This window comes from Cydia splendana, chromosome 13, assembly GCF_910591565.1.
Source record: "Cydia splendana chromosome 13, ilCydSple1.2, whole genome shotgun sequence".
NCBI classification, from domain to species: domain Eukaryota; kingdom Metazoa; phylum Arthropoda; class Insecta; order Lepidoptera; family Tortricidae; genus Cydia; species Cydia splendana.
The window spans coordinates 19,783,644-19,855,732 of record NC_085972.1 but is presented as its reverse complement, the minus strand read 5'-3'; the positions used below and the strand labels follow the sequence as shown (position 1 = coordinate 19,855,732).

At 37.6% G+C, this 72,089-nt stretch overlaps 3 protein-coding genes across 8 annotated transcripts in view; 2 read left to right on the top strand and 1 right to left on the bottom strand.

The window, feature by feature from the left end:
- Positions 1-3,550, top strand: part of LOC134796282 (protein real-time) — an 81,870-nt gene extending 78,320 nt beyond the window's left edge. The window contains exons 13-17 of one of the 4 annotated variants that reach the window (XM_063768337.1): positions 111-236; positions 768-897; positions 1,405-1,535; positions 1,966-2,087; positions 3,151-3,550. In XM_063768337.1, coding sequence (XP_063624407.1) covers positions 111-236; positions 768-897; positions 1,405-1,535; positions 1,966-2,087; positions 3,151-3,238 — 597 coding nt within the window. In that variant the 3' untranslated portion in view covers positions 3,239-3,550. The remainder of the gene's footprint in view (positions 1-110; positions 237-767; positions 898-1,404; positions 1,536-1,965; positions 2,088-3,150) is intronic. The other 3 variants (XM_063768338.1, XM_063768339.1, XM_063768340.1) reach the window with 3 other exon arrangements.
- Positions 3,551-18,914: 15,364 nt separating this feature from the next.
- Positions 18,915-54,321, top strand: LOC134796286 (protein halfway). Of its 3 annotated transcripts, XM_063768353.1 has the most exons (11): positions 18,918-19,223; positions 45,491-45,595; positions 46,041-46,224; positions 49,044-49,169; positions 49,808-50,005; positions 50,791-50,966; positions 51,732-51,854; positions 52,297-52,353; positions 52,775-52,933; positions 53,116-53,226; positions 53,959-54,318. In XM_063768353.1, exons 1-11 carry the CDS (start codon positions 19,194-19,196, stop codon positions 54,235-54,237), a joined length of 1,548 nt encoding a protein of 515 aa, XP_063624423.1. In that variant the 5' UTR covers positions 18,918-19,193; the 3' UTR covers positions 54,238-54,318. The 3 variants fall into 3 exon arrangements, with proteins under 3 accessions (XP_063624422.1, XP_063624423.1, XP_063624424.1); XM_063768352.1 differs by lacking the exon at positions 52,297-52,353 and having other exon boundaries at positions 18,915-19,223; positions 51,732-52,205; positions 53,959-54,320; XM_063768354.1 differs by lacking the exons at positions 18,918-19,223; positions 45,491-45,595; positions 46,041-46,224; positions 49,044-49,169; positions 52,297-52,353 and adding an exon at positions 49,185-49,294 and having other exon boundaries at positions 51,732-52,205; positions 53,959-54,321.
- A 2,708-nt stretch (positions 54,322-57,029) lies between these two features.
- On the bottom strand, positions 57,030-71,845 carry LOC134796288 (DEAD box protein 52 homolog). The gene is made up of 13 exons (XM_063768355.1): positions 71,699-71,845; positions 71,382-71,618; positions 69,727-69,912; positions 69,277-69,425; positions 68,996-69,099; positions 68,792-68,864; positions 67,957-68,169; positions 67,313-67,425; positions 66,669-66,769; positions 63,487-63,632; positions 61,701-61,781; positions 58,252-58,398; positions 57,030-57,243 (listed from the first exon to the last, which is right to left on the bottom strand). The coding sequence occupies exons 1-13, from the start codon at positions 71,774-71,776 to the stop codon at positions 57,039-57,041; spliced, it is 1,833 nt and encodes a 610-aa protein (XP_063624425.1). The 5' UTR covers positions 71,777-71,845; the 3' UTR covers positions 57,030-57,038.
- Between the last annotated feature and the right edge of the window lie 244 nt (positions 71,846-72,089).

Sequence of the window (72,089 nt, the reverse complement as noted above, 5' to 3'; positions counted from 1 at the left end):
AACTTATTCCCGTCCAATTTCTAACTGGTTTTCCAACGGCCGTTTCGTAGCTGTCATATTTTACCTGCACGTCTACACACGTATCTTAATCCTCACTCCTCCATTTCCAGAGTTTCGTCCACGAAGGAGGCCTGGTGCCGAAGAGTTTGTACGTGAGCGGCGCCTTCACCGAGCGCGACGGGGACCCGCTGTGCGAGGACAGCATCTACCGCTCCGTTAGCCTTGGGAAGGGCCAGGTGGGTATTTGTGAATGTATGTCTTTTGGTATTTAAATTAGTGTACATGTACAGACATACATACTCATTCGGCCTCGAATGGCTGATGCTAGTTTGTTTACATTATTTTAAATACTAAAAAATAAATTATAGGTGACGTTTTGGACCAAAAGGTTCAACCAAAGGTCACATTGTCGGTTGTCGATAAGGTTGATTTCAAATTGAAGCTATATGGAAGTAGCGCCTTACTGACAACCGACAATAAGTAACCCTTTTGATTGAGAATGGCACATAGAATTATGATTATTATAATTAGACATTTAGTTTAGTGTGTTATAAATTTGAATGAAAAATGCGTGAAAAATTATACTTAATGCTATTATTTAGATTTGTCCTTCATTGTATTAAACAATGTAAATCAACATCATACACTAATTAGAAATTCACTTCGTTGTCTTGTAATTTTACATACTTACACATACTTTAAGTATGTACATGACCAAAAATTGTATTCAAAAATGGCTGTAAATGCAACAACGCCATCTATTGCAGGTACATGAAGTTATTGTGAACAACAAAGATCCACAGAGCGTTCTGACCTGGGACTTCGACGTTCTCCGACACGATATAGCGTTCACCGTGTACCGCTCGCCACACGACCTGGAGCTCGACGATCCCACAGGTATCTTCATGCTGTTTAGTAGTCAATAATACTGATAATAAAGTTTATGTTTAACAAATTTTGCGTATGGAGTTTCGGTTTTCCTCTAAGGGGTTTGAACTGTTCCTACGTCTAATATGCTCATAATTATGGTTCAATGTGTTTGTTTGCATGTTTTTTTAAACTTTATATTTATATGACATGATGTTAACATAAATAATAATGATTCTATGATTACAACAGTTCATTTAATTTGAAACATAATTAGTCTACCCTAAATACAATCACTAAATTATAATAAAAACAGATCTAAATATAGCCAAATAGGAATGATAAATTAAGTTAAGCATAACATGTACTTATGTACAGTAAATGTGTGCAGTACAGAATATACGTACCTTTACAGCTTGGTGCCGTGACCAGGATACTTTACGGTAGTAATGCCTTAATTGTCAATCGACAATATGCTATCTCATTGTTTGAAAATGGCATAAATACTTAAGTTGCTAATCGAATGATATTTTGCAGTGGTTTGCACCGGCGCCGGCACAGGGACTGAAGAAGGCCGCTCGGCGCTCGCGCGGCAGGACTGGCGCGAGGGGGAACATTTCCACAAGGTGGAGCACACACTTATCGCACACGACGGAGAGAGCATACAGGTAATTACATCTTTAGTCGTCTACTCTTTAGGGATTGATTATGTACTCGCTTTGGCAACCGCGGCAGCGCAATACAATCACGTGCTGTAAGTTGACTTAACTCCGTACGACCTTCGCGGTTATTTATTAAAATTGAATAAAAAAATACGGTTTAGCGCACGCCGCCACGGTCGCCACTATGTGCTCGCAATAGCCCTTCAGGGTTTGCTATCTGAAAAGTAGATCGTTTTTATCAATATTGTATGTACAATCGCCTGCGCTCGCGGTGTTTCGGTTAAGAAAAAAATGCCTTAACCCTTTCCACCTGCTACCCGCAAGGCGTTCAAACGAGTATCGCCCTAAGGGTGGAACGCAGCGAGCGCAGGCGATTGTACAATAATATATAGGTATATAAATATTTGGAAGCTTAAGTCGATGTGGGGTCCGGCAGGGCTCGCACGTGATGCTGGAGCGCGGCTGCTACGTGCTGCAGTGGCGCTGCGAGCTGCTCGACCACGCGCCGCGCGCGCAGCTCATGTACTTCCACGAGACGCTCGCCTCGCACCACTACAAGTTAGTTTTTTTCTACATATTATTGTCAACAGTAATTATTTTCAACAAGTAACGATCCCCGCTACATATTTCACTGTTGTATTAAATGAACTATGGCTGTGACTTTTTTATTCGTAAAAAACATTAGGGTACATCTTACACAGATCGACTTAGCCCCAAACTAAGCAAAGCTTGTACTATGGGTGCTAGGCGACGATATACATACTTATACAGATAAATATAGACGTATATACATAGGAAACATCTATGATTCAGGAACAAATATTTGTGTTCATCACACAAATAAAGCCCTTACCGGGATTCGAACCCAGAACTATCGGCTTCACAGGCATGGTCACTACCCACTAGGCCAGACCGGTCGTAAAAAAATGGAACATGATTAATACTCCAAATATAATATTTGTACTACAGATAAGATCAAATTGGGATAAGTAAATAATAAATATGGGTCCAGATCTAGTGAATGCGCTATTTGCATATTTTTCGCAAACCTTTCGTGTATTAAACGAATGTCGGACACCTTTGGAGCTTTCCACTTAGTGAGAACAAAGAAAACACAATAAAAAATTATTAAAGAATTATGTTTTAATTGTATTTCTAATTCTAATGACCGGATAACAGATGGACGGTCAGACAGATAGACATGCATAAGCAGAAATTTAGTAATAGGGTTCCGTTTTATATAATCTTTGAGATTTGATTTCAATTTTAGTGACAATTGTTACTGCAGTAGACTTACCAAACTATACTTTCGGTATTAGTGAAACGACATTTCATAATTCATAATTTATCGTAGTATAAAAGACAATATAGTAGACGAAGTAACATTTAACATAGTACATCATTAATTACTTATTTATTTTATTTCTTAGGAAAACTTACAGCTAGAGTAACACGATAGGTAATGACATAGAAACAGTAAGCCAATTACAAATTTCCACAGGTAGAACCTTACGATCCTCATGTACGGACGGTACGGTTAGGTACGATCTCTATTCTTTACGACTCTTTGTTAATTTTAAGTTTACATCGTCATAATAAATCTGACCTACTTGCTCCCCAGGGGCTCGATGTCCAGCCTGCAGTCCGGCGCGTCCGGGTTCTCGTGCCTCAGCACCAAGTCCGCCGCCAGCTCCTGCCCCTCTCGGTGATGCGACGTCCCCCCCGCCCCTAACGCAGAGGAGGCCTAGGCACGCCAGGGGGCGTTCACCTAACGTGTGCCGAGTACAAACGCGATATCAAACTCGTTAGGTACTTATTTCTGCTTGATCTCCCGCAGTAACGCGACAAAGCGCCAGCCGTGGACCCTGACAGTGACACACACGGGGGAGTTTTAAGTACCTCTCCATTTAGAGCGAACGTTCGTTGACTCAAATGGAGCCTACGGTATTACTTAATGTGTTTCTTATACAAAAATGAATTTTATAGTATAAGTTTCTTTCTGCTGGGAACCACCAGCCGGGTTGGCGCGACAGTATCTGCGCCCGCGAGATAGACTACCCTACCCGTGCCTCTTTAATGCAGTTAGAAAAAGGCGGGTAGTTTATCTCGCGGACAAGATACTGTCGCGTCCCTCTTAGGTGATGAGACGCTGCGCTCAAGCTTCCACTTAATGAGGCCTAGACCGTCACAGTGACGCACACGGGGGTACTTACCTCCCCGTTGAGAGCGAACAAACTATGCTTCAAATGGACCCCACGGAATAATCTAATGTGTGTCTCGTACGAACACGAATTTTCTGAAGATTTTAAATGAAGAAATTTTCTACTTCTGTGAAAAAAACTAAAAAAACCTTAAAGAAAATTTCTTCATAAATTGCGTGAGATGAAAAAGGGTTTGTACTCGTAGTGCATAATTATTTTCCATCGTATTTTCACGGAAACGTACGAACGTGTCTTGCTATTTCAGTCAGTCTCGGTACAAAAAGTACTGAGGTTGACTGAAGTAGCATTACATACTTAACACTTTTATAGGGAAGTGTAAGTCTTATCTCAATAAGTGATAATCAAATCCAGAAGCATTCTAGAAAAAGGGTATCAATTTTGTTAACCCATTTTACGAGTTTATGTATACTTAAGCAATTATGTTAGTGAAATGTAGAATTTCGTGTATTGGGCTATTCCATTCCGCACGGCTTTCTAGTTATAAGTAGAACATAGATGTTAAAAAATATGTATTCAATTTTCTACTTTATTCCATTGCAATAAAGTGATAAATGTGTACGTATTTTTGACACGTAGTAAATGAAATAGTATCCATGTTGCATACATCCGACACTTTACATTCGATGTATCGATTCATGATCATTATAGTTAATTAAAAAACTGAATTTTAAATGCACCAAAAGCAAGTAAGCTCTTAACTCCCCATTGGTAAACCATTGCATTAAAGGCCACCCCACACTAGCGTCTTTTGAGCGTCAGCGTCTAATCAGCGCTATGGAAAATGGCGTCGCAGTTGCGCCAACGTTGCGGCGAGCCGCTGCCATAGAGTAGACGCTGAGGCTTGGGAGACGCTAGTATGGGGTGGCTCTTAAGTTGAGGTCAGCTAATTGTGAATGAAGCCAATGAATATATCGTCAGGTGACAAGCAAAACTCACTAATTACTAAAAAAATATGTAACAAAAATTAACCTTATTTAGGTATTAATATGGTTCACTATGGCTATTAACTTGTGGTAGTAATTAGTGAGTTTTGCTTGTCACCTGACGATGTTTATGTGATGCTATTCCGTCTGAGCTAAATTTGAACCGAATTTGACACAACAAAACTGTAGCGGTGCGAAATCTGTGCAGGTTTAGCTTGGTCTGACTCTAAGTAAATGGTCTCTCCTTTAGTGTAATTAAGACACAAACAAATTAAAATTAGATCTTATTCTATTGGACTTAAGGAAACTCTAAATTGTCGGGTACCCAGAGTTATTAAAGCTAATATCGAAATGAATTTTACAGTACATCTGGTGCTACATTACGACACCAGGTGCTATAATATGCACATTACGTAACTACTTCGAAAATTTAAACGGCCATATGTACTGTAAAACGATGTACTATAAGTGCGAATAGGTAATTCGCAACTCGTGTCGATTTAAATCACTCCCTTCGGTCGTGTTTTAAAATGTATCGTAAATAACTATTCTCGACTTGATACCATACACACTTTGTATGGGAGCCGCACAATTGGCCAGCTTATTGTGTGCATTGTACAATAACAAATACATATGATTAGATTACTTGACTTTAAAGTATTTTAGGTTGTAGCTAAATACAATTTTAGAGTAAGCAATATTAGGTGGCTGAGCTAAGGGATTATGATTAAAAAATACTTAAAATCCTTTCAGCTCAATGCCCTAAAATTATAGTATACAAATCGAAAATTACTCCTCTACAAAATATTTAAATGGAATTGAAAATATTAAACACAAATCTATATAACTACTTAAACTTTAAGTATTACTAACACTATTTAACTGAAGCGGTCAACCGTTTCAGTTAAAAAGTGCATTCTAAATGAAATATATATATATAAGTAAAAACATATAGAAACATTATAAACAAAGAATGACAAAGGCATACATTGTCCGCGGTTGAATTTGAACTAAGATTAGTTTTCTTTCGCGCCGTAACTTTCTAAATACAACTTGCGAGATTTTGTTTTAATGTTACTGTATTTATATTCATGTGATTTCAATTTCTACATTCTCTTTGCATCTTTGCACCAATAAATAATATTCACAGAATATCATAATCATCAGTATGATAACAGTAACAGACGAATGATGAATACGTATGAATTACTCGCATATTTCCGCGCTGTTTGAATGGGAATTGTTAAATGAGGTCACTACAAAAGGTTGTTATTACTACTTATTACATTATCCAATTAGAATATAATGTCACAAATGCATGACAAAACTTTCGACCTTTCGAAAAGTGTTTAGCAAAATGATTCTTATTACAAATAACTACGGCAAATATTCGCATGCATGTTTATAGTGTGGAATAGAATTCTGCCGAGAGCCTTATCAACAGGGCTCTTATATCGTTAAATAAAAGTGCGATTACATTTTATGCGAAACTTGTAAACGGGCGCGATAGGAAATGTACTGTTTCGTCATTTTATCATATTTTTTAAAATGTTGAAACATGAAGTATCAAAGCTGGCGTAAAGTAGAGATTAAGATGATTATTTTTTAGGGAATTCATCAAGAATTTCCTTACTGAGGTAAAATGATAATTATGATATATGTATAAATATGAATTTATGTAATTATATAATTATTAGACAGATATTGGAGGTGGAGCTCAATCTAACTTAATTCAATTTTAGATCTTATTAATTCAATAATCAATTTTAAATGATTAGCTTAATTTATAGTTTGTAAGTTTATTTTGCAATACACGAACATAAGTTCCATAGATAAAAAAATAAGAGAAAATATTTTTAAAACAATATCAGATTGTATAACAAAAGAAAAAACAAATAAAGAGTGATATTATCTGTGCCAATTGATAATGGCCGTTGGTAGCTTCTAAATTTGAATTTTAAAAAGTAATTAAGTAGAGAAAATAGATTAGACAATGCATATATCGCTCAGTTTCATTATTTATAAGAAAAATGGGGTACAAAAATCGTGTAAAGAGTGTACGGATAAAACAGAGTCGAGAAAATTATCACTATTTTAAATCCATACCTAAAACGGCAAATATTATCCCCCTTATTCATAAACGCGTTAAATAGTCAGCTAACTGTATACAGTTCATACTATTTTATTCTGTATTCTGTTTTATCCAAAGCGTTGTTAGTTTGGAGTGAAAATGGTATATTTTTAACCAATGCTGCTTTAACAACTGAATCAGAACAGTGATATGTTGTCCAACCTAGCAACGCTTAGTCAGTTTTGCCTACATTATGATCCATAAAAAGTTAAATATCTACTAGTTTTGTTAAGTGAGGAATAACTTAAATAGTCTTATGATCTCCTCAAATCTAAGTTGAAAATAATCCTTAAAGCTTATCAATAGTTTCGAATTTCGGTTAAAAATTTATAGATTTTTAACTTAACAGGAATGTAAAATCCAAATTTTAGGCAAAACTGAATGATTACGTGTGGCGTAAGGAGAGTATCTCAATATTTGAGGATGTACATTCAAACTATTCAAAGATATCGAATTGCCAATATTTTATATATACAATATAAAAATATAACATTTGTAAATAGCCATGAAGTTTAATAAATATCTAGAAGTAATAAGAAAGAGTTTAAATTCAATCTGGTAACACCTAACCTATAGGAAAAGCGAAGGCCTAATGATAAAACATGGGATATCATTGCAAATTGTACTTTAATGCTGTATGTTACAGTTCAATTCTCAATGTGGTTGAGTTATGGGTGTTGAAATCAATTATTTCGCAATTAATCACTTTAATTGGTGGGCAGTGGATATTAATTGATTTCCATACTGAAGGGTGACCTATTACAAAAAGGATGCTTTGTATCAAGCTAACTCTTTCAATAATTCTTATTGGGCTTTAGCATCTTAAAATGAAATGTCATTACAAATGAATATTATTAAATTTGCTAGTGGAATTTGAACCTAATAGTGTAGGAAATAGAGTTGTTTTGTTTTGTTTGAGAAATATACGGAACAAAAAATATGTAACTGTTCCAATAGGCTATTCCACATTTTTTTTTTTCAAATATACGTATAAATGTTCGTATAGCTTTGATAGGTAGCCCACTGGTATTTTTATTTCATGAAATAACATCCCTATATGTAAGAAAATTTGAAATCGAATGCACGAAATTTAATATTGGGCTGCGGCCGCGCGCGTCAGTTGACGTCTTTATAGCGGTCAAAGGGCTCTCCAACTTTCTCTGTTTCTGTTATCAGTATCATCCATGCACAATTGCCGAATACCACACTAAAACATCGATAGACTTACACAATCCGTGCAAATAATAACCAGGGGCCCATAAATCGATAACAGAGCTCATTTCATCGCAATCTGCGCGGATTCGATTACTCGTCGGGCCTGAGTTATTGCCGCTATATCTTTACGATGTTGATAAGGAATGCTGACAATTTTACGCTTTGCGTGCGGTGTATAATGAATCGTTATGCAACGAAATTGTAGCCACGTTTTTTAACCAGCGATTACTTCTAGCCTCCCTCTATGCCAGGGGTTCTCAAATGTACACAACGCTGGGGTTCCCCAGCGATCGCAAAAGGGTTGGCGACAAGCGAGAAGTGCTGTTTTTTCGTCATGTAGCTCGTGGTCGTCTGAGCAATGATTAGGGGTAGGTAGGTGGGATAGAAAGTTTAAGAAATCTTGCTCTTTATTGGGGCCTTATTTTATGGTTCGATATCATTATCAACCTGCGGCGGTAGCACGGTCGCATTTTTATTGCTTGTCACTATGCCTGTCACGTTCACCCATCAAAAATACACAACGCATCGCGCATGACCGCATGTAACGTAACACCCTATGCAGTTACATGCGTCCATAGGGTACGATAACCGATTAAAATCAGGCGAGCCGTATGCTTGTTTACCACCGACGTGGTATAAATGAAATAGAGAATCCACAAATTTAACACGTTCACTGTCCACATACAAACTGATATCACAAAGTCACACAGCCAAGTGTGCTTCCACTTTGCAGTTGTGAACCAATAGTGGAAGGACGGACTCCTGAAAAAAGCTTCATGACCCCCCATGGGGGGGCACCCGACCAGGAAACGTGTTATCTTGTGTGGTAGTTTTAATAGGGAATATTACGCAAAACTCTGCCTGTAGAGGGCGTCACTTGCTCAGTCACATGGCCTACCATGAAACACGGCAATCGAAAGTTCAGTTTCTGCTGCCACTCTATCACTCTTGCTTATTCGATCGATAGAGAGGCAGCTAGATAACGAAATTCGATTTTCGCCTTGATGCATCAATGTCATAGAGAAAACTTGTCAAAAACTGTTTAAGGCCTAGTATGTATAAGTTACTCTATGGTTTACTAAACAAATTAGTGCTGCACTCTGGCGGCAGAACATTGCAGTAATACTCCCTATTGTAAATTAAAGCACTCTACTTGCTAAACCGTGTTTAGTGTTTTGTTATACACAGAGAAACTCTGACATAGAGAAACAATATATAAAGCTAGGTTAGGCTATTTGGGTTTTATATAGGTAGAGGTGTAGGGTTTGGGCCGAGTTTTACATAAACCTTAGAGCCTGAAAACGAGCGCCTTGCTTTTCAAATCAAACCAATGTAAACATTCTAAAAAGCACTTTATCGCAAAGCAGTAAAGTTTATTTCCCGTAATTACATTGTTCAGGTGCAAGCCCTACTTACGGTTTACAACCACATTGTTCTGACCGTGTATATTTTCATTGCTTGCTCGTACACAGTTAATCCAACCAGCGTATTATGACCCCAAACAACTATAAAATAGTTCGTTTCACATCTAAACTAAAGTTGTGGCTCGTGCAAAGGAAACTGAACTTTCTACAGTTTAGTTACGATTCATATTGAATGTAATCTTCCAGAAGCGAATAAACGCAGGCGCATGGCGCCAGGCGCCGTTGACACTTGAATATATGAACTGTAACTACTCTTAATCTGAAGATTCAGATTTCTTTGTCTCAAGCAAGAGTCGCCTTGACGTTTTTCTTGCAAGCGGTGTGCGACGCTGTCACTTAAATATGAATTGTAACTACTCCGTAGAAGGTTCACTTTCCTTTCTCTCTAGTAAGACTGTAGCTTTTTGTTACACATCGTACATTATAATGGTTCCATGAGGCTTGAACTCGCTCCTTGGCGAGCTATAGTAACGAGTGAGCTGAATATTTAGCATTGCGGCGATAGCGCCTCGCTACAGGCTGTTAAATGTTACATTAATCATATTAATTATTAACGGCTCGAGGTGACCGCATTTGCTGAACAAACGTCTCTTTCTAAGAAGTAAACAAGTGTTATAGTGGTATTCGATTTGCCTTTTTATGGCAACAGGTAGAGGATTATGAACCTGCATGAAATACCCTATGGCGGTAATTTTCTGCGCACTTTACTCACTAAAATAGTTTTTTTACCACACCAGCTCGGAAAGGCTTACTTTGCACTTCAAAAACTGATAGCAAAGGTGCATTTTATTCACATGTGAGGCAAAGTAATCAAATGCAAATTTTGAGTTGTTTTCTTATGTTTGCTGGTAGAATTGACTTTTAAATGATGATTTTGGATGATAAATATTTAAAAACATTCATTTGGATTTGATTTGGTTTGATTTTGTTTGATATTTTACATTAAATATTTGCTTCGGGTTGGTGTGGTGAAAAATGTTGTGTTTCACTCGGAGGCAAATTTTGTTTAACCCTCGTGCTTTGAAACCCTCGCAACGCTCAAGATTCCATTTTCGAACCACTCGCTACGCTCGTGGTTCAACTTTGGGATCTTTTGCTTGCTCGGGTATCAATATTAGCACGAGCGGTTAAACAACAACTTTGCCCCCTTGTAAAACAAATAACTATTATTTAGGTATGGTGACCGTCCGAGACGAAGCCCAATGCTATATGGTAGCCCAAATTCGCTCATCTTTTGATACAACGCTGACAGACAGAGAGAGATGGCGACTGATTGTCAAAAAGAAGCTGTTCTTAGAAGAGTCTACGACCCTCAGTGACGAGGAAACCGATGCAAAGAGGTGGATCAGGGTTCGAGCTTTGACTATGACCACTTGCTATTCAGTTCAGTACGGATACGAGTATGATGCTCGTTCCTGTTTACGTGACAGCGTGATAAAATGGTTTCCGACACTTTCAATCCCGGAGTTAAAAAGTGACAGTTATTTTATCACGTGGATAAAGGCATCCATAGCACGCCTGCAGCTTTAAACTTTATATAGTTCCTTTATCTTCGCGGTTTTTTAGTAATTAGAGACAAATTACTTATGAAAGTATAATATTGAGACTTTCTCCCCTAGTCTCCTTTTTGCATTACTAAGCTTCCCTTCACTAATATATAATTGAGAGCTGAGAGAGGCATATCTGTGTTACTGTTTCAGAACCTGCTCTCCGAACTTTAGCCGCCATTCTTTCTCGGTAGATTGATCCGGTCCGAGTCCGGCTCTATCTTTGTTAAAACTTTTTATACCTATCTACGTAATTAAGCTTTTAAAAAATACTGATGGAAATACCACAAACATATAATGGTGACATTAATGACATTTATTTATACCTAAAAATAATTAAAAAAAAACATGCTTCTGAAATTTAAAGTATCGTAATTTTGGAACAAGAGGTTCTGGTAAATAAACGAATAATATATACTTAAGTATCTATAGAGTCTGTGCGGAAAGAGAAGAGTCGAAGAATGTAGTGTAGAATGTAGACTCTACATATATATATGTCATGGCTAATAGAACATACAAGGCATAGGAAACATTTTGATCATATAATTATGTGCCTACGAATTTGTACATATTAATTATTTTATTACCAATTCGTTTCCAAAACGGAAATTAACATTGTAACCCTTATTCCAGGCTTTTTCTTCACTCTTATGTGCGTGTTTATATTTTAATAATAACATATTCCTGAGATGTATATGTGGTAAAAATACTCGTAAGTAAAAGTAATTGAAAAAAAGCTATTGTTCACTTTACTTAACTGAACTGTAACTAACCGTATACCCCGTCCACGCTAAGTCTACCGCCAAGTTCTACGTGAAGTATGGCGTGGCCATGTCACAACCCAACATAGCGTGGTCGGAGAATACTTAATACCTAGACTTAAGATATATTGAATGCCCTTACAGGGTGTCATGTACCTACTATCCTCAAATTGTAACACCTAATGTAATTATGAACATGACTGCAATACAAAAAAGAATAAAGTGAAGAAGGAGCCAAAAAGAAAAATTATAGACAAAAACGCTATTTTAAAGTGTTAAAGTTCGAAACCCAACCAACGAAGGACCACAGTCCACACTAAAACCGAACTGAAAAAAACTCACCAGCACATTTCCGATAAAGATCTGGAGCGTAAAAATCGGCACTAAACACGTGGATATCGTGACTTTCAACGACACGAGCCGGGGCGAACAAACTAGTCTTTCAACCATAGTTTGCTCATACCGCTCGGGTCGTCCCTGTCACCAGTATGCTCAGGAGTTGTGGGTCGACTCGGGAGCCACGCGCACAGCTCACGCACCGACGGAATACTGCTAGAAAATTGTGTTTGCGCAACTGTTTTCAGAAACAATTGTGAAGGAGTTTTCTAACTATTACTTTTGTAATGCCGCGGTCGTATCGCGACTGGGGCTTTATCGCAAACGGCTGGCGAATCGCATTCTTTCCGGTTGTGTAGGTTGTTGTAAGACAAGGGCATATAATATGTTTTGCTATTTAACTTTGTGATATAAGTTTCTAGTCCTTGTTTTGTCAGGACCTAAAACTACAGACGCCTTTTTCAAAAATTCCTTGATGACAACTCAACAACATTAACATCATGGATGCCGCGCCAGCATTGCTCCTGGCTCTATTCTCCCGGGTTGTATCCAAAGGAATGCTACCTACATTAGGTACAAACAGCAACACTCCTAACTGTACATCGGTGGACCTTATTACAAAAGGCATAAGGTCCAGCGATATACAGTTAACAGTGTGGGCGATGGTACATTGTATCTAAACTTTTTTGGCATTTAGATTAGTCGAATCGAATCATGACGTAGGCAACTTGAATTTGTTGATCCAATGTTAAGCTAAGCTCATAAAGGATTTACACGTCTGCCGAATGCACCCGGATCGGTGGGCCAAATTGTGCAACCGAATGAACACCACAGATTAGCCGGAGCAGGGGCAGACCAAAAAAGAGATGGCAGCGACTGGTGGGAGAATGCATCGAATCGTAATAAGCGTCGGAAAAAGGGAATCCAACGCCAATTTTCGGTAGGTAGAGGAATCAAACTGTGTATTACTATTAATTAATCGAACGAGCGAGCGAAGCGAAGCGAAGTTCTTACATTCAACTTTTGGAACACGCGGCTGGCTATAGGGGCACATCCCGGCATTTCGATGTTTTTTAAACTGAACTATCAGCCCAGAAGTGGGAAACAAAATAGGCTAATCAATTTTTTTTAGATTATGGTACCCGTACTACTAAATCGAGCAGTTAGTCTGCATTAGCTGAACAAAAACAACTAACTATAACGTAGTTCGCGGCGTGTTTTAAGAATGATTTTAACATTTATATAACTAGATGCAGGGTGATACATATTGAGGATTGGATGTGCCCATAAGTATTTATTATTTCAGAGCTAGTTTCTACATAAAAAGTCCGACTTGTAGCCACAAAGCGACGACCAGCAAACACAAGTGGCGACCCACATACGGAGGCGATCGGCAGCCTTTATCAATGTTGATAAACTTAACTGCTCCGTACAAACCTTTACTTAGCCGTGGAGTAAGTAGGCTCTTACGTGGTCATACGGGGAAATAAAAAAGCTTCCTGTAGGGCTAACATGGTCGGCTCTTTATCATTTGTCACTATGTCTGTCACGTTCTAACAAATATGTAAGTGCGTATAGTGACGCATGGCATGACAGGTGATAGAAATGCGACTAAATATGATACCGCTTCTGTGGATCTTTTCAGTAACCGAAATTGAAGCTACTGTGTCAGTGTTATGGATATTTATTTAGTATAGGCACTAAAAGCACAGGTACAGTCAGCATGAAAAGTAACGGATCAGATTACTACTAGAAGCGTTTAATTAAAGTTCATATTCTCTAATAACTAGAAGAGATATGCGTCAGAACAATTACACTGTGAGACTGTGACATATACTTGAAATATTTGGAAGAGTAGGTATTCCAGGGTGGTGATACATAGATTACCTACTTATGGCGCGTTGTTTACTAAATATGTAATGTACTCACAACTATAGACTGTCATCATTCTCTTGCCCTTGTCCCATTAACTTGGGGTCGGCGCAGCATGTCTTTTTTCTTCCATATCTACCTCTCTCTCGCCCGTCATTTCATCATCCACTTGCGTTCGTTTCAATCATCTCTCACACAGTCCATCCACCTTTTCCTTGGTTTTCCTCTCCCGTTACTTCCCTCCACATTCATTAACAGACACATTCATTAACATTCATTGACAGTGATATAGAGAGGGAGCGTAGGGCGTTGGCTGTTCGGGGGAATATGCTGGCTCGCAGGTTCGCGCATTGTACAGGGGAAGTAAAAAGAACCTTGTTCAAGTCCTTCTGTCAATCGTTTTACACCAGCGGCCTGTGGGTTAGTTACACTCAGAGAGCACTCAACGCCTTACGAGTCCTCTATAATAACATGTTTAGGGTCCTGATGGGACTCCCTAGATTCTGCAGCGCACAGGCGCGGATCTAGCCCTCAAAAAAGGTTGTGGTCACAGCCACTCCAAAATCGGTTAAGTGGGGGTTCAGGGGACCTGATGATTCCCCGACCAATAAATTCGCAGGGGGATCGCAAGCGATTTATTTCAGTCTATACACACTTAGATAGATAACTAATAACTACGCTAAAAAACTCCTTCGGCTGTAAATTAAAAGCTGGCATTAACCTAGAAATAATTGCCCCTGTTAGTAAATAATTAGGGCTCTGTATTCAGCTGTAGGTTCTGTAGCTGGGGTACCTACCCTAATTGCCACCAACCAATTTTTAGCAGATTGTCGATTCGCTTACAACGTTTCGCCGAAAATGGTTTCGCAGAGTCAATTATTCGTAAATGTAACTTTTGATCGACTAACTTTTGGTAGACTCTTGATTCACATATCATTCAGTTCGCTTCTGTGTAAATTAGCAGACCAATTATTAGAAGAATTTCATTTGGTAGAGTAATCTTTTCATCAAGCAACCTTCAGTCGAGTAAGGTTTTATAAAACTTTGCCACTCGATGACACTACATATAAGTATAAGTAGTGTGGACGGTTTTACCCGTGGACACTGCCGGTATTTAAAGAACTACTCACGATAGACTAATATCGTGAACTTAAAAAAAATCATTTTCTTATATTACTAACAATTAGTTATTCACCATATTTATAAATGTACGGAGATTTTTTTGGCTCTGAAAAAAAATTATGTTAATAACTTGTAGTTGTATATAATAAAAGTGTTATTTTATTAATAGGTAACTAAATTTTTATCCTCGTAATATAAATGTTTTTTGTGAATTCGGTAAATGATACAAGTGTGTAAATAATCACAAAATAAGCTTCAACAGTTTTCTACAGTTTTCGCATTTCGCCAGATGTTTAATTGATAACTAAATAGTATGGTTAATAAAAAGGAGGCAGAGTAGTGTACCTATGGACACCCTGACTAACGCAAAATCAAGCTTTATTCGTCTAAAGCTTTGCGAACTAAACGATGATTCCGAGGTCTTTGTAGACCCTGGAGACAATATCAAGTCCAAAATAATTGCTGAAAAGTTGTACCAAGAATATTGTCCATAGGTACAAAACCTGCCTAATATCATACAGTCCATAGGTACAGTCAGCCAAGAAAGCGGTTTACCACTTTTCGACTCTATCATCTGATTGATAGAGTCGAAAAGTGGTAGCCCAATTTCTTGGCAGACCGTACAAACAGTAGTCGTATCGTACCTATGGACACAAATATCAATTTTAACATTTATTTTATATCTCTGGTTCCTATTTAGCTAACGTGATAAAACTAGTCTGCAATTATAGACTATTTAATTATTGTTCAAAAGAAATAAATGAGTTTTTGACATTGTCAATAGTTTATGATTTATGAACAAAAGGCCAAAATCTGGAAAATGTCCACATGTAGAGCACTTGCCCCTATACTTAAAAAGTATCGGAATTTCACCAAAAATGGCATGCGATTTTTTGTAAGGTCTTTGCCCTGGCCCTTTTCATACCCATATAGACCTGCGCTCTAAAACTCCTATGACAGTCAATTAAAAGCTGGAATTATTTTAAGAAATTGTACAAAAATTTCTGAATGTTTAAATTTAAGACTCCATAACTTAACAATTTAAAAAATTGTTGTATATTCTGTATCACTAATAATTTGAGTTGTCAGCAGATATAAATACTTATGAGAGCTACGAGTGCTATTTAACTAAGTACCTTGGTACCGTCTTTCGGCCAATGGTGCAATGGTTAATTTACTCGGGCAATTTTGACGTTCACCAAACTATCATTCTACGAAAAGTAAATCTGCGTATCGATCAACTTATACCTAATGAAATTCAACCAAATGTTCCTCTGCCAAAGCGTCTGCGAAACAAAAATCGGCGTAATTCTACTCGGGGAATCAATAGGGCACCCTATTAGGGTTGTGGGCATGCCCACCGTGCCCACAACGGTGGATCCGCGCCTGGCAGCGCATCTGGAATGTTCGCTGACGCCCACGTAGAGGACTTCCACGCCGTAATGCGCAAAAAGATAGTGTCTATTAGAAGCAGAATCCAGGGTAGTCCCAACAGCATTCTAAATATGTTAGCGGATAGGCCAGACAGTCTTTTGCAAAGACACTGGATGTCCGCACTAATAAACCCCCATATTGGGGATGTTTATTATATAAACTAACCCAGTACTGCACATAAAAAAATAAAATTTTGAAAATTTTGTTGTTCTAAATGTGAACTTTAATAGCTGTCAATAGAGTTGAATATTATATCCGCCATAAATGGCTTCGTGTGCGGTAAGGGGTTAAATAAAATACCTGTATAATTTTAGTATAAGTACCTATGTAAGTACAATTAACCTAGTTTATAAGTAGCAGATTAACAAATGTGGACTGTATTTGTCTGAATAAAGAAATTATTTATTTATTATTTATTATTATTCAAAAATAAGTATGTATTCATTATTTAATTTTATAAACTTATTTGAAGTTGGTAAAGTAGGCGACCTAGGTATATAATGTCGATGAATGGGGACAACAGTATTCCATCGCTAATGTTCGGTAGGTAGGGGATTGAAAAACAAACTATTATTATAGGTACGTAAGTTTTTATGGAACTATCGGTGCGCGAGTCCGACTCTCTAGTTTGTTCTCTGTGTGTCTTTTTTTTGTTTGCGTAACAAAACCTAGGTAAGGTAATTACCTACTTCAGTTACAACTTTGACAAAATTGAGTCCAACTAAATGTAATACTGGCTAAAAACCGCTGTGTACGTAGAACAACGGGTCAAAACGGGCATATAGTGCGTAGCCTCACTTGGCGGAGCGTGTCTATTGTTAAATACGCCTTTGAAAAACGTAGCTGCAAAGTCACACATTTGGAACCCACACAGACATTGCAGTAAAGCAATCGGCAGGCGAAGATAGACATCATTTTCTTTGTGCGAAGTGCAAGCTGGAGTTGCGCTTGACGAGGCAAAAATCTACTTTTTGTTACTTTTTAACTCTTGTACACATACTTCACTCACAGCTTAGAAGGTCCGTAGAGCTCTGCCTGACTGTGTTTGAGCGACGTGCTTACGTATACAAATACGAGAGTTCTTGCCCTACCTATGACGGTCTTCCTTCCCGGCATTGAAATGAAATGAAAATATTTATTGGCCCATAGATAAATACCTTAAAACTAGCATACGTATTATTATAAAATATATATTATCGTAACTAAAAACACACAATTATGGCTGCGATGCAGTTCGCAACCCCGCAGTGTCAGGGAGCCGGCCGCGGAACCGCCGACACTCTTCGGCCAAAACTCCTCCTTGGTGAAGGTCGCAATACATTTTATATGCCGATTTCATACACATAGTTACCTATTAACTATTTACATATATTTTTGAAATCTAAAGTGCGGGATCTTTGGAAATGGGATCTCAGGTGGTAGTTTAGGAACCTTCCTACGTTTCACCGTTTTCCTTTAAGAAATTAGACTCTTTTTTGTTATTATTTATTTATATCTTTAGATTTATTTTGTGAAGAAATCGTAATATAATAACATTCGTAATCAATTTCGTCTAATTTAATTTCTGATTAATTATAATTTTTAATTTGTAACAAAATGCAAATCACTTTAATATTAAATTAGTGATGGGCCGTATCCCGTATTCCAGTTATTATATTATCGATGTTTTATTTTGTTTTAATTATTAATTGAATAAGCCAATAACTTGACATAATTATGTATATAAGACAAGAAGACATATTATTTTATTACTTAGGTACCGATAGTAGACATTGTTAAATTGTTATAGATAGGTAAATGTAAAATAATTATCTTTGAGGATCATTGCATTGTTTACTAAGCATTTTATAGTTGTGGCTCATTTTATTATTTCTTATATACAATTTATAAATGACAACAGAATATTACAGTAATATTTATCCAACAGATTCGTATATTTTCAGCTGAACAAAAGTTATCTGTTGGTCCTATCCTCGTCTATAATAAAATAATCTATAGAGTAGAGGTCGGCTCACAAGCTGACCGCTGACCGGCGTTATCACCGCTGCACAACCAGGGAATCCGGATACCTGCGCCGAACCGACCGACAAACAACCATCTTCCTCACACCACGTACTATACTCTAGGAACCGGCACCCAATACTCAACTGCCCTTTCGTTTTGCGCTAACATAAGAAACCCTTTAACCGCCGTCTCGCTCTCTAACGAGCGTTAAAAAAAGACGCAAGCTAACGCGTCGACTTGAAACTTACGCAAAATACGCAATAGCACACTGATAACTCGCATTCCGTCTCTCTCGCTCATCGGCAACAGCGCTACACCAGTATACGTATACAAGAGTGGTGGTAAACTATTCGCTTTTGTGTAGTTTTGCCAAGTCGGGGACGGTCCGAATTAGACCGACTACATGTGGTTTGTTGTCAGAGTGTCAAAAGTGTCGTGAACTTGTCGATTTAGCGTTCGAAAGTGTGCAAGTGTTTCGCGTTTTGTATGAAAAGTGTGTAAAATGTCAGATGTTGCGCGGAGCGAGTGGCGCGGGAACGCGGCATTTTTTAGATTCCGATAGGATTCGAAAGTTGAAACCTGCATGTTTATGAACGATGCATTTGTACGTGTTTAAGCGTTAATTTTAGTGCGAAGCTGTGATTATTTTTATCGTGGAAAATTGTGTGACAAAATGAGGCGTACGGGATTGTGTATTTTTGACGTGAGTATTTTTGAACATAGGCACTTAATAAAAATATTTTTTATAAACTTATTTGAAAATTAAATAAACCTCAGAAGATGTGAAGGGATTGGATGATTTTTCTTTTAGAGAGGAACAATATTCAAATAAAAGTAACAAATAATCTTTCGGTGATATAATAATGTTGGTTTCCTGGTTCTAAAAAAGTTTGTTCAAATATAACCGCTATCAGGGTTTGTGTATGAATTTTTCAGACAGAACAAAGAATTGGCTCCATCCCAGTACATCTGTAACCGTCAAGCATAATTACTATATAATACTAATAATAAATTCAGTAAAATAACGGTTATGATAATGGGAATAGCAGTTGATGTATTTGTTTACCGCTGACAGAATTTAATGTTAATTTATTATTTGCAGAACAGAGGGATAATAAAATATTACATACATAAAATATAGGAAAAATGTTCACCGTTGAGGACACTTAATAGGTATCTGTATCTGCCTTTTAAAAGGAAGTTGATAAAAATAGGATAGGATGTTTTAATTATAAAACATGCGGTTTCCGCTAAAGTACTGCCAAAAATAAGGATATGTTTTTGTCGCATTTATTTGTACCTACCTACCTACTTACTACAGAGTAGGTACACATTAATAATGATTTATTAATTATAAGCAAAAAAGAAGTCCGAGGAAAATGATACTTTAAGTATAAACTAACCTAAGTACTATAAGTTATAGTTAATAAACTATAACTTATAGTACTTAGGTTAGTTTATACTTAAAGTATCATTTTCTTTACTTAGGTAAATTATTCCTGCTTAGTTAAGATATTTCAACAAAAGTAGTTTTAAATGACGCATCGTCTACGCAAATATAGATAATTGCAATTTCGGGCAAGTATGTGTGGTGAGTCAAATTTAACAGAACTCATCTTAGTATAAATACAACCAACATAACGTAGGCATTGTAGGTAAGTACCTACATAATTGAATCGTCTATTCATCGGAGGATATAGAAGCTGTGATGTGGTTCCGAGAGGCTGAGTAACAATACACAATGACTATACGTAAATAGGTACTCGTGGCTCTATTCCCTTTGATACGCTGGGCACGCTGGAATTTCTATATAAATTACTCATAAAATACATTTTCTAAAATCCTGCACTACCTAAACCAACTGTTTCTGTTTAGCCCAATGGTTGACTGGTGAAGAATGCCTCGAGTGCCTTTTTTGTTGATTTGTGCAATAATTTTCTAATATATGTGCCGAAATTCACAAGATGCTCAATTCACCTTTCTTAAATGGACAAGTTAACAAAACCATCAACAACTATCAAGTATAGTATAGGAGGTACATATCAATTCAATTTATCGATATCGATAGTCATGGAGGTAAAATCACTTGTCTAAAATGTTTTTTTTTTCGTAACGTTCATCATCTTCCTCGCGTTGTCCCGGTATTTTGCTACGGCTCATGGGAGCCTGGGGTCCGCTTGACAACTTTACTAATCCCAAGAAACACAGTAGATTTTTTTTTCGTAACGTTATTGATAATTTTTATAAACAATATCACATATAATATTAACGCAGTTTAGTTGTATTTAGAATTGTTTGACTATTCGTGCATTAACTATTGCTGTATTTTTACACGGAACGTGATTATATTCCTACATCTAGGTTAACGAGTCAAGATCACGTTATTATCGTCCAAAAAGCTATTTTGTATAAAAATTCGTGACTTCGCCAATTAACAGATGTTTGAGCTGTTTCAATTAATGGTTGCAATTCACAAATCTTAATATCATAATTTCAGTATAACTGACGGACCAAAATAACGCTTACAGCGATTAAGTATATTTTCAAAGAGTGAAAATATAATTGATGGAATGCATATACTAATAGAAAACGATTTACGAATATTAGCTATCTCGTTATCTTGATTAGCACCAGACTTGCCATATTTACCTGACGATAGCTTGCTAAGTTAAACATAATCTATTAATTGCCAATAAGCGTGATCTGACTCAAGTCCTAATTATAATTGTCAGTATTGTTTACCTTTTGACATCACTCATTCATGATTGTTCTGTGACGTTATACCGATGTCATTGAAAATATAGCCCTTTAAACAATGAGAAATATTTATGTTACTGTAGCGAGGTCATTTAAGAATTTAACAAAATTACTTATTACAAACACAATAGCGGGCAAGGCCCATGCTGTCGGTACTCGGTAGTCAGGGCCGCAGAGATAGGAACCGCCGGACTATCCGCGTCCAAGAACCGCCTTGTGCATCTGACCCTTAATCCAGCCACCTAGCGAGAGTCTCTCTAGGTGTTGTGTTGGTCGAGACACTGCGCTATGAGATCGTTCGCTGAAACGACTATCGGGACAATGCTAAAGACCTTCATCCATTATACAATAGTAAAGTTCATAGCTTCTATGTAATTTGTTTATCACACAGGTTAATAGATAAAAAAATCCTTTCATACGGATAATAGGAAGCTCTAAACTTTAAGTTTTTTTACACCATGCAGATATGTAGTGTCATATCTTATTGTTTTGTATGCATATAATATTACACTTTTCTTAGTTATATCCACTCCACGTTCAAACAGGAGGTAGCAGAAATAGAGTTAACAGGGAAACGGATGGATATGATCAAGTTAATTGGGATAATTGAGTAACAGCGGCCATCACTATTAGTAGTCCGAGCAGATACTTGCGTGCTATCTGCCCCAACATCACACGGCACAGACATGTTTCCAGTTAGACCATCTAAAAGTAATAAAATGCATTTGGACGCCGTATCAGTAGCCATTTGTACATTATTCTTTTCTTTGTCTATGTTAGCACACGACTTAAATTACAATCCACAAAAAAAAATCCGAATTATACAAAAAAAATATTATAAAAGCTTATCAAAATGGCTTTGTAGATACTTGTATTTTTACATGTATAAGAATTTTAAACAAGATTAGCTTTCAAACCAACAACAATAAATATAATATCTACTTGACGAGCCGAGAAAATTTGGACGAAACTTTCGCGTTACATACACAATGATAGGTATATTTTTTTATTGCCTGTGGTCTGTAGGTAGGTGCACAGGACAATAAACGTGCCTAAGTAATGTTATCTGTCCTAGATCGACCACACCTGTGGTGATGAGGTTTGCAATTAGTAAAACACAGATAGGACTATATTAGGTACAAACAAATTGATTGTGCCGTCGAGAATACAGAGGTGTAGTTTTTATATTGGGGTTGTTAAATCGCCTGTAACCAGTTTTGTACAATATGTCACATGTAATAAAATTACGAATTTATGAGGGTTTTAAGTTGATACAACCTTTTGTGCATTGTGTATTTTATTGCATCCTTGTATGATTTTGTGATGCGAGTGTTACGTAACGATTTCCTAAATCAAATTTATGGTTCGTCCGAAATTATGTAAACTTACTTTTTTCTATTTTTTTTGTAATAATTTAAGTTAGTACTTAGTAGTTTTGTTTTTTATGAATAGTTTACTGTCGAACTATAAAATGTTAACTGTATAATGTATATTGTTCTTAAAATATACCTATAAAGTTTGCTGCAAAATGACAACTGACACTGCTATAAAATCTATATTGGTAAAACGGAAAAGTTAATTAACAATAATTTATTAGGAAATTTTAAATTTATGTGTAGGTAAGTAATATGTTTAAGAAACATAGTTAACGATAAAATAACATTTTCATTCTTGCGGTTTAAAATGTACATTTCACTACTAATTAATTGTAAGACAATACGGGTGACACAAAGACACGATAAAACACGAGTAGGTACGTGTTCAGCATCAGCAGTGTAACTTTAATAATAAATATACTCAAATTTGTAAAACCCTCCCTAACCTAAGACCCAAGTTAAATAAAGGAAATATACTTAGGTAGAATAATTAAGTATAACTGCACATAAGGCTACTCAACTACTCATTTGTATGAGACCATAGTTGCTGCAAAGAAATGATTTCATTTAATTCATAAATTAAAATAACACGAGTGACACAAGACACCCATCTACATGACATGAATTCACTGTCAGCAATCATACTTATTACGTCGTGATTCAATTATCTCGTTGACCGACGAACGCGATGCACTTGTCGTAATTATTAGTTAATTACTTTACAGTTAACACTGGTAGCTGTCTATTTATAAACGACCAACATTTTATGATTTGGTCGGCGGATACTCTTTTTGTTTTTAGGGTTCCGTACCCAAAGGGTAAAACGGGACCCTATTACTAAGACTTCGCTGTCCGTCCGTCCGTCCGTCCGTCCGTCCGTCCGTCTGTCTGTCACCAGGCTGTATCTCACGAACCGTGATAGCTAGACAGTTGAAATTTTCACAGATGATGTATTTCTGTTGCCGCTATAACAACAAATACTAAAAACAGAATAAAATAAAGATTTAAATGGGGCTCCCATACAACAAACGTGATTTTTGACCAAAGTTAAGCAACGTCGGGAGTGGTCAGTACTTGGATGGGTGACCGTTTTTTTTTGCTTTTTTTTTCGTTTTATTTTGCATTATGGTACGGAACCCTTCGTGCGCGAGTCCGACTCGCACTTGCCCGGTTTTTTATCGATAAAACCATGTAGTTTATGTTTTCGCGTCACTTTTTTTTGTATTTCTCTTTGAAGTTTTTTTATTGATCGTTAATTTTTATATATTTTATTTATTTCCTATTAATTAAAAACATAGAACAAGGGACACCAAGAAGATAGAAGCCAGGGATGAATCAAGGTAAAAGTAGGCCGAAAAGGAGATCGCCGGAAGACTTCAACATTCTCAAGAGGAGATGCTTTAGATTTGCCCGGCTGTGGGACAGTAAAATAAAACAAAAATATGTACGGTGTAGGTAATAATCATAAAATGATTACGATTAGATCTATTTTTATTGTTCTTAAAGATAAAACAATTTTACCAATTAGCGTAACATCTGCCGTCATTTAATTAATGCAGTATCATTAAATATGTTAATATCAACTAATAATAGACTGGCCAATCCCTGAGTGTACCTACTAAGTTATGTAATACTCATTACCGCTAAGTATATATCTCCGCCAATGGCCGTAGTAATTAGCGAAGCGTACACAAATAAATCTGCTAAGTGAATTACACAGTCAGTATCTTGCCTTGAAAATATGTTGGTAATCAAAAAGTATTTTACAGTTACCGCCCTTAGCATAGAGATTATTATAATAAATACTTTTCTGGAGGTTTTCAGAAAAAAAGTATACTATTTACCTACTCCCCGCTCACCTATATAATACATTTAAGTAGTTAAGCACTCTAACAATAATTAATTATAAAATTTTAACTAAATAAAATACGCTACGCGGCTTTTAGTTTAATGTGTAACGAATAAAAATATGAACAATAAACAAAAAGCATTAAAAAATATCGCCACGATAAAATTATCTGTCATCATTTTTTCGTATAACAAACGTCGCACTAAGTGAGTATAATATGTCAGTTGTTGGTTTCCAACAAAAATGTATTGTTATCGACAAAGTAACTTGGCACAATTTGAAAAAAAAAAACTGGTTTCGTAATTAAAAGGGTATTTAAAACTTACTTAATTATTTAAATTCTATTCAGAACAATAGCAAATTACAGATTATTTATAGTGGATACAATAGAGTTATTTATCGCCAAGGTTACGTCTTTAATTAAACTGTAACGAAACCGTTACAATTGAGAATTATAATCGATAAATAAACAAAACTGTCATGAGTCTCAAGACTCTCAAGAAATGTTTTTATTTAATCTTTATTTTATGTTTTTACATTAATCTACCGGATCATTATTTTGTCAATAAATAATTTGGGCTTAGTTGAGTCTACCTGTGACCACGATCTTAAAAGTCACGTTCGAAACGTCAGAACTTAAAATAATTTTCCTTCTAGATTCTTTATTTACAGGAACATAAATTACTATATGAAGATGACTGTACCTACATAACTCACCATTCTACATACTAAAGTTCAAGTTAAAAACGGCCAGTTGTGAAACAAAAGTGTATTGTGTGTGTTTCCCAGAGTGCGACTGACGAAGTATTCTACCATACATTTCTATAAAGTCATATTTCTATATGAAAACCGTAGTCACATAAGTCGTTTCAGCTTCAGTAATACCTGTTTATTGGAAACAATCGGCTCGAAACGAGCGAGCGCACGTTATAATTATAGTAACTCGATATTAAACGTGTTCCAAAAACTAGTGCTAGTAGTGCTTAACAGTAGTTCGTCACATGGCTATGCAGTTGGCATAAAGTTGATACATACAATATTTGTAACATTAAAAGATCATTTATTAAATTCTGTCACAATTTGTTTTGTTTTCGCCATGTTTAGCGTGACGTTCTTCCATAAAAGACCTTTTAAAAATACATATTATAATATAAATACTATGCGAATATCATACAAAAATATTGATTGGTTAAAACTTGGCGTGTATAATATTAATTAGCGTCTGTTAGTAACATTTCACGCTAACCTGTTAACTAGGAATAATAAAATTAGTCTATTATATTATACAGGGTGGGCGAGTTTTGTTACTTTTTAAAAATAAAGGAATGTCTCCTTTAAGTAAAATGAGCCAGCTTAAGGATTTAAGGTAGTTTCCCTCCAGGCCCCGACTTATCTTTCCACACTGTATAGGTACCGATGATCTGCGCTGATCGCAGTAAACAAGTTGTCAAAAACACAGATAGCACACGATATACATTAACGTATTAAAATAAGTATAAAATTTTACATGATGTTTCTGAATTTTACTAATAAATAAATAAACGATAAATGAACAAAGAAATCGTAGACATAATACATACCTATGTATAAACATGACTCATAATATCTTTTACAATAACAATTGCAATTAAATTGGAGTCCAAAATATTGATAATAACATTTCTAAAAATAACACTGCTGATATTTATTTGTTCCAAAAATTATATAACTAGAATACAAAGTATCGATAAGTATTTATTACAATAGCACATCATTATTCAATTCAAAGCACGTTTGACTGACGATTACGGTTGTTAAAATACTTGCCAAAATAATCATGGAGAACTTATTTACTTAAACTTGAGTACCTACCTTTGAATAAGTACTTGTTCAAATGTATTATTATGTAATTATATTTACTGGTGTGGTGAAAAATATATATCTTTAAGCTCATAGCAACACACATACATACTTACCTACACACCTTGCCCAAGTCACTCACAAGTCTCACAACTCATATTGGACAAATGTTGACAAAACCGCCTTAAGCTTTCAAATATTGACCGGAAAGCATCATGTTATTCTTTCACGAATAGGTACCTGCCTAAGTATGCTATTTTAGACAACCTATTCACTCATAAGTAGGTGTTGAAACTCATTTATTAGGGTTCCGTACCCAAAGAGACCCTATTACTAAGACTCCGCTGTCCGTCCGTCCGTCCGTCCGTCTGTCACCAGGCTGTGATACCTAGACAGTTGAAATTTTCACAGATGATGTATTTCTGTTGCCGCTATAACAACAATACTAAAAAGTACGGAACCCTCGGTGGGCGAGGCCGACTCGCACTTGTCCGGTTTTTATGTAATAAGTGTTATAAAATTAATATAAAACTAAAATTAACTACAATTAAGATAACTAAACCTAAAAAATACCTATCAAAATTTTGCGCCCGTGGGTGCCCATCACGCAGGCAGCGTTCCCGCGCTGGATTGCTATGGCATTGGTATGTAGATCGACTTTAAAATACCGAAGGAGTAGATTCTTAGAAGCTCAACAAAAGTATCTACGACGGTTCAAGAATTTGTATAGGTACTATATTCGATACATTGCTAAAGGAGAGTATAATGGATTCTATCGATCGACCAAATACCGCAATGTAACGAAAATCGCATGCAAGTTCTTGAGCAATATAACCAGCCGGCGTATTATGGATGATTTTATCCACGCGATAAAATAACTGTCACTTTTTAACACCGCGGGATAGAAAGTGACGAACACCGTTTTATCACGCTGTCACGTAGACAAGAACGACCATCATTTCCATACAGCTTTCGAGAAGTGGAACTGCCAATGAAACATTTGAAGTCGCTTCCTTTTTATAAAATTACGCTGACAGTTTCGTAGGTACTATAGGCACACGACTGGTATCTTTCCACTTCATAATTACCTATTTCTAGCTATCTCTTCACCTTATTGTATTAGTAAAGTCCCCCGCCGTGTTTGTCTGTCTGTATGTTTTCGATAAACTCAATAACTAGTAAACGGATTTCCAGGGGTTTCAGCTATCAATAAAGTTATTCTTAAGGAAGGTTTTAGGTGTATAATTTGTTAAGGTTTGTGTAACCCGTGCGAGTATCTCATATACAAGGTACTGGTAGGGCGGACCCCCAACGAGGGGTAAACAACTAAACATGTGGGCAATCGAACAGAAGTTACGATCTGTTTGTCCAGTCGACAATGTCGACATTACGTCAATTTAGGTCGCCGAAGGTTTTCCTTAGGAAAACACTCCACCCACGGATCATATATTGAAATATGTTTCTGTGCTCCACCTATGTATTGCTACAGGTATGTAAGTGGCTATAATTGTAAAGTTAGCATCAAAAGGTAGAGGATCTTCAACGGGTTCAATTCAAACATGTGAAGAAATTACAAAGTTTCTTCACATGTTTGACCGACTTACTTTACTTTACGTTACTTTGACGACCGGTATCTGGCCTAGTGGGTAGCTTCATAGGTAGTGAGCCTGCCTATGAAGCCGATGGTCCCGGGTTCGAATCCTGTTAAGGGCATTTATTTGTACGATACATATACTTGTTCCTGAGTCATGGTTGTTTTCTATGTATTTAAGTATTTATGTATCATATATATCGTTGTCTGAGTACCCACAACACAAGCCTTCTCGGGCTTAGTCAATCTGTGCAAAAAAAATGTCCTATAATATTTATTTATTTATTTATTTATTCTTAACGGTTCTGGGGGCGTAGCCGAATTACATTCGCTCCGTATCGATTCGATCTCTACGATCGCAAGCGACTGGTCGATAATGTTTACAATAACCTAGCCAAGAGGCAATCTTTTTAGTTAACGCTTTTTCTACGCGCCAAGTCGATAAAAATTAGTTTTAGTCTGTGGTTCTCGTTCAAAACCGTCAAGAAACGTCATCTGTCAGCTGTCAAGAGTGTCAAGTGAACAGCGAATCTAATTTTGGAGAAAATAATTGTTTTATCAGTAAGTAAATGAAATATTTTGGTATTTGTTTAACTTAGTTAATCACAATTTCGTGATAAAATAACTCTATATAGTGTAATTTTTGAAGAGTGCGTTATAATTGCATATAATTTTGACCTAAAGTTTAACAATTTCAGACAGCCGTCGTCCGTGCCGGTGAAGGCTCCGGGCTCCGCGGGCTATTCTTCCACGCTGAGAAGTCCTTACCAAGTTGGCACGTACAGTCAGAGCTGCCGCTGCAATCACGCCTTCATGGCAGTTACCAGTGCTAAGGACGTGCACTGCTGGCTTACTTGACCAGAAGAGACAATACTTTAAGCGTTAGTAATGATTCAAACCGTGAAGTGAAAGTGTGGCTAGGTTTGCCCGAATCAGTTTAACCTCAGTGAACTCATTTACTTCATAGACTTCAAACATTTTTGAAATTAACAAAAGTCAAGCGGATATTGAATACATAGATGTTATGCATTAGATAAAAGCTGCCTGTGAAACCAAAACTAATAAATCATATTGTTACTTAATATTATTTTTTAATTACCTACTGTCTCTGCTTTTTGTTTACTCAGTAATAGAAGTACCTAAGTGAGTGAGGTGTTAAAAATGAATTAAACACATCTTTATTATTCAGTCAATGGAAATTTGGGAAGGTAATCTCACCCGCTAAGTTACTGGCTGTTCATATTTAACCTTTCGTGTGCTCCTGTCAAAAATTTGTCATTTATATATCAATCATAATTAATGCATTTTTAAGTTGAATATAGGTAAGTACATGGGAGCAGATCTGCTCCTAAGCATACCAAAGGGTAAGGTGGTAACCACCATAACCACTCACTCCAATAAATGAAACAATGATTGGGTCAAAAAGTAAATTTATTTTACTGAATATCTATTAATGAAAGATGCAGCAGGTATTTTTTGCCGGCAACATAAAATCAGTAGCCAAGCATTCTTTTCTTGTTTGTACATATGTACAGTGTTTTAAAATAGTAAAACAACACTCAATACATTTTTGTGGTTGTACATGTGTCATAGTTTCTTCCCTTGACCCTGGCTTTGGAGCACCATAAAGTATTGGTTCATATGCCAAGGCTGCAATGAATATCCAAGTCACCTGAAACAAAATTAATGCCTAGTTTTTCAACAAACTCGGTAACATTTGTTTATAATACTTATTCTCTACCAGTCATTATTAAGAAATAAATAAAATTATATTATAGGCATGTTGACAAAAAAAAAACTAAATGTTTTTGTGTATAACACATGTTAAGATAATTTTTATATAGTGTGTAGGTACAGTCAGCTGCAGAGAAAAGGTACCACCACTACATAGAAGTTGGTATGCAGGGGTGGTACCTTTTCTCTGCAGCTGACTGTACCTGCCTGCCAAAGGAAGTCATATACTTTATACAATAATATGTTTCATAATATGAAAAAAGTTTCATTAATATGGTTGATAATTGGTATATGTATGACAACAGCCGGTCTGGCCTAGTGGGTAGTGACTAGTGACCCTGCCGGTTAAGCTGATATTAATCCTGAGTTTGAATCCCCGGTAAGAAAATTTGTTTGTGTAATGAGCACAGATACCTGATGATGTACCTGAGTAATGGGTGTTGTCTATGTATTTAAGTATAGTTTGTCAAAGGACTGTCTCATTTCAAACAAAGACAGAGAGAATCATACTAGCTTTGTCTTATTCTAGTACTAGCACCCAAAAGATAAGTATGAGTATAGTTTTCCTGGTTCTTACTGACTGACAAATTGGTTTGACCATCTATAAATAGTTATCTAAGTACCCACAATACAAGGCTTTTTGAGCTTACTGTACAGTCCGACAAGAAATTGTAGAAATTAAAAAGTGGCAACACTGTAGTCTCGTCCCTTTCAAATCAATTTAAGAAAATGGGAGGACACTACAATATTGCTAGTCGGTAGTGACCTTGCCTATGAAGGTGATGGTTCTGCATCCCGGGAAGGGCATTTATTTGTGTGAAGAACATTTGTTCCCGAGTCTTTATCCATATTTGTAAAGCCTTTACCTATATACCTTTGCCTTTACACATTCAATTCACTTTCCTATTTAAGAACAAGTGCTTGCCAGTGTGCATATGGGTACCAAATTTAATCTACACCGTTCATCGGTTTATATTTGAAGACGTAACAGGAAGACATAAGAAGTTATTTTAGCATCAATAACATATTTTATATACTTATTAGTAGGTATAGTAGGGATAAGTTATTGACTCACTCTTACCTTGTAGGGACGTTGTTTCATGTTGCATTTGTGGGTGCATAATCCATTTTTCCATGACACTGTAACTATAGGTAGGTATTCAGCGCCTCGGTCACATTGGATCCTTTGGGTAAAATGCTGCGTACGGCCCACAATCCTTTGATCTGACCCCGTAGCATAAATGCTAAGAGCAGTCCTTTCCTAAGCAGTTTCAATAGAGGCGATTTTTCAGACGGTGCCTGCGTCTACGCGAGACTTTGTCTAGACGTTGTTCGCCGCCCACAATAATGTTAAAGTGTGCTTTTTACTACAAAATTTAATTTACAAACACTATTATACGGCATTTTCTTGTGCTTCGATAAGTTATCTGCAACGGGATAGCTCTCGCTACGCGTCGACACCTAGGAGGCGATAACGAATCCATTTCGCTTGTCAAAAGTGTTACTTGGCTAGACAATGTATGGCAGATATCGAATTCCGGTAACGAATGTTTTGCGTTTCGTTACAACATTGCAACTTGGCTAACATTTTTGTATTCGTTAATATTTTTCGACAGACTCATCTACGGTACCTGTCATTCCCATACATTTTTTATCGATTCGTTAGCGATATCTTTTTTCGAAATGCGTTTCGGCTAGGCCCCCTGTAAAGTGTAAAATTTAACTCTCATTAAAATATAGCAATTGTCCGGCACTTTAACGGCTCCAACTGAGCCCACTGCATTCTTCTTCTTCTACCTAGCGTTATCCCGGCCTTTGCCAGGGTCCGCTTTCCTACTTGCCCACTGCATTATTGTCACGTATTGTACTTACAGGGACTGGTCCCGAGCAGTTTCAATAGCCGTTATTTAATAGGTATTTGTTGGCACCCGGCGAGCGCCGCGGGCGGTCCTTGTAGGCGATAAAAAACACCCAATAAACACCGATCAAGACCTTGTCGGGCCATGCTCAGTGTAGGGTTCCGTGGTTACCCATCGGTCACAATAGGCTGCCTTCCTTGGACGGAGCTATTAGTGGGTATTATGTAAGTACATAATAAGCAAAATTAAGCACATTCATAGAACCTGTGACGTCATAAGAGCTTTTTTACCAAAAAAGGGAAGACTTTTTGTGAAAACTCAAAAATCGATCATTTTCGCTGTTTAATTGAAAGTCTACGAAGCTTTACTTTCACTATTTTTTAGAGTTTCTAGTGGCCTACGGAATCCTAAAAACGACTAATTGAACAAAACTTGTAGGTATCGATGAAATGATAGACTTCGTAGCAAAAAACTCTATCATTCCGATGGATGCGTACTGGCTCTTTCTATTTTTTTGCAATGATCGGTCTGTATTTTTTACTTGAATTCAATCTTTGTAGTTACAGTTATAGATCAGCCGATTTTTAGGGTGCCTTAGATACAGGTAGGTATTTATTTACTGATCATTTGGGTACCGTGTAATTGCAGTTTGGTACCTATTAACAATTCGTAAAGTCTCTAAAGTTATTTTAGGAAGTTTTATGCTCAAGAAAATATGTTTTACAAGGAACATGATGGAGTCACGATTGTTGTTTATTGTTTGACACAATCGTTAAATCTGCTTGACGGCGCGAAAAACGAATTTATTATTCTGGACAATGGTTCCTAACCTTTGCAATATTGTTGCGCCCGTGGCTGATTTTAAAACTAATTTTCACCTCAGCAGCTTGAACAAGGATACTTCGCTGCTTAAAAACAGTGAGCAAAATCGCAACACGAGATCAAAGTTACTACATTTGTGCTTTTGCTACGCTCTTATGCTACGCTCAAGATTCTAAATTAGATTCACGATCGTAGCGAGCGATTATAGAATATTTCGCTTGCACGGGACTCAAAATAAGCAGAAACATATATCGAACTTTGGTCTCTTGTTGCACAAATACCTATTAAACACCAAATTGAAAATGATTCGCAGAAACGTCTGCGGACGATGCTATTAAGCTTAGAACGATGCTATTAAGGTTAAACCTGGCCCCAATTTCACCACGGTGACAGGTGCGACAATTGTAAAATCACTGTTGCTGACGTCACAGGCATCCATGGGCTACGGTTACCGCTTACCATCGGGCGGGCCGTATTCCTGTTTGCCACCATCATTGTATTATTTAAAAAAACTTTATTATATCGGAAAAAAACAGATATTTCTTTTGCGAAGTTTCTGACAATTGTCAAGATTTAGAAGAATTGTAGGTAATTCTTGACAGGTAATGAGTTATATGTCGGAATTTCGTGACAATTGTAGTGTTTCTTGTGACAATTGTCATAAACTTAGCAAGAGAAATATCTGTTTTTTTCCTATATAATAAAGTTTTTTTAAATAATACAATGATGGTGGCAAACAGGAATACGGCCCGCCCGATGGTAAGCGGTAACCGTAGCCCATGGATGCCTGTGACGTCAGCAACAGTGATGTTTTACAATTGTCGCACCTGTCACCGTGGTGAAATTGGAGCCTGGAGTTGCCATGGTTACCAGTACAATTTGACACTAGGTTAACGGTTTAACGGGTTAATCCCGGGTTAGTGGGATGGTGCAAGTGGCCCTTAAGGCTTAAAGTTTAAATATCTAAAATTATTTATTTGAATAGTGGCCTACGTGGCAGTATCGGACAAACAGCACCAAGGTCTGAGTATAACGCAATCTCTGTTTGAGAAGCTTTGCTAATGTCATCTCGAGAATAACAGATTACGTCTGTCATTACGAAATTAAATAAATACTTGTGATAATGATAATGGTGGAGCATATACTGTGATATACTGGGTCTTCGTTAGTACTTTGGTAGAGAAGATAATGATTTTCTTTATTGCTCATACGTACTGAAAGGCCTAGCGAAGTAACAATCATTTATAAGATCGTGACTTTTCGTTTCAATCTGCTAGCCGATACATTTTAACTTTTCTAAAAAAAGCACGTTCCCGTGCAGCCTGTAGGTACGGCTTAGATATACCTCAAACCTACACCTTTACCTTTAAATAAATAAAAATAAAAAACATAAAAGTTAAAGTAAGTATGATTTTTTATAATTAAAGTATTATTAAAATATATTTTTAAAATAAATAAAAGTTAAAGTAAGTATGAGTTAAAGTAAGTAGGACTATACCAGGTATCTTTAAAAATAGAGTTTATATTGCGGCAAAAACTGTCCGTTTCATGAAACTATTTTCAAAATACTCAACTATGTAACCAGTCTCATTTTAATTACAATAAGCTCCATCTGGGTTCACAATATTGATTACAGAACATGTGTTTGCCAAGTCTGTCATTCTACGATGATGAGATGGACATTCCAGGCAAACCACACATGTTATCAACGTACAGTCAACAGCAAAAGCCTATCAACAGTAGATTTTTAACCAAGGTCTGACGATGATGATGTTCAATCGACGTAGTTTGGCGCTCGATGGCAGTAGTTTGGGAGCCTACCGCGAACACCGAAGTTTGTAAATTGCGGGCATCTTTCTCAGTCACTCTACGCCTTAATTGGAGTAAAAGAGAAAAGATGCCCGCAATTTGCAAACTTCGATGTTCGCGGTAGGCATACTGAGACAGAAATGGTGCCTTCACCCCGCGTTAAAAACTCATTTTGAATACGCGGATTTAGTTGGTCTATTTTGCGTAAATCATCTGTAGTTAACGAAACCATTATTGATAAAACAAGTCATGTCACCGACGCAAACAAACCACAGATAAAGCCGGGAGCGATTACAATGGAAACATCCTTCTATAAACAAAGCCGTTAATGGAAATATTCATAATGCATTACATTACAGTAGAGTCTAGTAAATAGAGACTACTGACAACCTCCAGAGTCCGCTGAAAATCGGCGCCATAGCGACAACTTAGCAGTAGGTACATGCTTCCACATATGCAACTAATAAAAAAATATACATTGGTACCGATTTTAAAAATGAATTGCATTTATAAAGTGGGAATGCGCTTTTGCAGAGGTGTGTACATAATCTATGACATGTTTATACCATTTTAGTTTAAAGAGTTCTTGATATTTCAAATATGCCTGCCTTGTTACTATTGTTTTGTGTATAGGTATAAAATATTTTAGCTTTGTGCGTATGAAAAGTGACACTTTTCTGCTATTTATGACTTGAAAACACAAAAAAGAACTTCCGGGACCGCTGTCGTAGGCACAAAGAATAATGTAAACATTTAAGGCATCTTTTTATTTAATGGCATTTTCCGAAGTTATGAATAAATAGCAGCCAATAACAGTTACCTACTATTTGCAAATAAATAATAATAGCGCCCGTGGCGTGGACTGCCAGTTGTCAGTCTTCTCAACTTACTAGTCTCTGGCTATAGCATAGTGAAGATAGGTATCGTGTTATAAATAGCGCGGCTTTGCAAACACGGGATTGTATTGTGATTATTAATGCAAATAATGCATAATAAACCTATAATGTTTATTTACCACGTGTCGTCGTCGCTGAGGTTAAATGACTTACCTATGCTCGTAATAGGTAAATATCTAAATATGTAAGAAGGTAATTACATAAAGTAGGAATAAAAGTAGGTAAGTATATAGGTAGTTATCACGCTATTATATTTAAACTTACAAAACAGGAAAATAAATTAATATATATTGGACATTCTTACATGATGATATATCTGATCGTGACTGTACCTATCTATTTGTTCTGTGAATAACCGTGTGCACAGTCACTTGCAGTAATATTTTACACAACAAAGGCCGCAAAAATATCTGACATGATCTTATTTGTAGAGCCATAAGAGCGTGTCACATATTTTTAATTGCGGCCTTTAAGAGTAACTGATTCCTTTTATTCTTCAATAACTGATGGGATAGTTGCATTTTATTTTTACAGTTAGTATTTTCCTCAAGTTTTTGTGGTGAAAAATATTTTGTTTCACTAGGTAGGTAGAAAGTCGAGCTTTGCAATTTCTTGCAACGCTCAAGACTCCACTTTTCAAACCAATCACTACGCTTGTGGTTCTACTTTGGAATCAATCGCTTGGTCGGGTATCAATATTAGCACTATGACTGAAATATAAATAACAACTATACCCCTAGTAAAGAAATAACTAGTTTTATAGGCTGTAGGTACGCTGTTATTGCTTTTAGTTCTTCAACACGGCACTGTAGGCAAATTAAATAGCTGGATAGTAAATCATGGGACAAAAAATAGACTTGTCCACCCCTTGACAGTATATCACATTAGTGTAACATTTTTGACAGATACCTAGACATAAAACCGTCACTTTAAATCGTCATCAACAGTAAAATATATTATATCGCTAACCGTGCGTGCTAGAGCGTTTTTATTCCGTTCGAATATTTCTGGGAAGCTTTTTGTAAACATTCAAGTATGCACTTCTCTCACACTTCAGCTATAATACTTACATGTCAATTGCATCATCTCATCAGCTACTGCTACAGACCCCCCTTTTTACTTTTTCTTTCCGGTTCTCATAATTTTCGGGATGCATTTTACAAGACCAATATATGATACATAGGTAACTAAGTTAGTCATCCCTCGCAACGTCTAGCATGCCATTTCTACTTGAACTGGTTCCTAGACCTAAAAAAACATTAGTTTCCAAGTAAATGGGCCATTTTATTTAAAGTTGTCCCCTATATATATATTTATTGTCAACAAGGTTTTTTCATATAAATATTATTCTATTATTCTATTCTATTCTATTCCACACTTTTTTTTTAATTTGTGAAATTTTATGTTATTTTTACTCAGAATCACGAGCTCTTTCTATCCTAATAGGAGAAAAAAAGTGTCCCAAGGTTTTTATTTCCATTCCGTTGCCATTTTTTATAGACTTTGTATGGCGGCCACGGAATGGAAAGATCGAATATTGTATGGTTTGGGACACTTTTTTTCTCCTATTAGGATCAAAAGAGCTCATGATTCTGAGTAGAAATAACATAAAAAATCCCAAATTTGAAAAAAAAGTGTAGGGGATCAACTTTAAATAAAATGGCCCAAATACCTATAATTAGTGGATTTTTGACTTTACCATACAAAGTCTTAGTACAAAACTCTTGAAGTTTCATTGCTTTACCTCGAACATAACAACTAATCCGCCACAAAATGATTCATTCTATGACTTCAATTTGACGCTAAACTGTAGCTGTAGGTACCTATCCCTAAAATAATTACACATTATGTTAACTTGAAGCGTCTATTTTTATCAATGACGTAGGGCCTCATAAGCTCCAGGCTTACCACGCCAAATATTTCAGCACACGATAAGATACAGCGGGATATCTCACGGTACACATACAGACATGACACTATATTTATATTATATTATTTGCCGTCTATTTTTAGCCTTTTATCTGGTTGCGGTGTCGACGTTGTATTGTAATGTACATTTAAACGTGAATTATTTTAGCTCTATAGCTTTAACTTCATCATACCTAGTTAAGTAAGTATGTATACTATAATTAATGATGCGAGTGGGAATTACTTATTCTGAAAATTAGATCATTTCCTGGGTTGGGATCCCGGTAAAGGCATTTATTTGTGTGATGAGCACAGATACTTATTCCTGAGTCATGGGTGCATTTCCGTGTATTTAAGTATTTATATAGGTACATATATTGTCTGAGTACCCATAACACATTGCCTCCTTGGGGTTACCGTGGGATCTTAGTCAATCTGTGTACGAATGTGCTATAATATTTATTTATTTAATTTGTAACTTGGATTAGACAATTTTCTTACGATCATGTTTCTCATTAATATTTACTTCGCGTAAATGCTGCTGATTTCGCTGTTTTCTGCCGATTTCTCTATAGAATAGAATTATTTATAAATACCTTCTAACTATTCTATCTAATCGCAAATTCCTTGAACCATCCTAGTCATCTATGCTAAGTCTGCTAATAATGCTATTCACTTCACAATCTGTATACGCCCAGTGTAAATTTCATTCGATGGCGTGACGAGACGTATGTACGCGTTTTTGTATGGGATTTTCAGTTTCCAAAACGTCCCGCTTGGCGCGCTGTTCAAAATCCTATACAAAAATAGACATAACGCAAACGCGAACGCTCGTCACGCTATGGAATAAAATATACACTAGGGGTTCATGCAGATTGGCTCGCTTCGACTCTAATCGCAAATTCCTTAAAGTTCTTCAATGTTTAAATAATTACAAACATACATAAATTGCATTTGCATGTGATTACGTCGGGTCATCACCACATGTTGCGACATATGGTTCGCTCCAACCTACATTTAGCAGTAAACGTTTGCTGAGCAATAACATGCCGACTAATATAAATAGAATTAGCACTTGTAGCAATTTTATTGGTGTGATGTTCCGGTGTAAGACATGTGGTGTTTTTAGTTCGATTTGATATCGAGCTAACTTTTTAATCGTGTAAGCGCAAAGTTCGGATCTAAATGCAGAGTCATCTGCAAAGATAACTTAAGTATCTAACGATTCATGGTTGTCCTTAAAAAGTGTGATACCTACTTACTACATTACATTATTGTCAATTTCTGTTGAATTCCAGCAGAAGCGCTATCATGGTCGCATTTTTATCACCTGTCATGCCATGCGTCACTTTCGCACTTACATATTTGTTAGAAAGTGACAGGCATGGTGACAAACGATAAAGAGCCGAACATATTAGCCCTACAGCACATGATAACGTAAATACATTACGTGTCTTTTAGCATTCCTTTGTTTATGGTGATAAAATATTATGTCATATATGTTATCGCAAAGAGCTTGCTTTATTTTGATGTAGTATCTATTAGTACGATGCCCAAAAATACAAATTAGGGAGTGGCCAAAGTCGGAGTACGATGGTCGTAGTAGGCCTAAGAAGCGCTGGCTGGACGTCGTGATAGCGGTCAGGGAAGAGAATCTCACACCTCAGGACGCCGAAGACCGGGCAAAGTGGATAAGATTGAGCAAGAATGCGGACCCAGGCGCTAGGCCGGGAAAACGCTAGGTTGAAGAAGAACATCTATTAGTACGATGGACTTTCTCCTCTATAAAGCTATAACAGAGTTTTTATTGCACTATTTTCATTGTATGTTACTAACAGCTGCGTTAAACTGAAATAACTGGCTATATTCCAATACTATCTAAAGCTTATTTATCATATTCAAACTCATCAGTTGTCTGGTTCTATGAACCTGATGTCAATCATTCTACATGACGAATATGATGGATATAGAGCAGTCGTGCAATTGAATCATTACTTATGATCTTTGTAGAGTCGTGTTTGTAAATTATGTCGAGGCATAAGGTAATAGGTACATGAATGTCATCATTATATTCAAGTCACCGGTTTTTCATAACTATACCAAAGGGCCTAATCGATCGTGACTACCACTTCCCAATATTGACGTTTCTAATTATGTATGTTGTTCCTCAGGTCTCTATCTCCATACTTTTCGTCTAAATCGATGAATACGTTCGGGAAAACTGACATCTCATCATTGGACAAACATTACGGAAGTTAACGTTTTAAATACTTTTTTCTAAGACTTTTATAATATTATTTTTAAGGGGGTGATGTCCACAGGAAAGTCGCATAACCTTAACCCATACTAAAAAGTATTTTACCCATTTGTTAGTCAGGATTACGGCAGCTTAAATAAAGTCTTGAAAAATAACCAAAATATCGTTTGAACAAGACACGCCACTCGACAAGTCCGACAAGACAATTGAGCCGTCCAGTCGTGCGACGATTATCCAATAGCCACTTCCTCTGGACGCAAGGCAGACCTGGTTAACTTTAGACCAGGGACGTCGGCTTTGTCATCTGATAACGAACAGTTTGAAATGTGACATAACTAGTAAGTAGTAAGGCAAAACGAAAATGTCGTGTTTTATAAATTAGTAACTTAAAAATTATATATAAATATATGACTTTCTTAAAATTATTATTTATTGTGTATAATTGGTAATAATAATTAAAAAAAACATTAAAACTAACTATGAATTAAAGATTGACATTGATTGACTTTCTTACACAAATGATTAATTAACCAACACGATTGTTATGTGAGCTGATGCTCACCAAGAGATGTGCGTGGGTACTCAGACAACGATATTTATAATATAGGGGGAGTCCGGGAGACTTGAACCCAGTTTGTACAATTATACCTATAATATAAAGAAAAGTGTCATACTCGTAAATCAAAATATTTATTTTTTAGCATGCATAACAAATAATGTGATTTTGGCACTTTTTAAAATAAAATGGTTCAAGTCTTCCGGACTCTACAAATACATACTTTGATATATAGAAAATGACAATTTTTTTTTATGATGTTTTGAAATCACAGAACAGCGCCTTGGGGTTGGTCTGTGTTTGAAATAGTCCCGTGACTTTTCTACGCACCTGTCATCTTGATATATTACTTTACGTTTGCTGTTTGCCGATGTAAGATTGTCGGCTTGGCTAGGCCCCTAGCCCAGACCGGTCGTCGAATATAATACAGATAAATAAAATAGATACCGTACCTACATAATTCAAAGCAAAAAAAGTTAAATAGCTCACGTCTCACGTCCTTCAATTAAGAGATCACCCAAGTAGCACAGATAGCTCTATAACTACTCACTTTTAGTTCTATCTAACGCTATGTGCGTATTAAGACACTTATAAGAGCACACTCGTGGTCCAACAGCTGTATAATAGATCTCAGTGATATTTATATAGCTTAGGGCTGATTAAAAGCTGCATTACGGCTCTGAAAACTACCATTAATACGCAAGGAGTGATATAAAGGTATATTTGCTACGACCCTATACAGCTTTAAGGGTTATCAAATGCTTTAACCGTTATAAGGTCTGTTTAGTGGATAAAATTACGCCATGTGCTGTATAAGGAGGTAATTGTGAACTTTTATTACGTTGACTTATTAAGGGAGCACAAGTGAACTATTATGAAGCTAATAGACGTATAATGGAACACATGTGGCACATAATACAGCTTGTCGCTTAACATGTTTACCGCTAAGCAGCTTTTATTACACTGACTTTTAAGGAAGCACGAATGAACTATTATGAAGCCAATAGACGTATAATGGAACACACGTGGCGCATAATACAGCTTATCGCTGAACATGTTTACCGCTAAGCAGCTTTTATTACGCTGACTTTTAAGGGAGCACCAGTGAACTAATATGAAGCCAATAGACGTATACATGGAACACATGGGGCGCATAATACAGCTTATAGCTGAACATGGTTACCGCTAAGCAGCTTTTATTATTCTGACTTTTTAAGGAAGCACGAATGAACTATTATGAAGCCAATTAATAGACGTATAATGGAACACATGGGGCGCATAATACAGCTCGTCGCTGAACATGTTTACCGCTAAAGCAGCTTTTATTTCGCTGACTTATTATAAGGGAGAACGAGTGAACTATTATGAAACCAATAGACGTATAATCGAACACATGTGGCGCATAATACGGCTTAGCGGTGAACATGTTACTGCTAAGCAGCCTATTATACTAGCATTGGGACTGTCTGCATAGCGGCTGTTTAAACGTTCACAAGATGCCTTATAACTGTTTAGAGGTTCACTAGTGTATCGAAATAACGACTTGGACTTTATAGTGGTTCACTTAAGTATCTTTATCAGATATATAACAGTCGTATGCTGCATATTAGAATATTAACGGTTCACGTTGCTTTTTAACATTGATCGCCATTTTATTGTATATAACCTACAAAATTGAAATTACTTTTCCAACTTTTAAGGGTAACAATAAGGTTCTGTGCATGAGTTCTAAACCTAAATCATTAGTTTAGTACTTCCTATAACGTATTATTAACTTTTTATCTCATAATTCTGTCCAAACCACTGAAATAGTTTTTACACATAGCTTATTTATATAATTAATTTAAATAAATACTGATTATTTTTGTGGCGCACTGAAATTTTCTTAGATAATACATATATATAATGTCAATAAACTTGCATTCCCAAACATATTTCTCGCATTAATATATAAAAGATCATGTACAAACATTTAACTAAACACTTTAACAAAATGACTTATGGTGTCGTTGCGCTTAACGTTTTTGCTGCGTTCGTCGTCACTATACTAAATATAATAGCTGATTTTTAAGGCAGAGGTGTAAAAGTATGTTATTAATTATCTTTTATTCAGCCCAACGTCAATCTTTCCCGGTATTAGGGCGCACATGTGACATATTAGCTGAATAAAGGGTAACTGGTGGTCTCTTACCCAGCCAATATACACCTCTTATAACTTCTGTTACCCCTTATAATTCCGTTAAATTGCTGCTACAACGCTCTTAAGTAGCTATGTGAACTTATGGCTGCCTAATTTGTGCCCATTTAAGAGTTATAAAAGCTGAAAAGACGCTTATACAGCTCTTATGCAGCTTTTATATTCCAGCTTCAAGCGTATTCGTACTTCATTATGCGGCTGCTATACAGCTAATCTGTGCTACTTGGGGCAGCAACGAAATGTGATCCCGGACAAGCGATGTAGCATAGGGGCTGTCCATAAATTACGTCATCGATTTTTGACGATTTTTGACCCCCCCCCCCATAATCATCCAAAAATCATGCTTAAATGACCCCATTTCCTCCTACTTCATGCTACCGTCATCCGATGTCCAGACCCCCCCCCCCCTAATTTGGAATGACGTAATTTATGAATAGCCCCATAGCAAAAAATACAAGTCTTAAAACTCTTAAATACAAATACAATGCGTAGGTATCTACTTGATGTCTCTGCCTATTACTCTAGGTACTAGTTAATACAACATTATAACTCAGGCCTATAAATTCCTAACAGGCTTTTATGTTACTTAGGTCTAGTTATCTGAATAAATACATATTATTATAATAACTATTTTCCATCTTCTTTATAATCGCGCCGACCCGACCTTAAATCGAATCCCACGTATTTTTAGAGACGATATTTATTACAAACCTTCACCTGACTGTTTACGCTGTGGTTATTTTTACTGGTGTTTTATCGTGTTGCCAATTCGAATTTACATTTTGATGTCAATATGATGTCATTTTCTTATCATTCGCCCATGCGTCTCGTTCGCTTCGCTCCAATACATGTATACATCAAACATCAACATTTAATAGGTAATAATTTCAGCCTATATCCGTCCCACTGCTGGGCACAGGCCTCTCATGCGCGAGAGAGCTAGGGTTATAGGGCCCCCCCCTATTGACCCCCCCTCCCCTAAAATCATCCAAAAATCATGCTTCAAATGACCTCGTTTCCTCCTACGTCATGCTAACATCATCCGATGTCCAGACCCCCCCCCTAATTTGAAATGACGCAATTTATGAATAGCCCCATAGTCCCCACGCTAGCCTAATGCGGATTGGGGACTTATACCAACCAGGGACCAATACATGAACGTGGGCAATACTGATAGTTTCTGGATTCTGATATATGAGATGACTTATTTTTTCTAAGTGGCCAGTTCCAGGAATTTTCAGTATGCCCTAAGTATGAAGAAGGTAAAAGCGAATTGCACGCGCGAATGACAGCAAAACGACGTCCTATTGATATAGGAATGTTCGTTCGAACTGGCCTCCGTGTTTACTCCGATATGTCTAGAACTAGATGTAATTCTAATGCCAACTGGGAATCGAATAAATTCATACCAAGAATTTATTACGGATGCGAGACGTTGATAAATAATATTTTGTTTCAATTCGTCTAGATTCAACTTCTATTTACAAATTTACATACATACTTACCTATCCTGTATCTCCTGTGTGTCATGTGTATGGAAGCATCTTTCAGCATTAAGAAGTTGTTTATATTTTTTAAAGTTTTATTTGCCTTTCCTGTGTTCTAAAAGATTTGGAATAGGTACCTATTTTAGAATCATTAATGATGTGATATATTTTTAGAATCGGCTTTAAGCCATTTCATTTGACTCCAAGCGAAAGGCTTCTGAAGAAAAAAAAAATCCTATACAAAAAAGATGACGTCATAACTCCGCTCCTTTTTAGGGTTCCGTACCCAAAGCGCAAAAAACGGGACCTTATTACTAAGACTCCACTGTCCGTCTGTCTGTCACCAGGCTGTATCTCATGAGCCGTGATTTCCACTGTCGAGCAGTTGAAATTTTCACAGATGATTTATTTCTCTTCTAACAACAAATACTGAAAAGTACGGAAACCTCGGTGGGCGAGTTCAACTCATACTTGTTTTGGTTCTACGGGTGTCCTAAAGATCAATCGTACTAATTTTCATGCTATTAAGTATTCAATTAACACAATTTACACCGTTTTTTGGCGTACCGCTAGCACTATAAGTAGTACTACTTATTTATTAATTTTATTATCTAAATATTCTGTTTGTATTGCCTTACCAGGTACCTACCCCACACATTTCATATGCTCAATATTCGTTCCTACTGGAATTAATAAGAACGAATCCAAAAATATATCATTTTTTTTACTTCTATAAATTAAAACGCAGCTAGGTACCTAAACCACGACAACCAAACGATAGCGCGTTCTATTCTACAGACAGAGACATCTTCCGGGGAATTGGTGAACTAATAAAATTATTATGAAGTAATAAACACTGTACAGTCAAAATTACATACAAAATTAAGAAATATAGGTAGAGTTAGACCAAGAAAAGTCTGCAGCGATTTTGATAGCCCACGCAGTGCAATCGCTGCAGAATTTTCTTATAGGCTAATACTCTACTTAGGTAGGCTTGTGGTGTAAATGTCCGAGAGACTTGCCCATTAAGGAAAAAGTTAATGAAGAAAAAAAAAATTACTCTTTTCGAACGAATACGCATCGTTTCACATATCATGTCATTGATTTGACGAGTCCAAATCTTTCGAGTGCCAAAGTACAGCCGATATAAAAGTGGGCATTTTTGTCAGAAACTTAAAATAATCTTTTCTTTTCTTCTTGCCTCCTAGCCTAGTCGGTAGAGACCCTGCCTACGAACCAGGATGTCCCGGGTCCAAATCCTGGTACCGTAAAACGGGGTGAGTAGGTTTCGCGGGGAGCTATGGGTTATGAATGGGGAGAGAAGGATTGAGAGGGGGGTGAGGTGGGTTTTTAAGGCTAGAAAAATAATTCCAATTTAAAATGGAGCTATAGTAATATTCATAATAAAAAAAATCGATCCAACAATCTTCCAAAATCACCTTTGTATGAAAAACCCTATCACCCCAAATACGAGGCACTACGGGATGAGGTGGGTTTTCCTCTTTATCGTCAAAGTTATGAAATGAAACTACCCAAAATAAAATACAAACTAAAATACAAACGTCCGAACCACTTATTATATATACACCATTCAGTTTTCACATGTAAAAATAAAATTTTATCGAGGTTTGAAAGTCAAATTTCACCCAACTCACCCCATTTTACGGTACGGCAATTTATTTCTGTGTTTATCACAGATCCTATGAGATGACTCCCTTCCTTAGTTTCCCTTGTATCTATGTAGTTCGTACCTACCACCGCCCACACACTTAACTGTCTATCGGTGGACCTTATGCCTTTTGTAATAAGGTCCACCGATGTACAATTACCATTATACATCATCATGATTATTAGTATAAGATTACCAGTCAACGGAGTCTTTTACTCACCCTACTTAGTTCCCCAAAGTACAGTTAAGAGTGTTGCTGCTTGTACCCACAAGACAAGCCTTATTGAGCTCACTGTGGACGATTTGTGTCAGATTGTCCCATACTATAATTTATTTACTTAACTTTGTTAATTATTGTCTACAGGCGGCGCTATGGTGCTTCGTGGTGTACCTGCTGGGACACATGCCGACGATAGAGATGAGAGTGGACGAGCTGGAGCAAGCGGCACAGAAGTACAGGAGTCCAGAGGTCAGTTCTATTGGTCTCCAAAATATGGACCATCTGTAGGCCTAGCACAGGAGGGCGCGCCGCGCGATAGTATCTCGCCCGTGAGATAGACTACCCGTCTTTTTCTAACTGTATTAATTAAAGAGGGACGGGTAGTCTATCTCGCGGGCGAGATACTGTCGCGCCAATCATGTGCTAGCCGGGCTGGTAGACACTAGCATGCAGCCCTCTTGATCGAGTGGCTGCAGTGTACCTACTGGATTTTTTTCCTTCCCGCGTTCGATCTTCACATATCCAAGACGGGGGTAAATGTATAAGTAACTATTTCTTTTTCGGTCACATTATACTTTGTGATCATTATTATCACTATACCCTTTGAAAGCCACGCCTATCGTGCGCTCATCACTAACGAGACCTGGACAAATATATTATTGATCCTGAATTATTCTCATAACTTAATTTCCAGCCAGTACCAGCATCCACACCAGCACCCATATACCCCAAGCCCAACATGAAACTGGGGAAGTGTTTCCACCTGGACCGTTCCCAGTGCCCCACCAAGGAGCTGCGCTGTGACACCGTGGACCCTACCTCTGTGTTCTGCTGCGACGTGGACAGTTTCACGCTAAAAGAAGGCCTCACTGCATACAGTAAGTCTTTACTTTCTTAGCCACATCTCCCCCATACATCCCAAATCCCAAGCCCTATATGAAACTGGGGATCTGTTTCAACCTGCACGGACGCAGTTCTCAGTGTCCCGCCAAGGAGCTGCGCTGGGAAACCGTGGATCCTGCATCTACGTTAGTCAAAGTCAAATATGATTTATATTCATGTAGCCTAGCAACAAGCACTTATGAACGTTTTACATTAGTAATATTGGATTATTATACAGATCAAATTTAATACTAAGAATTTCACAAAAAGATCGTCAAACATATTTTTTTTTATAAAAAATACTAGTCTAGAATTTATTTATATTTCGTTATGCTGTGTTGTGGATAGTTTCACGCTAAAATAGGCCTCGACTGCGTACAGTACGAGTAAGTCTAATCTAACTCTTTTTTCTTCTCTATCTGGTTTTCCACCGCCAAAGAACTGCGCTGTGGCACCGTGGTCCTTACTACTGTGACACCGTGGATTTAACTTCTGTGTTCTATTGTGATTTGGGCAGTTTCACGCTGAAAGAGTAAGTAATTTTTTTTCCACATTCTTATGTGTCATCAAGGATATCCGCTGTAACACCGTGGATCCTACCTCTGCGATGCGATGTGGACAGTTTAACGGAGGGGTCAGATATGACTGAAATTATAGGAAGTGCCAATCCGATATTGGGTGACCCCTATGAGAAAGACAGATATAGAGTGTGCATGTGTCTGTGGCATGGAGTAGGTACCTACGCCTTTTTACATTAATTTCTTAAATGAATAAATAAATACACATACATTTTACTTCTATCCGGTATCTTCGACACTCTCACGTGGACGAAGTCGCGGGCAGAGGTTACATTATAATAATGTAATCATAGACATCTTGTTTACAACATTACAACAGTACCTACTGTTGTCCATCTGTATGTAACGACCGGTAGGTACAATACAACGGTTGTTTATCTCCGAATGCCACATGTTTGTGTTGTCTCTGTTCATTACTAAACAGACGATAAAGACAAAACCAATATTTGTGTCTGAGGAAATCGAGTAAACTGGGTCAGGCTGACGACCGAATATTGTCCTGTTAAGAGAAGGTTGTATGAGGCATGGGGTTGTTGGCTGTTATGACGTTTTTGTACTGTTATTGTGGTTGGATGAGTAATTATTAAAATGACTTAAGACGCAATAGGTTCAGAGGGCTCCCACAAGAACTTAATACTTAATAAGTATTTACCTAGTAGGTACCTAGGGAACTATAAATTAAACATCCCTATCTTGCAACAGTACATATACTTGTTTCAAAGACGAAAACAAAAAAATACAAACAGCTTCTTAAGGAAAACGGACTATACGTACCTACTTATTAGTCCTCTTTTCTAGGAAGCATCTGCAGTATAATGTAGGTATTTAATGCAGGAAATACAAGGAAAAACAATGTTATCATAATTTTGCTAAACAAACTGAATGGGTCAAACAGATCACTGTGTTATGTCTTTCCTGTAGACATACACAAGAGTTAAGGGCTATAAAGGTTAATTTTCTTATTTAACCCTTATCCACGTGAAAAGGTCCTCCTTTTATTTAGAGAACTATGATAAAATCATTGCTTACATGCCCACAAGCTGTTAACTATTGCCCACAGGAGAGAAAACTAGTGTGTTATCGCGAACAGCACATTTTTCTCTCCTGTGGGCTATAGTTAACAGCTTGTGGGCGTGTAAGCAATGATTTTATCATAGTTCTCTAAATAAAAGGAGGACCTTTTCACGTGGATAAGGGTTAAATAAGAAAATTAACCTTTATAGCCCTTAACTCTTGTGTATGTCTACAGGAAAGACATAACACAGTGATCTGTTTGACCCGAATAAAGGACGATTACATCGCAAATAACGGTAGAGGTGTATTGAACATACTTAAATAGAACTTACTAGTACCTAGTGTCTAGTAGTGCTAATTGTGCGTAGCTAGGTATTGGTGTAATGTTATATAAACAATATAACTAGCACTTGTATTAGCATTACAAGAACGGACGTACTGTATTCGAAACTCGTACACAGTTAGACTTTTAAATAATTGAAACCTGTAAGTAGATGCACTAAATGTACGCGACTCCGTACTTAGACTTTGGCCAAGCTAACTTTGCACAAACTTGGCATTAAGAATCCGTATATGTCCCTAAAGCTAAAAGCTCTATACTTGACGTAGCATAGCATTTGGCATGAAAACTTAGCGTGGTCCGACTCTAGTTATAATGTATTAGCTGATGGTTTTACGGTCAGACAAAAATACGCTAACAAGTGCACACGTAAGATAATGCGTATAACTTTTGGGAACTTACTGTAATAAACTCCAAAATATATGGACTGTTTTATCTGCTCAACATGCACGGTGGCCTCCTGAAAATTCAGGAGGCCACCGTACGTGTCGATTTAGCGAGCGTAATTATAGCGTAAATACTAATAAAATATTTACACACACACATCATCAAATTATGATTTTTAGGGTTCCGTACCTTAAAAAGATAAAACGGAACCCTTATAGGATCACTCGTGCGTCTGTCTGTCTGTCCGACCATTCCCCCCCTTTGTCTCCGATACTACTGGGTCTACAATTGTGAAAAAATACAAAAATAGTTCTTTACCTATAAATGACTGGAAAACCTATTAGAAATGTGCAGTCAAGCGTGAGTCGGACTTAATTACTTAAAAAAATAGGTACATTGTTAAAAATTGAGTAATGTACGAAACCCTTGGCACGCGAGTCCGACTCGCACTTGACCGGTTTTACACCACATTTACCAACAATTTCTCCTGTTACAGTGAAACAGAACATTACAAATCTCCACGTCCTGAATGCCACCATAACGGAGCTCGACCTTTCACAGTCCGTGTTCCGACGACTGGCGTCCATGGCGCTTACTGACGGCAACATCGGACAGATTGTTGGTAAGTCACCAAAACAGAACATCACGTCATGAACGCCATCATCACGGAGTTGGACCTGTCTCAGTCCGTGTTCCGACGACTGGCGTCCATGGCGCTTACTGACGGGTACATCGGACAGATTGTTGGTAAGTTATCAAAGCTAAGGGTGGTAAGTATTTCTTGGTCCAATGTGTATTTGCGTCTCACATTTTGTATAATGAGAGAGTGAGACGAAATGCTCATTGGACCAAGAAAGTGGACAGGTGGAATACCACCCAAAACAACATTAATCATCTGTCAAGAGGTATCAGTCGATCGATCAAAACGGTTCTTACTCGTATCAGAATAATTATTCTGTCAGTTACTGCTATACAATACTAGCTAGAATTATTTTTCGGACATACAATACTAGCTATAATTATTTTTCGGACAGTGTAGAAAGCATTTGCATTATGCAAAAACATAATATTTATGGATCACATTTTATTCCACGCATACCGCAGCCCGTGAAAAGGAATATGAAGCCACGAACGACGGTGGTAAGTGAAATAAGCTGTTGTGCTCTGTAATACATATGTATCTAGACGTGAAGAATAATTTCGTGAAGGTACCTACAAAATCTAAACAGTCGTTTTATAAAACAAATTTATTCCTTACAGGTCAGTTCCCAAAACACTCCTCAATAGCCTGCCTCAACATCTCAAACAACAACCTCACGACGGCCAAACTGCCGACCACCCTGCGGCCGTTCGCCTACCTCTTCAACCTCACCGTGTTGGACGCGTCGGCGAACAACCTCACGGAGTTCCCGCTTAGCCTGGTGCAAAGTAATCGGAAGATTTTCATAGACATGTCAGGTGAGAGTTAAGGGGACTAAAAGGAGAAGTGAGATGAATAGAACATCTCTGTTTTATATTTCTCTTATAATTCATAGTTACGGTACAAAATCTCTACTACTGTAAATGTGCAAGTAGGTATCTGTTTTATCTGTTACATTTTTACGCGTAAACTACTAAAGCGATTTAGATAGATTTGGTATACAATAATTTGAGTTCTAGGAAAGGACATATCTTATTATCACGGAAATCACGCCTTGAGGTGACAACGGGGGAATCGAATAAAGTCCGGTAACTGAATGAAGTGGTCTAAATAAATGTGCCTACTCGTAAACAACATTTGATATATCTTAACGTCACCACGCAATGACTGGGTCTATCTACTATCGACAGGGTACTTATCAGTTAAGTACATCCAATTTTGACGCTGTCCTCCCAATCTAATTAAAAATCTGTTGATTTGCTCACTACAAAGAACTTAAAATTCTGTGGCTTTGTCTATCCCCACACATTGGAACCAAAATTAACAACGAGCACGAATGGCGGTTTCTGATGCGGGCTGTATACACTCGTCGAGAGACCCCGAGACAGGCCGAGAACGAGTGTGTACTGCTGCTCCCTTCTCGTCTCGCTCTTCCTCGTTTCGTCTCACGGTTGTCCGATTGGATCGGAGCGGTGCCGAGACTCTCGGCGAGAGGCTCTCGACGAGTGTGTACATTTGGTATAAGGAACTTCGGCGAATGCCCCGGCTGTGTAACTGGAATGAGTCATAAGGTCCTTGTTTACAAATGTTTATTTGATTTCAGGGAACAACCACATGCCGTGCAAAGAGTTCCAAATGGCCATGGACAGCAACAATTCCCTCGTGACGTTCCTGAACTACAACAAAACGTATTGTGTGCGCGACATACGCTTCAACGACAGGCAGTGGTTCCAAGAGAAGTCGTTTCTGCAAATTGACCATCTTAAAGTTCAAAAAGAGGTAGGTAAATGGGTGAATAGGTAGCCTTTTTATTGTTACTTGTTACCATGGTCTTACTTGTCACCATGGTCTTACTTGTTACCATGGTCTTACTTGTTACCATGGTCTTACTTGTTACCGTGGTCTTACTTGTTACCATGGTCTTACTTGTTACCGTGGTCTTACTTGTTACCATGGTCTTACTTGTTACCATGGTCTTACTTGTTACCATGGTCTTACTTGTTACCATGGTCTTACTTGTTACCATGGTCTTTTCACTAAACCAACTGGTAAAGGCTCTCTTGATTGTTGAAAAACTGATAAGAAAGTTGCATTTTAGCCACATGTGAGGCAAAGTACCTAATGAAATTTTGAGTTGTTTCCTTATGTTAGCTGGTAGAATTGACTTTTAAATTATGATTTTGAATGATAAATATTCATTGATTTGCTTTGATTTTGTTTAATATTTTACAGTTAGGATTTTCCTTGTGTTGGTGTGGTGAAAGATTGTGTGTGTTTCACTCCGTGGCAAAATGTCTTTAACCCTCGTGCCTTGAAACGCAATGCTCAAGATACCATTTTTCGAAACACTCGCTACGCTCGTGGTACATATTTGGAGTATTTCGCTTGCTCTGGTACCTACTAATATCTCTATCAGCACGAGAGGTTAAACAACAACTTTGCCGCCTTGTAAAACAAATAACTATTTTGACAAACCGATAATCGATTGTCATTTTAGCTAGGCCCTTAGATCTTTTGAAACGGAATCACTAATCTATTCCCTAGCTAACTAACATCTGCCGCAACATCAAGCCTTTGGACGCGAACTGCACTTGCTTCCTGGACAGACTGGAACTGATGCATCTGGAGTACATGGTGACGGTGGACTGCACGCAGCGGCACCTGAAGGTCATGCCGACGGATCTGCCGCCGAACACTTGGAAGCTGAACGTGTCTTATAATAATGTGAGTTGTAGCTTTAAACTGCACTTCCTGGAGACTGGAACACATCTGGAGTACATGGTGACGGTGGACTGCACGCAGCGGCACCTGAAGGTCATGCCGACGGATCTGCCGCCGAACACTTGGAAGCTGAACGTGTCTTATAATAATGTGAGTTGTAGCTTTAAACTGCACTTCCTGGAGACTGGAACACATCTGGAGTACATGGTGACGGTGGACTGCACGCAGCGGCACCTGAAGGTCATGCCGACGGATCTGCCGCCGAACACTTGGAAGCTGAACGTGTCTTATAATAATGTGAGTTCTAGCTATAAATTGCACTTCAAGGAGACTGGAACAGCATCTAGAGTACATGGTGACGGTGGACTGCACGCAGCGGCACCTGAAGGTTATGCCGACGGATCTGCCGCCGAATACTTGGAAGCTGAACGTGTCTTATAATAACGTAAGTTTGATTAGAACCAGGCGTGATACTTTTTCTGTTGTCTGTGCGTCACGTCAATTTTCGGGCTGCTGCGCTAAACGAAGTTGCTGCTTTCTGACTCCGTTGAATAGAAAAATGGTATACACACCTCGGGCAGTCAGATTGTACTGTTACGAGTAAGCTATTTTCAACGCAATAAGCGCCTGTTTCAACAGTGATTACTTGATTAGTGTGATTAGTGCCAGTATACCTTTGCTACATGCGTTTAGATAGGGTTGCCATACGTTCCCGTCCCCGCATGTTCCCGTTTGAAGCTTGGTGTCCCGGTGATACCCACGGGAGCGAAATGCAAAAAAAAACACTACGCAACCCTATTACCCATTTTGAACAAGAAATTTAATGGATATTATGAGATTTATGATGATGGTGTTGTCTTTTTCAGATAACGAGCCTAGAAGCGGTAGGGGACGACCCGTCATACGAGCTTCTCAAGATACTCATAGCAGACCACAACGATATAGAGAATATTGGTCCTTTGGAGGGGACCAATTTTGCTGACAACTTCATGCTGTTCTCAATCACGCACAACAAGCTGAAGAATGTAAGTCTTATTGCTTACAGTTAAGGTACATTTTAGAATGTGAGTCTTACTATCTTGTGGTAAGGTTCATTTTAGATGTAAGCAACTCATAGCAGAACACAATGATATAGAGAATATTGGTGCTTTAGAGGGGACCACGTTCGCTGACAACTTCATGCTGTTCTAATCATTTGTTCTTACAGATCCACACGTACATGCTGTCGAACATGTTCGACAACCCGGGGTCCTACAACACGTTCCTCATCGGCGGCAACTACATACACTGCGACTGTAACACAGAGAAAGTCATCAAAGTGAGTGCATCTCTTTCTATTTAGTAATGTGTGACAGAGACAACACGGTCTGGTGACTTTCGAGAATTTTCATACGAAGTTTTTTAGCGTATCTATCATCAGCAACCCTTTGGTAAAGTAAAACAAAGTGAGGAAACCGGAACTGTCCCTAATTTTTCCTAATAAGACCAAATTTTTCCGCTTGGTCTTTATTTGTAACTTAAATCTTCAGAATCAATAGGAAACTCGCTAAGGATATCAGATTTTAGTCACTGTGAAGGCATACGAAGTAGTAAAGAAATCATATTCCTTCACAATAAGTAAGTCACCCACAGACAAGACATCCTCCAGACTGAGCATAGTAGCTCTACCCCCTCTGCCACAATATACGGTAGTTTTACTCCATTTTCGAGTCGGAAGTGTCTTTGTGTGACGCCCGTGTCGTTGAACGGACCAATCACGGCACGGGACCTCGCTCACCTCGTCCCCCGCACCCCAGTATTTTTGGCAGCATCGGTTTTATTAAATAATTGCTCTAAACTCCGTCTAGGATTCCTAGTCTTTGTAGTCACCACACGGGATTGTTATGTCATTTAGGGTTCTTGTTAATTTGGAAATTCTATAGCATAAAATATTGAACAACCAATTTAGCTAGAACCCTAAATGGCGCAACAATCGCGGAGCGTGATGGCACCTAACTAATCTATGTAAGTAAATACTACCCTAAATACTACAGTTTTTGTTTCATTTCAGCCATGGCTAATAGAAGTCTCAAAAACCATCCTCGACTACAAAGAGCTTTACTGCGAAGACAACATGGGCCCAGTTGTAGAACTTAAAGAATTCCAAGTCTGCCACACTCCGAGAGACTGGACCGACTACATCTACTACATTATCACTCTAGAAGTCTTAATTCTAGTGCTTCTAATTAGTAAAGTATCTTATGATTACTGGATATTCAAGACGGCAGGCTACTTGCCGTGGCCGGCTAATAAGATGCCGCGTCTGCCCTGTGATTGGCTGTGTGAGTGACGCGCTGATTGGTGGATATTGGTGCGATGTGATTGGCTCGCGCGTGGCAGGTCCATGCGTTTTAGTCTGGAGTCTCAGAAGTTTAAATTTGCCAGTCAAAAAACGAGATTGAAAATTGAAACATAGAATTTAATTTTGATTGTCATTTCGGACGTAACTTCGCGGCGTACAAATTGGAATGAAGCAGTTAAGTGTGAGTGAATGACTTTTATAATGTTAGAGTGCGACAGAGTACAATGAAGTTATTTGGGTAGTATCTCAAAAACAGGACAGTATCTCATTTGTGAAAGACAAGTGCACTGTGATGGACTTATGTTTATTTTTTGACACCATTTAATAGGTTTCATGGATTGTTTAATGATGATTTTAGATGCTGTGTTTAATATGTGTTTTGATAAACAAATGCTGAATATTGAACTTTTGATTGTTTATTTTTTTGTGTATTTCATGGACTTATGACTGCTTTAGGGGCTAAATACATGGCTTTATGTTGCAGCTAGATATAGCACATTATAGATCTTATGTGTATTAGTTATGTGTAAATTTGTGTCGAATATGTAAATTATGTGTTGTTAAAATCGTTGTAATACTATATGAAAAATGCGTATATTTTTAATCAAGTGTAGCTTTATGAAAAGCTGAATTTATACAAGTAGGTACATACGGATGTAGTGCATAATTATTTTCCATCGTATTTTCACGGAAACGTACGAACGTGTCTTGCTATTTCTGTCAGTCTCGGTATAAAAAAAGTACTGAGGTTGACTGAAGTAGCATGTCAAATACGAACGTTTCCGAGAAAATACGATGGGACACAATCATGCACCTATACTGAATAAAACTTTTCCACGGGCCCAACGAATTTGAATCTTATGTCCATGCGGCGAAGACTTGCCATGGAAATATTTATTCACTATACCTGTAGGAATATATGAAAAGACGATGTTAAAAATGTGTCATTTAAGTTGAGTTTTTTGCCACGGTAAATGTTTTTTTTGGGTGTAACTAGTAATGTGACTTTTATGCCAATGAGTCTTGTATCATCAATATCATCATACAGTCGACGTCAAAGTTATGTTCATAAGTTATGTTTCGCCTTATTACGAAGGAGTAAGGTGCAAAAGTGTCTCAAAATCTTGGACGTCGACTGTACCTACATGTTGTTAACTGATTAATCGTAAATCTTATTTTATTACAAATATTTACCGCCAATGGTCAGTTAGTGTCCGTCTCAGAATTCCACCTGTCTAATGTCATTGCGTCTCACTCTCTCATTCAGCAAAATGTGAGACGCAAATACACATTGGACCAAGAAATTGGATAGATGGAATACCACCTTAAGCTAACTTGAATAGACAAAGTGAGGGAGTGTCACTACGTCATATTTTCATAGAAATTTGACATTAATTATGACATTACCACACTTAGTCATTGCACATGTAAACGTCAGCAACGCGCATGTAACACCTCTGGAGTTGCAGGCGTCCATAGGCTACGGTGACTGCTTACCATCAGGCGGGCCGTATGCTTGTTTGGCGCCGATGTGCGTGCCATCCACAGTTAGCTTTAAGAGTGTTTCTGTCAGTGGCCAGAAATGTGACAACTTTGTTACATAATTAAATCTTACAGTGCGTTATATGACTATGATATCTGAGCGTTTCTTTTATTTTATGCCATTTTGATATATTGTGACCTTTTTTGCTATTTTTGTGTTATTTCTAGTCAGGATTGCGAGCCCTTTTCATCCTTATAGGAGATAAAGTGTCCTAGAATTTCCATAGATTTTTCATACTTTCCTTTTTGTTAACGCCATACAAAGTATATGGGGAAATGGTAACACAATAGGAAAAAAACTCTGGGACATTTTTTGTCCTATTAGGATCGAAAGAGCTCGTGATTCTGAGTAGAAATAACACAAACGTGGCATAAAAAGGTCACAATATATAAAAATGGCAAAAAATAAAAGAAACGCTCATCTACTAAACTCCGAGTCGTAATTCGATTCCAAAAAAAGTAAGACAATGTTGCCACTGCAATAATTTGTTTGTAAAATAGTAAATTTCTTTTTATAAATAAACACGTGAAGATAATTTATTTATTGGTAATTTTACTCCTACGATTTAATAAAGTACTTTTATGTACTTATTTTTACATAAGTACAAGACGCGCTAGTAAAAAGTGGCAACATTGACTTACTTTTTTTGGAATCTAATTATGATTTTCAGTTTAGTATATAGTGTAGTAGTAGTTATCTGATGATTTTAAATAAAAACGTATATCTGGGTCAAATATCCCATCCATTTCTCATGTAAGTTCTTAATCAAATAAGCCTATTTTTGTACTCAATATGTTAATATTTGCTATTTTTGGACCAATCATACTGAAGATTCTAAGAGGCTAAACATTAACTTTCACCTAAGATTTCACTTAGCTTAAGTAAGAGCTGAAATAGACTGATTGCAATTCTCAATTTTCCGTAATTTTTTTCTGCAGTTGAAATGCATTCACTCTGTTTCAACTACAACCGTTTTGAAATGTTATTGGAAATAGGTGCCATATTGAAAAATATACACTGAATTTAGCATTATTTTTAGATATTTATCTATTAAAAGGCTATAGTTATTATGTATATAAATGCAATGAAGACTGTATATTTTGTATGGGTTTAGTTTTATGTATAAAATAAAATATGACCAATAAAAAGGGTTCATTTTATAATTTTGTTTGATTTTAAATAAAATACTAAGGTAGTTTTGAATTTTTTATTTTTGTTAATACAAAACCTATTAGATATTAGGATTTCATTTAACTTTTTTATGAACTATAGTCTTCTTTTTATTCTTTTTCATAGTGTTCATCTTATTTTTGTTTTTCTTGGCCATTTTCATTTGTTTTTTATTTTTCGGTTCTCCGTTCTCTGTCTTCTCTATCTTTCTTCTCTTGGCGTTTGTGTTTTTATTTTTAGTCTTATCGTCTTTTGACTCCTTGTCATTTTCTAGTTTCCTCCTGTTAATAAATGATTAATATTAATGTCAAGCAAACATCCATTGACTGTGTAAGATGTATAAATGTTTATAGTTTAAAACACAACCGTGCTTTGTATTTGAAATCCATACTAATATATTATAAAGGCGAAAGTGTGTCTGTCTGTTACCTCTTCACGCTTAAGCCGCTGAACGGATTTGGTTGAAATTTCGTATAGAGATAGTTTGAGTCCCGGGGAAGGACATAGGATAGTTTTTGTCGGAAATCATCCCTGAAGAGAGTGCAAAGGGGGATGGAATTAAAGAGCTAATGCATAGCCTAATAATTGAAGTAAGCAATGCGCGAATTGACTGATTGCTATTAGCATTATCCAGGCGCTATAGCTACTTTAGCTGCTGTCACTAATTCCACGCAGACGAAGTCGAGGGCAAAAACTAGTATGAAATATGACATTGATGGCACAGTACGGCGCCGGCCATTATGCGATAGCGTTGGTTGTCAAAAGTTGACATATGATAATCTAGTGACCACAAAACAAATTACATAGTGCAGCGCCATCTATTGCAGCTGTCAAACTACACGCCTCTATACACCTCTTGTTTAGCATGAATTATCACAGATGATATTTCGGATTTCGGACTCGGGCCCTAATCTGTTAAACAAAAGCCTTTGTTTCTTTTAACAGCGGTCTACAGCACGTGCCAAAGCAACCATGTCGTTTAAAACGCAAGTATCATGATAGTATTAAGGTCATTCAGAGAACAATCAGGGTGGTTTTTTCTTTGGAAATAACAAAACGTGCTATCTCCGATTGGGCTGTTTCATGAATTTGAACCATATAATTAGAATGGTAAGTTTGCTTTTTAAACGGGCTTGTTCCCGTTACTTATGTCGGGGCTATTAAAGGAAACAATACCTGTTTGTTTAACAGATTAGGGCCTGAGCCCGAAAAAATCATCTGAGATAATTCATACTATACAATCTATTAATCTTTTTATTTTCTCTTATTAACTCTTAGCTAGTACTTACTTGTCTGGCCTCTTCCCCAGAATAGTAGAAATCTCGTCTCTCCTCGGAGCCTTTTTAGCGAGTTTCTTCCTCTTATTAGGGTTCTGTTTGAGCGCCAGCATGTAGTCGGGGACGGCGCAGCCCGACTGCTTCATCACTGATGCGATACTGGAATGTAAGACGTGGGTGGTAGAGTTCAAAGTCGCGTGGCAAACGGTAAGACTTAGCCTAGCTACATTACTGATGCGGTAGTGGAATGTAAGACGTGGGCGGTAGAGTTCAAAGTCGCGTGGCAAACGGTAAGACTTAGCCTAGCTACATTACTGATGCGGTAGTGGAATGTAAGACGTGGGCGGTAGAGTTCAAAGTCGCGTGGCAAACGGTAAGACTTAGCCTAGCTACATTACTGATGCGGTAGTGGAATGTAAGACGTGGGTGGTAGAGTTCAAAGTCGCGTGGCAAACGGTAAGACTTAGCCTAGCTACATTACTGATACGATAGTGGAAGGTAAAACAAGGGTCGTAATGTTTAAAATCGAGCAGAATTAGTAAACCTATACTCTGTATCTTTAGGTATTTAAATAAAAGTAAACAAAATCTACCCTCAAATGGCTCCTTAAGCCAGTTGAGGGTAGATGAAAACATTACATGATCAAATAAAGTAGGTTAAAGTCAGGTCGTTCAGTGACCGGTCCAGGCCGTTTTGTATTTGGTTGGTTAACCAATAAATGTTATAACTACCCGAAAAGTTTACAAATTGTTTGTTTATTCTTAATTAAATACCTAAAGATACAGACTATAGCAGGGGTCTCCAAACTTTTTTAGCTGAGGGCCGTATTGCGCCTAAACTTTCGCGCGGGCCACCGTCAGTTTCTGCGTCAGGAGATGGTGTCTGATTGCTGCTGTTAGGAACAGTTCCACTAAGCTGTCAATGAATGCTGAACCCCTGGAGCCTGGCTCCCGCGGGCCGGACAGTGGGCACTCGCTTTGGTGGTCCCCGGGCCGGATTGGAACGCGTCGCGGGCCGGGGTTTGGAGTGCATCCACGGAAACGTACGAACGTGTCTGTCTATTCTATTTCGTACGAACGTCTGCTATTTCAGTCAGTCTCTTTGGGCACTCGCTTTGGGGGTCCCCGGGCCGGATTGGAACGCGTCGCGGGCCGGGGTTTGGAGTGCATCCACGGAAACGTACGAACTTGTCTGTCTATTCTATTTCGTACGAACGTCTGCTATTTCAGTCAGTCTCGGTACAAAAAGTACTGAGGTTGACTGAAGTAGCATGACAAATATGAACGTTTCCGAGAAAATACGATGGATGGATGGATGGGTGGATGCAGGGCCGTCTTAAACTATGCCGAGGCCCTTGGGCACATAAGAATTTGGGGCCCTTTTGGAAAGTAAAGAAAGCGAATTAAAGTAAACATTTTCTACTATGATCTTTTATTTATTATGGGTAATCAAATATACTGTTACTGTCAGTCCTTCGGGGCCCCTTGACGATGGGGGCCCTGGGCACGGGCCCCGTGTGCCCTTATGGTAAACACGGTACTGGGTGGATGGATGCACTACATCTGTTTAGAATAATATTACTTCATAATAATATTATTAGTTCACCAATTCCCCGGAAGATGTCTTTGTCTGTAGAATAGAACGCGCTATCGTTTGGTTGTCGTGGTTTAGGTACTGCGTTTTAATTTAGGTATAGAAGTAGATTTATAATAGTTACCTTTTTTTTGGATTCGTTCTTATTAATTCCAGTAGGAACGAATATTGAGTATTTACGTATAGAAGTAGATTTATAATAGTTACCTTTTTTTTGGATTCGTTCTTATTAATTCCAGTAGGAACGAATATTGAGTATTTACGTATAGAAGTAGATTTATAATAGTTACCTTTTTTTGGATTCGTTCTTATTAATTCCAGTAGGAACGAATATTGAGTATTTACGTATAGAAGTAGATTTATAATAGTTGCCTTTTTTTTGGATTCGTTCTTATTAATTCCAGTAGGAACGAATATTGAGTATTTACGTATAGAAGTAGATTTATAATAGTTGCCTTTTTTTTGGATTCGTTCTTATTAATTCCAGTAGGAACGAATATTGAGTATTTACGTATAGAAGTAGATTTATAATAGTTAACTTTTTTTGGATTCGTTCTTATTAATTCCAGTAGGAACGAATATTGAGTATTTACGTATAGAAGTAGATTTATAATAGTTAACTTTTTTTGGATTCGTTCTTATTAATTCCAGTAGGAACGAATATTGAGCATTTACGTATAGAAGTAGATTTATAATAGTTAACTTTTTTTGGATTCGTTCTTATTAATTCCAGTAGGAAAGAATATTGAGTATGTATATAAAGGGGTACCTGGTAAGGCAATTTCAAGCAGTATATTTACTTATGTAGATAATAGTACTAGGTACATAATTCTTGCTGTCTGACTAAACCAAACCAATATTTGACTGCCAAATACCAAAAATCACGCCATTGTTCTGTTTCTAAGGGTGGTATTCCACCTATTTAATTTCTTTGTCCAATGTCAGTGCGTCTCACTCTCTCATTAAAGCAAAATGTGACGCAACATTGGACAAAGAAATTGGATAAGTGGAATACCACCCTATCTTATCTTATCTTATTGTTTTCGGGGACCCTTGCGGATACACTTCGAGCCATAGGGATCTTTTGTGCAATGACCCCCTAGAAAAGATCCGTCAACTACTCAAGAGCTTATTAGGTAGAAGACCACCCTAACTCACTAGACCGTGTCTACAGTTTGACAAGCCTGAAAAAAGGTGGCATATTTAAAAAATCTACTGTGGAATAGTCGTATTATCGGTTCCCTTATAACCTTATATTACTCGACTCTTCTCTTTCCGCACAGACTCTACAAGTTGTGCGTGGTAGAGTTGAAAGCCATGTGCCAAAATGACAAGAATAACTTGAATATAATCACAAACAAAGACAAAATCTTAACTAGTTCGGCCGTGCTCCGCCAAATATAAACCGCCTGTAAATTTACTGCCATCTTTCGACATAAGATAAAACTGTTAGAACGCCATTTGACTTTGATCCTTATTCTTTCACTGATATGTTAATATTAACTTATTAAATATTAATATTAACGCCATCTACTCGACTATAGGCCAAAGGTATGGTGCAATCTTTTCGAGCGATGGCGCCATAACCTTCAGCCTACTCTCGAGTAGATGGCGTTAATATTAATATTTAACAAGTTAACACATATGTATCAGTGAAAGAATAATGATCAAAGTCAAATGGCGTTCTAACAGTTTTAATCTTCTGTCGAAAGATGGCAGTAAATGTACTGTAGCTACATAATTTACAATGACAGTAACTCTCTATTTAAAATTCTCTTTGGGTACAACTCATGACGCAGGCGTCATGCCAGCCACGCCAGGGCGTTTGTACAGTTATAACATGTATAAGAATAAGACAATTGATTCACCTTCTAAGATTGGCGACGTCGTCTTGTGTGAAGAAGGTGATGGCTCGCCCCTTCTGCCCCGCCCTGCCGGCGCGACCGATCCTGGAAACCATACACATTTTATACGCGTCCGCGTACGCGTTTTTTTTACGCGTCGTGCGTACGTTTTTTTACGCGTCGTGCGTACGTTTTTTTTACGCGTCGTGCGTGCGTGCCGTGCGCGGCAGCGCCAACAGCCTTCTACAGCCTGGCAAAAAAGAGTAGAAATTAAAAAGTGGCAACACTGTAGTGTCGTCTCGTTTTTCTTATTAGGGTTCCGTACCCAAAGGGTAAAACGGGACCCTATTACTAAGACTCCGCTGTCCGTCCGTCCGTCCGTCCGTCTGTCACCAGGCTGTATCTCACGAACCGTGATAGCTAATAGACAGTTGAAATTTTCACAGATGATGTATTTCTGTTGCCGCTATAACAACAAATACTAAAAACATAATAAAATAAAGATTTAAGTGGGGCTCCCATACAACAAACGTGATTTTTGACCGAAGTTAAGCAACGTCGGGCGGGGTCAGTACTTGGATGGGAGACCGTTTTTTTGCCGTTTTTTGCATTATGGTACGGAACCCTTCGTGCGCGAGTCCGACTCGCACTTGCCCGGTTTTATACATTGGTTTGAAAGGGACGACACTTCAGTGTTGCCACTTTTTAATTTCTACTCTTTTTTGCCAAGCTGTAAGAACGATCGCGGAGGCTAATCACAGCCCCATAGTTGGCCGCTGGGCAAAGTCGCATGCGTCGTTTGTAAATCACGATAAATCACATTTAATGAGACCTGTTTAGTTGTTATTGTCTTATTTTCATATCACTTAATTATTATTAGGTATTTTCTATTTTAATTTTATTATATTAAATATCTGGGAAACCGAGCTTTGCTCGGAAAACATAAAAACTCAAAATGCCTTTATAGAGACCTTAGACCTTATGCTATTTGTAATAAGGTTTACTGTCAATTAACAGTGTGGGTGATGGTACAGTTGAGTAGCTCTTCTAGTCAGACTTATATAGTTATTCTAATTCGTTGCCAATGTAAGCACAAGCACAGTATAAATATACTACCGTACAGAAAGGACACTTCCTACAAATTCGAAGTTTGACAGCGATTCAGGGACGAATCATGTTATCCGTTTCTAATGTATGGCACTATCCTTTCGGCTATTTAGGGTTGTCAAAATTCAAGTGATTATCTTATCTGTGGTCGTGCACGCAAAAGGACGTCAAGTGGTGCCAACCCTAATAATTGCTCGGAGCAATGCTGAGCCGAACGGAGCCGAGTTTGCCCGAAATCTGGGGTGTCTCCCCACTGGTGTGATGATGATGCTCTCCTGACCGATTTCAGCCACAGCGACTGTGTGCTCTGGAGTAGGAATTTATTTAACTCGTGTTATTAGAGTGTAGCTAATCTACTCTCTGGTGCGTCCTTAGATTAGATTAGATTCATTTATTTCTCGTTGTAAATATACATTAAATTTCACACGTCAAAATAGAATGCATTTCACAAAAAGATCGTCACAACAAAAAAAATATCAATAATAATAATCTAAAAAAGTAGCTCACGTACCCTATCTTCTTGCTAAATACTCGAGCGCATTTTGGGCACGTCAGGACACCACCTGTATAACTGTAGGAAATTGAGGCTGGCGGCCGAGCCTTAAGCACATCTCGTTTTTTGTCGAGCTCACTGCGGCGTTCAGCCTCAAAAGCGCTAACTCGAGCTCGAATGAGGCGCTTGTGTAACTAAGTGATGGCTCACCTGTGTATATAGGCGATGGCGGAGGGAGGGAAGTCGTAGTTGATGACCAGGTTGACGCCCCGGAAGTCGATCCCGCGACCCATCAGCTCCGTACAGATCAGCACCCACACGCGGCCTACGCGGAAGCTCCGGACTACGTTGTCACGCTGAAAAATAAAACTTTGTCTTCTTATTACTTCTTAAGTGCTTAACACAAATAACTAACAAGTTAGGGGGTGTCCATTAATTACGTGAGTTTTTGACCACCTCTGGTGAGAGATCTTGAGATTTGCCTCGACTCCTTCCCCTATCCTCGTAAGACCCAAGTCAATAGGGGATATTACTGCAATGTTCTGCCGCCAGAGTGCAGCACTACCGACTCAGTAAATTCATAGACTAACTTATACATACTGTGCCGTAAACTGTTTTTTGACAAGTTTTCACAGACAATAAAATATGACATGGATGCATCAAGGCGGTTTGTTAACAAGGGCCTACCGGGAAACGCGAAATTCGAAATTTAGTTATCTGCCTCTTTATTGCTCGAATATGCAAGAGTGATAGAGCGATTAGATAACGAAATTTCGATTTTCTTGTTTCGCGGTAGGCCATGTGTCAATGTGGTTTGTTTACTGTATGTGCCACAAAGGTGCCACCTACGCAGAGCTTTGCCTAATATTCCCTATTCTTGCGCTTTTGAATTTGGAACTTTCTTTCATTTCTATAAGAGTTCAAAACTCGTATTTATTTGTACTTGGGTGGATTTCATCACCAAAAATTTCACCATACAAAAAAATATTTTTTTTAAATGTTTAATTTAACACGATTCTAGCTGGGTAAAGTAATAGGGGGCTGTATATTGAGGATATTTATGGTATTTATACAATCATTTGTGGCTTATATTTGAAGTTATCGCTTTCGGAAAATAAAAACGCAAGATGGTGATGACAATCATGGTATGGTAATGACTCTTTTATAGACGGTAATGACACTGCATGTACGGTAATGACGATTTGGGAACTAATTTATATATGTATTAAAAACGTATTAAAAAAACAAAAAACTTTTTTAATTGTAAGGCTTTAGAACTTTAATAAACATTACAAATAACATGTTTTAGAACATAAGACTAGGTACATAAATTATTTTTAGAAAATTATAAAAAAAAACATTTTATTCATACAAATAAATATATTACAAGTATTTTTATTGTATAATTTTAAATAATTTATATCGCGAAATAGGCAATTTATGTATTCATTTATTTTTTTGGGTTTTTTCAATGTTAAATCATATTAACAATATTGTACTCTTATTATCAGTTTAAACCCGCATCTTCTTTTATCTACTGCATAATTTGGTATTTATATCATATTATAAAATTGCTGGCTTACCAGTGAGCTTAATTTTTATGATATATTACTTTTTTTTTGATAATTTGATTCATTGCATAAGTTTGTATTTTTGTTGTTTTATAAATTAAAGTTGCAAGACCCCTACTTGTAATGCATGTCATAAGTTACAAAATGTTAGGTATTGGGTCCGGTGACTACCCAATGGTATAATTATTAATTGCTGTAATTATATACATCAATTAATATAATATTATCAAAAAACATAAGGCCATTACGATAGTGAGCCAGTACCGTAGCCTATGGTCGCTTAAAACTTAATATATGTTGCTTATTTAAATACTTTGTTTTAACAAGACTAACATGCAATTACAGACTCTAAGTTGCACGATTTACATTATTAGATAATAAAAAATAAACATTTGTATGTTCTAAGTTCTAAGTGACCAAAATTTTGCCTGCTTCAGTCAAAATGTTATTTAAAACTAACCATCCTCTATTGTGAAAAAAATAGTCATATCTTCTTCTACATTTATTCTACATTTATAAGGTAGACATTATATAGTGTTAAAAGACATAGAGAACGTTTTTCAAACATACAGCTTAATTTCATAATGAATTATAGCAAAATAACTAGAAAAGTTTCTGAGAAAACCGTCATCACCATACACATGAAATCATCACCGGTCGTCATTTTTTCCCGGTGATGATGGGTATGGTGTTGACGATTTGAGAGTTTCTTGTTTTTATTTCTAGAATACGAATAATAGTAGTTAATGTCTATGCTACACAATAAACTTCATGTAGTTTGCCATTAATTTCAATAATTATTTCTAATATATCATTTGTAACTTTTTTAAACCAAAGCATAACGGTGATGATGCTCTGTTGTGACAAACTACGTTTTACAAATTTGTTCGTAATATTTCTCACGATTCAATGATGTGACTTTATAGTGAAATCATTTTTGGCATTCTATATTAAAGTGAAAAATAGGGCAAGGACCTTTAGCGGTATTTCGTTGTTCATACACGGAGATAAGCTCACATTGACATTACCATGACGGTGTTGACGAATATTCGTGACAAAATTTTAAATATTTTTAAATGTACTTTCTCGGTGAAGGAATTATTGCATATTTTCCCATGTGTTAAACAACAACATGGAAAAGATATAAGTAAAAGAAAAATCGCAATCGTACGATAGGTATGCTATAATTTTCACTGCAAACAATAAGGTTCAGATTTTTCCGGTAGACGGTGATGATTTTAGACACATAAAACATTTTATATAAAAAAAAACTATTAAGTTATTGGAGATGGTAATTAAAGGAACATGAAGATAATAGTTCTTAAAAACATATAAAAAAGTTGCAACTCGCACAACCTACTAGTTTTTTTTATAAAGACCGAACCATAAGTTTTCGCAGGATTTTGAAATCCACCCACTTGTACAAGTACGCGGGGACTTTATACGAGGCTATAATCTCACTTAAGACCTTTCGAATTTGTATTTTTAGTTGCGTTAAATTTATTTAAAATTGCATTGTTATTTTTCTTGACAGTACTATTTGGGTTTAGGAGGGCTGTGTCGGTTCGCCATATTTTAGTCTGCAAACATTTTTTAAGTTAATGCAGATTTCTCGCTTTTTTACAATATTTTTGGGCAGAAAAAAATACGTGGTAATTACCAAGACGATGTTGACGACGACTCGTCGCACATGCGTTGGGTTCAGCGTTCAAAGGGTTAAATAAAATATAATAAATAAGTACCTGCGGGAAAGAGGGGAAGCCTTTAGCAGTGGGACACTCCTATAGGCTAATTAATAAAATAAAATAAATACATAAGTACCTGTGCCTGAGTTCTGTCCGCATGTATGACGTCTACGTTGATTCCGTCGTATATGAGCTCCTTGAAAAGCTGCTTCGCTCGATCTTTACTCTGTACGAACACTGAAATAGAAGATAACTACATTATGTAAAGAATATTTATAATTTTTTAACCGACTTCAACAATGCAGGAGTTTCTTTGTTCACCGGAATCTTTTTTATTTACTGTAACAATAATAGGGAGCGTGCAATCGTGCATTAACTGTAGAGGACAGCACAGAAGCCCCTTATTTATTGGCGCAAGAGTAAATGTCTACTTTAAGTATGTATGTATTGACTGTACTTACTTATTGACCCGAAAATTTACAAAAAATTTACAGTGTCAGATGTCAGTATTCAATCCAGTAAAATGGGCGCCTGCTTGTTGGTGTAGTGTCAAATTTAAGTTTCCGATTTAGGCGTCCCTTCCATAGGCGTACCCACGGTGGGGCAAGGTGGGGCAGTTGCCCCACCCTGGTCTCTGACCATAAGCTAAGAATTTCTGTTTCAAGCGTACCCTGTTACAACGTACCCAGCCTCCCCTACTTCTGCCCCATCCTTTAAAAAATGCTGGGTACGCCCATGGTCCCTTCAAACGACCATAGTCGAGTAAAAAAAATACAATACCTAGAACGGGAGGTTTCAATCCTTGCTGTACTAGTTGTCTAAATGCCACCAGTTTCCCGTTCTCATTGCCGCAGTACAACAGTTCTTGGTCCACCAGGTTTGTCGCTGCATTTCTGAAAAAAAAAGAACAATAATTGTACCATCATATTATCATAATAAATATTGTTGGAAGTATTCTTACAGAATACAAGTGAAATTAAGCCCGAATACTATACTGCGCTAATTAGCCCCATAATCCCCTAAAATCTTCTCTAATCAAAATAAAATTTAATTTAAGAAATGAAACAACATACCTCTGCCTCACTGTAACATTAATAAGCCCCCTCATATGATGGCGCCACGGCGGGTGTATGTGTAGCGCTGAACATCGCTATACGGCGCTGTTTGCCGCCACAACCTACTGTAATAGTCTCTAAGGGTATATGACTAATTTCTGTAGAGAAATAAAGAGCCAGCAACATACCTCTGTCCCACAGTAACATTAACAAGCCCCCTCATATGATGTCGGCACCATTTCGCCACAGCGGGTGTATGTGTAGCGCTGAACATCGCTATACGGCGCTGTTTGCCGCCACAACCTACTGTAATAGTCTCTAAGGGTATATGACTAATTTCTGTAGAGAAATAAAGAGCCAGCAACATACCTCTGTCCCACAGTAACATTAACAAGCCCCCTCATATGATGTCGGCACCATTTCGCCACAGCGGGTGTATGCGTAGCGCTGAACATCGCTATACGGCGCTGTTTGCCGCCGCAGGCCGCTAGTATCTGCTCCATTTGCTGTCTGAAGTCGGACTGCTCGTCGGCTGAGCCTTCAAATAGCTTGTCAGCTTCGTCGATTATTAGCCAACGGACTCTGAAACAAAATAAAAAATGTAAAAAATCAAGGACTTGCTTGTCCATAGGCTGCAGTGTTCGCTTAACATGGCGCACTCCTTTTTACTGTTGTGGTAAACAAAAAACTTGTAGGTATTAAAAGTTACTCATATTGTTTTGTTATATGGAATTTTTAAAGCCAAATAGGTAAATAATCTGTATAAAATTCCTACAAACATACAATGTCATTTTACAATAACCGATAAAAACAAAATCTTTAAAAATACTCCAGTTACATATATGTAAGAATTCCGTAACGCAGGCCTCGTCCGGTGGCTAAGCTAAAGCCAAATTGGTTGTAATTCGGTATGATGTGATCGATATGATACGACCAAGTCGGTTTTTATTTAAGTGTTTACAAATATCTAAAGGCGCCCACTGATTAACAGTCCGCCGGACGGTATCGGCCTGTCAGTTAGAACAAAATTTTGACAGTTCCGAACAACTGACAGGCCGATACCGTTCGGCGGACTGTTAATTAGTGGGCCCCTTAATACAGGTTATCTGACAAGAGGTTAGTGATTATATTTTAGACAACTTTTGAGCATACAGATATTTGCAATGAATTTCAGTGGATTTCAAATGTCAGAATTGGTACTCACTTGTCAAGGGAGATATTCACGTTATCCCTGTTGAGTAGGTAGCATAATCTGTTTGGCGTGCTGATAACAATATCTGTAATATAATAAAAAAAATATATAAATCCGCGGTTAATTAAAAAAATACTGTAGTAAAAAGTGAAGTCGGAAGTTTTCTCAGGGCACTCAAATATGCAATTAAAAATGTGGCATTTGCTATATTCTGACCGCTCCTCCTTATAGTGGCCTCCCGCTCTTTCACTTTGCTCTCCTTCATGTTCCGCACAACGCTGCATCTTAACTCTGTGCCTTCGCTCAGCCGGAGCGCCTCCCTGTCGGAACAAAACTGAATCTATTTCACTCTCACAGGTATTCATATTATATAACTTAATTTTGGCTGTGAAGGTTTAGTGGCTGGTATCCTGGAGTCTTGAGCTTGAGTGTCAACCAAGGCAGTCAATTTTTCCATGTTTCCATGTATTCTGTACTTCTAAATAGCGCAAACCCACCTGTATATCTGGTGTGCCAGTTCCCTGGTGGGACAGAGCACTAGGGCCCGGGGGCCTCCTTGTGAGGCTCCGAGTGTGTGCAGGATGGGCAGAAGGAAAGCACAGGTCTTGCCAGAGCCAGTTGGCGCGCAGGCTAGGATTTGGCGGTCCTGTATATTAAACAACTTCCTTTAAGAAGGCAAAAATCGAGCAGATTGGAAAGCATACAAGAAGACAGACATTAAATAAGGTATTTTACTGTGAAATATACTGTGTTCTAATTACTTTTATATAAAATTGATAGTGTAGTGTCAATCTTTAGAGTAATAATATATTTAATTTAAATCCAGTAACTGTAATGTAAAAAATAAATAGTGTTAAAAAACTATGACACTAGTAAAACTTTGCCTGTTAATTCAGTAATCTTTTAAGGCATCAGAATCTAAGTGATCCAAATAGGCAATAACTGACCTCCATCATACAAGGTACCGCCTGCCTCTGCACCGGTGTTGGCTCATCATACCCACACTTCATCACAGTGTCCACAAGTGCCTGTTTCACATTGTACTTGGTCACAAGCTCGGAGAAGTCTTGCAGAGCTGCTGGGACGTGACGACCAACCACTTTGATGCCATGTTCGTTGCGGAAACGATTATGCTGGAATTTATAAAGAGCTGTAATGTAGAATTAAGAATGCACCTACTGCTTCTATACCTCTGGGATGCCTAAGGCCAACAACACAAGAATCAGAGATAGTAAAAAATAGTTTTTGTCAAAAAACTATAAGAGTTTAATTTGTACTACTGTAGTACATGGGGACTTAAGAGGTTAATACAAAGGCTACCTTGCCTTCTCTAGCATTATACCTCCAATTTCAGCTATGTGGATCAAATATTACCGGAACTATTTTATATATAATTCAATATATATTTTTTACATTTTTACATTGTTATAAGATATAAGTATGTCTTTCCCATCACGGAACAATGGTGTTCCGGACCTTTGGGAGGCGTGCGCGGAGCCGAAGCCAACACGTAGAGGCCCTTTTGACACTTTAATGAAATGTAAGGGGTACACCGAGCGGAGGCTGCCCTTGCCAGTGTCATGGGACGCACGCAGAGGCAGCACCCGCCAGGGTGTAAGGACTATTGAGAGTTGATGGAATCTAAAATGTACTAGGTTATTGGGTGAAAGCGATGGACTAAGAACTGAGCTATGGGGTAAAAAACCGGACGCCTGCCTAATAAAACGGTATGCAATTTTATTTCCGGCAGACGGTGACTCGCCCTCACAAGATGGGCCCCCACAAAAAGCGACATCTGGGATGGCTCAAGGGCAACACCGGTGTGAGCGGCTCAGGGGTGTCGAGAGGTGTGCGCCGCTTTCTACCCAGTGGCTGTTAACAGCCACTGTGCCAACTCGCGCCTTATGCATATTTCACTTCCACCCCTGGAGCTTATAGCTCTAACGACTCCACTCTGGCCGGCCGGCTAAGGCAAGCCAGAGGCAGAGAATCCTGTCCCACCCACCCTCCTTGCGGGTAACAGAACTCTCCAGGAGCACTCGGGTACGTGAGGTCGCTAATCCCCAACAGCTCGCCACAAGCTGCCCTGCGTTGACTGATTGCACTGGTAAAACCAGCGGGCGATGGGGTCGTCACATCCCTACGCCTTTAAGATATAAGTATTGTTAATCTTTTATTCCATTAGGCACTGGTGGCCTAGCAGTAAGAGCATGCAACTTTCAATCCGAAGGTCGCGGGTTCAAACCCCGGCTTGTAACAATGAGATTTTTTGGAAATTATGTACGAAATAATCATTTAATATTTACCATTCGCTTTTCGGGGAAGGAAAACATTGTGAGGAAACTGGACTAATCCTGATAAGGCCTAGTTTACCCTCTGGGTTGGAAGGTCAGATGGCAGTTGCTTTCGTAAAAACTAGTGCCAATTCTTGGGATTAGTTGTCAAAGCGGACCCCAGACTCTCATGAGCTGTGATAGCGCGAGGAAGAAGAGGAAGAATCTTTTATTCCATTATAATGTCATAAACTTCAATATGTGGAAACATTATAAATTATTGTACAGATTTGTCACTGATTTTCTTAAAAAAACTTGTTAATACTAACCTCTTCAATTTCCAGTTTTTTAAGCAAATCCTCCGTTTTCTCCTTCTTTTTCTTTTTCCTTTTTTCTCCCACTTTAACTCCTTCCAACAGTTGTAGTTCCTTCTCATCGCCAGAATCTACATCACTTGCTTCGCTGCCGGCGCTTGCATTCTGAATTTCATCTTCATCCTCACTGGGTAACTCCTCCTTAATCTCCAATGCTTCCTCTTTCTTAACCGGTGAAGGCTTTGCAATTTGCTAAAATAAAATCAAGTGTAAATATAATTTTATCAAACAAAATAGAACACGATGAACGAGAGGTTATAAGTGCAACTTACGTTGTTTTTAACGCCTAAAACGCGTTGTTTGAAGGTTAGACCTTTGGTTAGTTTCTTAAATATATCGTAAGCGTCCATTTTATCAGTTTTAGTCGTATTTTAATAAAACATTTCAACAAAAATCCACGTGCGAGTATTATTGAATTATTGACAACTGGAATGCGTCAGACGCTGTCACTGTCAGTTACAAATGTGACATCTGTCATTTTTCCTTGACAGGCACGCTCGCTCAAGACGTCACCGAAGCTGTTTAAGTCATATGTTACGCGGCTTAAACACTCAATATAATTGAAAATAGGGTATTGCGAACATACATACAGATATACATACATATATAGTCATGTAATTTAAATTAAAATATTCTCTTAAAACAGAATTGATTCCTTGGAAA

Bases quoted from the DNA above. Each gene is read 5' to 3' on its own strand.
- LOC134796286 (XM_063768352.1), top strand. From the start codon at position 19,194: ATGAGGCGTACGGGATTGTGTATTTTTGAC. The intron at 19,224-45,490 runs GTGAGTATTTTT...TATTGTCTACAG, and splicing joins CGGGATTGTGTATTTTTGAC to GCGGCGCTATGGTGCTTCGT. The intron at 50,006-50,790 runs GTGAGAGTTAAG...ATTTGATTTCAG, and splicing joins GATTTTCATAGACATGTCAG to GGAACAACCACATGCCGTGC.
- LOC134796288 (XM_063768355.1), bottom strand. From the start codon at position 71,776: ATGGACGCTTACGATATATTTAAGAAACTAACCAAAGGTCTAACCTTC. The intron at 69,426-69,726 runs GTCAGTTATTGC...TTTAATATACAG, and splicing joins CGGTACCTTGTATGATGGAG to GACCGCCAAATCCTAGCCTG. The intron at 68,170-68,791 runs GTGAGTACCAAT...ATTTTGTTTCAG, and splicing joins GTGAATATCTCCCTTGACAA to AGTCCGTTGGCTAATAATCG.